This window comes from Myxine glutinosa, chromosome 9, assembly GCF_964187855.1.
Source record: "Myxine glutinosa chromosome 9, kmMyxGlut1.1, whole genome shotgun sequence".
Taxonomy (NCBI): Eukaryota; Metazoa; Chordata; class Myxini; order Myxiniformes; family Myxinidae; genus Myxine; species Myxine glutinosa.
The window spans coordinates 86,095,465-86,167,553 of record NC_136269.1 but is presented as its reverse complement, the minus strand read 5'-3'; the positions used below and the strand labels follow the sequence as shown (position 1 = coordinate 86,167,553).

Genomic DNA, 72,089 nt, shown 5'->3' with positions numbered 1-72,089 from the left:
TCACCACCATCTCTTATCTTCCCCCATCCAAATCCTTGATCTTTTCTACCCCCGCTAATTTCACCCCAATTCCACTTTTTTGAAATACCAACTTCTGTCCTGGAAGTCCTTGGTGTCCTTGTGTTTTATACTTCTCCCACCCCCACCCCTTCCCACGCCTCCTCCCCCCAAGCCCTCTCCCTCCCACACATCTCCCTGCTCTCAAATGTTGTGTGCTCTCAAGTGTTTGTGTGCTTCCCCTTCTCTCCCCATCTTGTTTTCCGCTCCCTCTTTTTATATATTTTGTTTGTCTGGTTGATTTGTTTGTGAAGTAAATGTCAGCTATTTCACGAGCCTCGATTCAGTATACAAAAAAAAAAAAAAAAAAAAAAAAAAAGCATTTATTGATGCCATTCCCCTGGTTCTGTTTGTTTTACATGTTCAAACTTTCTGGTATAAAAACTAGTTTTCACAAACTTTATTGTTCTTTCAACTTTGCTGTGCAGACTGTGATATGCATCATCTGCCCCATTTAAAAGCAGTGTCACGATGTATTATCAACTTGGTTAAAGCATTATTAGCCCCCGTTGGACTTAGTCTGAAACTTAGGACTTAGGCTTATGGATTGGGTCTCGCCTGTCCGTCGTCTATCCAGCCATGAGTGCGTGCATGCATGCATCTGCAACCATATCTCGGAGATGTATGGACCAATTTGTTCATGCTTGGCAAAAAGATAATACATGATGTTCTACATATGCACATCATTTTGTTTCACGATACGATCAAAGATGGTCGACTGACGGCCATTTAGTTGTTAAAAAACCCGATGTTGAACACGTCCTCAACCATTTGTCGGACATGCATTCACCGATGTTGTTAAAACTTGGCGCACAGATAATGAATGATTGCTTACATATGCAAGTTATTTTCTTTCGATATCAGATCCAAGATGGCCGACTGGCGGCCATTTTGTTATGTAAACGTGTCCCCAACCGTTTATTGAACATGCATGGTCCGATTTTGTTCGAAGTTGGCACAAGCATGGTACACAATGGCATACACGTGCACCTCACTTTATTTTGCGATCTGATCGAAGATGGCCGACTGGTAGACTGGCGGCCATTTTAGTTGTGAAAAAAACTCGATATTGAACACGTCCCCAACCATTTCCCGGACATGCATTTACCAATCTAGTTCAAACTTGGCAAACTGATAATGAATGATGACTTACATATGCACGTCATTTCTTTCGAGATCAGATCCAAGATGGCCGACTGTCGGACATTTTGTTACTTAAAAGTGTCCCCAAACATTTATTGACCCTGCATGGTCTGATTTTGTTCAAGCTTGGCACAAGCACAGCACATGACAACATATACATGCACCTCACTTTATTTTGCAATCTGATCAAAGATGGCTGACTGGTAGACTGGCGGCCATTTTAGTTGTAAAAAACCCGATATTGTCCACGTCCTCAAGCATGTCTCAGAAATGCATTCACCGATTGTATTCAAACTCACCACACAGATAATGAATGATGGGTTACATATGCACGTCATTTTTTTTTCAAGATCAGATCCAAGATGGCTGACTGGCGTCCATTTTGTTACTTAAACGTGTCCCCAACCATTTATTGGACATGCATGGACAGAATTTGTTCAAACTTGGTACAAAGACAATACATGAGAGTATACATATGCAGAATATTTTGTTTTGTAATCTGACCAAATATGGCCGACTGACGGCCTTTAACTCCGTTCAGCAAAATCACTAAAACCACAGGGGCAATGACATTTTATGTCTTTTTCTTTTTGGTAATCCATGGTTTATCATTGATCTGACATTTGAACAATATTTATTCAAAATGCTGTTTGTACTGATTATATTAATGAGTTGAGGAAATTGTTGAGCTATACTACTGGGATTAGCACACAGAATTATTATAGACCAATCCATCTGCATTATCCATTGTCCAAAAGTGCAAACAGAAGAGTCACAAAAAGACCGTAATTAATTCTTGTGAGGCTTAACAAATAGTATTGATTGATGAGGATGACAACTGATGACTGCATGATCAGTATTATTTATAGGCACAGATATATGAGGATCATTATAGCTATCACCTAAATTTGTGATATTTTTGGCCATAACAGCTGGACCCTGAGGAACTCTGTTGAGAATTTGTGACAATAAAGTATGCTCCATTAATAGTCGTATTTCTAGGTCATTGAAATTGCCCATAATGATAAATGTTGTAGGTTCCACTCTGTTGTTTGTTTGTATAGGTCATGGGGTCATGTTTATTGCTTATGCAAAAATATGTCCAGGTGTGATTGTCTCTATAATTTTGTCTGCAGGGCTGTGTCTGCCGTGGTTGTAACAATTCCTACTCCTCGGATGGGCAGAAGAACTTGGAGGCTTTTGCTGTGCCAGAGATGGCACTGGAACAGGGAGGTATCCTCGCTCTGTATGGTGCTCGACCACCGGCCTCTCCCGTCATGGGAATGTCTGGAGGAGACATCACCATGGGAACGAGTTCAGGGCCTTTTGTCTTGGTGACCACGACAACGGGGACTTGAAAAGATGTAGATTGAATTGGGATGGTAATCATTTGTAATGTGACAAGACATTTGGAGTGGAAATCAGGTATGGAAGAAGAAGAGGAATAAGCATATCCACTTGCACATTTAGTCCTTCATTGTACGAACACATTATACACCTTTTCACAATGGAAATTTTGGTATGGGCCAGCGAGCTCATAGCAGCAAAATGCATTTCTTCGTTTTAATTTGGTCGTACTTATGATGACACTTTCAGACATCGTGGCAAAATAATGGCATTCATATGTGCTGGCTTTGCTTTGTTCTTCTTACTGCCTTTGCCATTGCCTTGAACAATGGCAGAGATTCTCCAGTTCAATGCAGGGTGCAATCTCGCCTTTCAAAACGTGTGTCCACGCCTTGGTGATCAGAACACGGACATAGCTGCAGCATGTGCCATATAAGCTGTCCCTTGTGTTATGTGGTGAATTCAAAATGTACACTGTAGAAATCACTGTAGCTATTGCTCAGTATGTGCTGTTCTCTCTGAAGTCGCTGTCACATGAAACGCAGAATGAAACTAGAACGGTACTTGGTAGCGCATACCTCCACCATGCTGAACCGTTTTGTATCCCACGTTTTGTATCCCACTGATAGGCAGGACCTGAACTGGACCTGAACCAAAATTGGATCAATTCGCCCTTGTCAAACACACCCAAACCTGTCCACCAAGTTTCATCCAAATCCGTCCATAACAATCGAACAGGGGTGAAAATATAACCTCCGTCCACCTTCAGTGGCGGAAGTAACAACATCTTTAGGCTCTGATCTGGTGAAGTTATCTTGAACCCTTTGAAAGATCTAATTTGCTAAGCTGGCAGAGTGGAAAGACACCTTTTTCCTGTTCTCCCAACCATATGTTCTTTCCACACTAATTCGTGCACACAAGTAAGATTTTGAGAAGGTGAGGCATTGATATGGGTTTTAGTTACGTTTCACAATTTTAACTCCATGTAAACTGCAGTAAATTATTTTGGTACGTGAAATTAGGGGCCAAAAATATCATTAAGGTTAGATGTAATCAAACAGTGGATAACTACATAAATTGTGTATCATTTTGAAATGTATTAAATTAGTAACTTGGCTTTCTTATCCTTTTATCGTATGATATATTGGTATGTTAGCTAAACATGAATGTGAACTTTGACTCTCAAATTCACATCTAAATGTGTGACAGGGTGTTCTGTGGTGTTATTTTTCTGCCTCCGACCCCGAAGGTGGCCGGAGGCATTATGTTTTCGGGTTGTCCGTCTGTCTGTCCGGGCTGAACCTCATTTTTCTCAGCAACGACATGTCCGATTGAGACAAAACTTTCAGGGTAGGAGCGACACCCACGTATAATGTTTTTTAAAATGATAATTGTGATTTCATTGGTCACGTGACATGGCAGCCATCTCAGATTAAACGCAAATAATTTCAAATATATTTCTCAGAACCCGCTTAATGAAAAAAATTGAAACTTGGCACATTGTCAAGTACTCCCCAATGGGGAACAAAAGCATGATAATGATGACATCATCGGTGCAGTGCTGAAGTGGTATACCAGCCAAAATGTTTTAATCGAATGCCTTATCCTAAAAATCTGAAATTGTATGCACATGATCTATGACCCATTTGTATTGCAATATTAAATTTATGACATCATAGGTCACATGGTTTGGCAGCCATATTGGATTTAACCTAAAACTTTAAAAAAAACATCTCTCAAACCACCAAAGCGATCGACTCAAAACTTTGTGCGTCATTGGCTAGGCATGGCGATTAAAAGTTGATCAAAAAAACCATCGGTAACATGGTGTGACAGCCATATTCGATTGAAGGAAAATATTAAATAATTGTATCTCAGAAACCGCTTACCCTATCGATGTGAAACCTGTCCTGTCTGGTAAAAATGTGATACTTGAAAACAGCTGAAGGGATTGAAATCAACTTGTTTATTGTTAGGACAGTCAACGAGGGCATCTACCCGTTGTCATGGGCAGGGACTACGCAGAGGCATATTGGCGACAGTCGATTTGCTCTCGTTATTTCATGTTCATATTTGTGGCAGCTATGTCCACAGGAAGGATATCCTAAAAGCAACGTCTTCGTTTTAAAGATTAAAAAATTGGTTTCTCAAAGATGTCACACAACATTTGTGTGTGTATGTATGTATGTATGTATGTATGTATGTATGTATGTATGTATGTATATCCAATCATGTATGTATGTATGTACAACTACAATATCCAGAAACAGTTTTTTTTTTTTAATGAGGTATTTATTCTTCCAATATCCAGAATCCTAACAGCTTCCACCAGCTCAAAACAAATGTGTCTGTACCTCACATATGCCATTACGGTTAAAATACTTATCAGCATCATGCAACCATTTTGATTCAGCATCTTTTATTGCAAGCTCTACATTATGTCGTGTATAGAAGCCATTTTTAAAGGACCAAAATAATGGAAGTTTGAATCCACCAGGTTTAACTCTCAAGTGGTTGATGGAATCCATTTTTGATGATCTTTTGATGACCTCTAATGTCTTGAAACTTGTATTCAGCCCTGGAACTCTCGGGATGCAAGAGGAATTTTCCCATGCCAGTAGTGAGACGGGTTCTTTTAAAATGCATTTTCAGTTTAGTTATTAGTGTCCTGATTTAATGGTATAAGATAATGGGAATAACCCTGGTTGCAAAGTCAATCAATATGAAACCTTGAATGTCACAAAAATAGTTAACATAACTAACTTCCACAAGAGGCATGTGCTAATTTCCTCTTGCCTGGAGATATTTTATGATGTCCGCCCATACCCACTTCCCCTTTCTCTCCAAATTGAGTGACTTCATTCCAGTGTTGGCATGGTGACCTTACGGTTTATAATCTCTGAACATGCTTTCACTGCTGTACCACTTGTAAAATGTGAGCCATGTCTCACTGCTGCCATGTGTTAGAACCCATAAAATAGCAATTGAGCTGATCATTTGCACAAGCTAACAGTTCACAGTTTCTGTACCACTCATTTTCAGCAAGTAAGGCATTCCTTTTTGGGGTATCTTCACACAAGCAAGTTGGGCCTGTATGGTTTGCATCATGAATTTATCTTGGATGGCTCCAGCTGATGCAGGAATGTAAAGTTATAATTAGAATGAAGAAGACAATCCTTTTATATGACGTGAACTGCCTTTCTCCCGAAGGTAGATATGATTGCAGAAACATACTTTACTCGCTAACCAATATTAGGCATAGGTAGTTACGTTAAACATGATCTTTCCTAGAAGCTAATATGATAATCCAAGGACAGTCGTTTTGCCTGTTTGGAACTTATCATTTTCAAAAACGTAGTAATGTTTGAAATTTTCCTTGTACTGCTATATTTGTGTTCTGTAACTCGCCCATCCGAGGTGAGCATGGAGATAAGTTTCCAAAATCAATTTGTCCTGAAGCTCCCTCCACCTTTGTACTCTGCTATCTTGCACTTATTACTCATTCCATGGCAATTTATATGCCACTCATTAATGATATCATCTGACCTGTGCAATCACATTTTCTTCTGTCATCAAATAATGTACATGATGATGTAATCACATGCTCTGGCCTCGCAATGTTGAAATTGCCATGTTGGTTGAAAGAAAGTCCAGAACTGTTCCAAAATTCGAGCTTGGAAATCGGACAATAAATTACATTTCCCATCACGAGCAGAGCTCATCCAGACATCACCTGCAATTGTCCACGTCTGCAGATTTGAATACCAAACTGCAGAATACTTGAAAACATAACGTGTTGCTTATATGAGTGCAAAAAGGGGAGGAATAATGTGTTGAGTTCTCAAAACTTGTCCAAAACTTTCAGTTTATGCAGCACATCTGGTTTAAGATCTTTTCACATCCAGTCATTTTAATCTCCAATGCAACTAATGTATTGCGATGAAAAGTAGTCTAATCTGAAAGAGACTCCGTCAAACTTCAGATATGCCAACAGAAATATGGTGGATGTGGATGAAAAATAGTGATGGTTTGTTGCAACATTGTTCCTTGGTTTCTATTGCTTTTTCTCACTCTCACTCTTTAATCATTCTGTTAAAGTGGATGAAGCCTCCAGGGTTGTATAATTCTGATTAGTTGTTTTAGAATATCATGGTTCACACTTGAGAGTGAGATGAAGAAGGTGTTTGTAAATCATCCCTTGGCATGAAATGTCAATTGATTAGGAACTGTTAGCACTTGTAAATACTGGTTATTAAATCATTCCGTTTCTCCAAGGACTTGCTATTGAGTGTTTTTTTATGCTTCCGCATCTGAAGGAGCTGGAAGCATTGTGTTTTTGGGTTGTCCCTCTGGCCATAACTCCTGAACCGCTGAAGGGATTCTGTAATGAAGTTTTGATATTGAGACCATAGCTTGAGTTTGAAGCCTGTAATGTTCTCTCTATTTTATTTCTACTCTTCTGGAGCAGAAATGAAGGGAACAAAATGGAAAGTGGGAAACACCAACAGAAGAGTAGAAGTGAGCGTGAGATCAACGGAATGGGGAGAAGGACACATGGGGGTGAACAAGCTCCACGCAAGCTGAATGAAACACAGCTAGAAGAGGAAGGGGAAAGCGTAGATGAAGCAGAAAAGGAACAAACCAACTGACAACTAACAAACGAAAAGAGGTTAGGGATAGGAGGAAAAATGATAATAACCTGGAAAAAGGGAGTCCTTGGGAATGGGGTCATTTGGGGAAGAAGATATGAGTATGGGCCCGAGATAGTGGTGAACAACGTTGTGAAGCCCTGGAGGGAAGAATGGGAATGAACAAACTGGGGAAGTTGGTTCCACAGGTGAGAGAAAAGAGGAACAAATGAGGGGAGGTGAGCAGTGAACCTGGATTTTGGGAGTTTAACCAGAAGAGCTTTACGGGCAGACCTTGTGCGCCCTGCAGAAAGATGGGAGGGGCAGAGCCAAGAAAGGGTAGAGGGTGCAAGACCAAAAAAGGAGTCAGTAGAAACCACCGACCTATCTGCAATGCTAAAGTAACAGGCCTAGACATGCAGCGTCACCATAGGAGAGCCCAATAATTTTGAGGGCCTTGCTTTCTGCGGCATCAAGAAGGGCAAAGTGTGTGGCAGAGGCACCAGCCCAAAGGGGAGAGCAGTGCTCATCAAGCTGCGAACTAAAGTCTTGTAGGTTGTTAAATGTTCAGACTGGCCAAGGAAAGACCTTTTATGACGAAGGATCAAAAATAACATTGGGTTGACATTTAGCATGGGTGGATGCATATCCATCAGCACATTCGTGTCAAATTATATTTTTTAGTTATTTGGACAAATATTTATCACACTGGCATCAGGAATGTTTTATTTGCAGAATCATCGTCATCAATGTACTTCACTTCCAAACTCTTTACAGAGCGTCAGTGCTGCCAAAGCAGTTTCTGGGCAATGGTTTGCTATTGCTTTCCCAGCAGTCGGTCGTGGCTGGAATTTGGCCAGAGCGGTGGCGATAACTTATCTATTCTTCGTGAAAGACATAAACGACCGGTGCTGGTGGCTCCTCAGAGTGGTCAGATTGGTCCTCCAGCTTAAAGTCCTTCCGGTGGATGGCATACACATTGATGTCTCACCCTGCAAGTGAAAGATCAGGGTGAAATTTATAGCTGAATCAAGATTCAAATGTAGGCTAGACAGCTAATAGGTGAATGTGCAGTCCAACATCTTAGCTATCATGGCAGCCCTGATGTGCAGAAAAAAGCTTTAAAAAATAAAAGCAGCCATGGAAAAAGAGGTACCTTTAAGTACTCTGATTTTCCTTCCTTTGTGAAACTATATGAAACTTTTATTGGTTAACTGGTGTATGAAGGTTCTTTGCAATAGACCAATTCAAGGAGCACTAATCGTTTTACTGTGGTGAATACAATTGAAATCGAAAATTCGGCCATTTCCCCATACACAATAATTACCCCATACACAATAATTACCCCACACAAAAAAAAAAACAAAAAAAAAAACATGAAGTGAAAAGCACGGTTAAGCAATTGGTTCACTTTGTCTGTCTGTCTGTCTACAGATGTCTGGCTATGATCAAGGAACTAATTGATTTCAATTGAATGTTATATTTTGAACACTGTAGCATGTATAATACAAATCAGAACACAAACATGCAGCTTAGCAGTACTTTGGCTCTGAATTTGGCAAATGCATGACTTTCTAAAAATGATGTAATCCTCCCCAGAATACTCTGTACGCATGTGAAGAAACCCCTAATAGAGGAGAGGGATGATCAGGGCAGCCGAATGAATATTGTGCATGCCAGATAAGGATTGTTCCCTAAAATGTCTCACAATAATTCCAAAAGAAGCCAAAAATACTTGGAAATGTACCGGTGAGAAAGGGGTGTGCCTCGGCACAACAAAAGAGTTGGGGAACTTTCTGAACTCGTCCAAAAAGCTGATAGCTTGCAGCTCACCGTACTGCAAACTCCCGAGGACGTGAACCGATGCAAGGCCCAAAGGTTCATAGACTGGCACGTTCTATCCAAACCTTCAACCTTCGCTTCCAGAGAGTGGACTTTGAACCTTGTGGAATGGAATTGTGTGAACATGGCAGGTGATTGATTGATTTAATGGGTGTCTGCAGTTGGAAAAACGATGGCTTCATTCACAACATTCAGGCAAAAATCCCAGAGGGAGACACCGTATTTGCTTTGGTTGCTTATTAACACTGATGGGAAGGTCATACCTGGTGCTTGTCAATGCACAGGCTAATTTAGGATGATGATATTTACTGTTAATCATGTTTATGGGTGGGACGGGGTAGGTGGGAGCTGCATTGGCTGTGAGGGCCATAAGAATTTTTTTTTTGGGGGGGGGGGGGGGGGTTCTGGGGCTACAAGAGAAATTATATTAGATTTTTGCATCTATTGATAAAAGTAGAAGGGTCCGTCCATGTGTGTATGCATGTGTGTTATATCCACTGCCGCCACTTGCTTGTGCTAATAGGAAATGGTACGAAGTCGACACCTCTAATCCATGGATATTTCTCGTTATTTCCTATACTAGCAAGTTGCCCATGCCCGCATGGAATTTGAAACGGGGTAAAGATGACGGCAGCAACAATGTAAAAATGGCGTATTCTGTCATTGAGCCGGTAAGCTGGGAGCAACAATTCACATTTATTGCCACATCTGATGCAATTTAAATGCTCTAATGGCGGCGACATGCTCTATTTGAAACTTTGTTCAATATATGTAGCTTTTCGATGACTCAGGTCCATACAAAAATTTTATTGGTATCAAAGCTAGTGACCAATTGCAAATTAAAAGTAGAATTTCCTTGAGTCTGATTGGCATTTGGAACAGAACAGTTATGGTTAACCATTTTTTAATTGACACTCTCTAGTATGAAAATTATCTTTAAAAGACTTTATGCATTACATATTTTGTGCTGGCAACGGCAGGTTAAAAGCGTTTGGCAGGTTAAAGGTGCTCGGCGAGCAGAACTAAGTCACTGAAAATGCACACAGAGCATGTGCAAAAGGTTTTGTTCAGCATTCGTGCGTCATTTCGAAAGTCGTGTATTGTATGGAATCTTGTCCGATCAGCATGTGCAGAGAGGAGTAAGGTAATTGTTTCAGATTGTCTGGTAGTCAAACACAATTGAAAATCATTCCAAACAGGAAACTTGTTACTTCGTTAAGGACGGCGTGAAGGACAAACAGCAGGCACGAATAACTACTTTAACGTGTTAAATAAGGTGGTGTGAAAGACGGTGCATCAACGGCAGTAAATTTCTGCAAAAAAATCTTTTTTTAATACAGCTTTTTAAAATCTTTTTTTAATTTCAATTGAATTATATACTTGAACACTTTCGAACACAAATTGCCTGGTTGACACTTCCAAAAACCTCCTGTTTTGCAGTACTTGGACAAAATATTACGCCATCTGGACCAATCAAATTTGCCACTCGTGCTCAGACAAAATGGCGGCTCGTTCTCGTAAACTCAAATCAAGAGTTGAAATGACCCTTCGCATGTCCTTTTTCTGAAGACTTTGTGGGGTAAAGTGTTCTATGAACGCAGGATTGTGATCCCTTTTGTACACTATATGTGGTACCACTCTTCTCTCCTTGGAAATAATTGTGTCTGTCTTGTCTCAAATTCTTCACTCCAGTCTTCAAGACTTGCCTATTGCCATTTTGTGGTTTCTCATTGCACTCAGCTTGGTAGGATTCAATTTTTATCGGCAAATGTTGATAAAGATTGATTTCAGATCACACTCACAAATCGGAAATGATTTCAATCTTTAATTATCAGAATAAATTTATAGTCTAGAGATGTAAAAAAAAAAAAAAAAGATAGCAAAAAGGTTGCAGTTCCATTCTTCTTCCTTAGTAGCCACAATGATTCCCACGTTCTTGGTTAACTGGTGGAAGCTTGGCCCAAAGTTTTTAATGAACTGGCTGACTAGGCCTGACATTTGATTAAAATTGGGGCAGGAAATTGGAATTTGGCCATGGTGCCGGTGATAGCTCGCCTCCTCTTCACGAAGAACACCACATGGGATCTTTAACGTCCACCAACTAATGCTGGCAGATGGAATGCCCAGTTTAATGTCCATCCAATGGATGGCACACACATCGATGAATCACCCTGCATGTGAAACACCGTGATGACAGCTTATAGCTTGCTCAGTGGGTCCACATTCATATTTCGAACCCAGGCTAAACAGCTTTGAGGGAGTGTGCGTACCTCTAGTCTAGACCATCTTGCCAGCCTACAAAAGCATTTAGCTCCTTTGATATGAAGCAGGTTTTTACATGCACCACACTCTTCCCCCACATATCGTTTTACGTAATCCTGAAAATTTTAATTGATACGAATCTAAGTATTAAAAAGTAAAATTTGAATTCTGACAAGTTAATTTATAACCTCATGATCTCCCCATTCTCCCCTACCAGTCCCCTTCTCACACTGTAATGTATTTGTGCGAATTTTGTCTATCGGTTGCCTTCTGTCTATCAGTCATCCGACTACCCTATCCTTCAGCTTCTCCACGTGTTGGCTTCTGTATGAAAATGAGGATGCTTTCGGTGTGCTTTTAATTAAAGAAGGAACATGAGACAATTTCTCGTCTGAGAATACATATGAGAGAGAAGCTTGTTGCACAAGACGAGCCTTTTCTCAACTAATATTTACAGAACCATGGTGATCCCAAATTACAGATTACAGAAAATTACAGAACCATGGTGATCCCAGGGGTGTGTTCCATTAGCAAACTAGATGGTATTCATGGAATACTTACCCTGCGCAGTCACCTTGTTGCGAGCCAACTCTTCTGTTTTTGAACATTTTTTTTCTTTGATCCAATATGGCTGCCAGACCACGTGAGCGATGACATCATAAATTTATATTCTCTAATATAATTGTTGCATAGATCACGCTCAATACATTTCAAACTGATCAGACGAAGTGTTGTCCCTGTTGAATTATGACGTCATAATTATGGCACCAATGACATCATCGTTAACAACTATTCCCCATATGGAGTTCTTTCCAATGAGCCATGTATCAATTGTTTCCATGGAGCGGTTTCACAGATATAGACAACAACAACAACAACATGCATTTTAAAGGCCATTTTCCCTGCTAGAGCGGGGGTTAGCCTTGCGGGCCCCATGACAATCTTCTTAATTTTCCCTATTTTCTGCATCTCTCCTTGTTAACCCCCTTGCCTGCATTTCTTCTTCCACCATCTTTAGCCAAGTCTTTCTCGGTCTTCCCCATCCTCTACTTCCTTCTACATTCATTTCTATCACTCTTCTCAACCAGTCACTTTCATCCTTCCTCAACACATGACCAAACCATCTCAACCTGTTCCTCTTCACAGCATCAATCACAGGCTCTATTCCCATCATCTTTCGCAATTCATCATTTGTCTTCCTCTCTCTCAACGATACTCCGCACATCCACCGAACTATTCGCATTTCCACCCTTTCCAGCCTTCGTTGCTGCTCTACGTTCATTACCCATGTCTCGCTTCCATAAATCACAACACTTCTCACACATGCAGCATACACCTTTCCCTTCAGCTTCAACGGCACTCCCTTCCTCATCAACACGCCACTCAGTTCCCGAAACTTCTTCCATGCACATCTCACTCTTGCAACCGTTGCCGAGTCTGATCCACCTTCTCCATTCAGCATGTCTCCGAGGTAGCAAAATGTTTTCACACCTTCCAGCTTCACGCCGTCTCCAAGATCCAACTCAACATTTCCTCCATCTGCAGCTCCCTCTCTGCACACCTTACATTTGAATGTAGCTGCCACACTGGTTAATGACCCTCTCAGACCACTACATTTTTGATGAACCCACTCAGCGCATATTGTACATTGAATGGAGTTCACTCCGACACCCTTCCTGCACACAGCACATGGCCACTTCCCAGTTCTTTCCACCTCACCACATGCTTTACCACTTGCCATCACCTTCGTCTTTCCTATATTCACCTTCAGACCTTTTGTCTCCATACATTCCTTCCACTTGTTCATCTTTTCCTTCAGTCCATCCATACTTTCCGCAATCAACACCAGATCATCTGCATACAACAACTCCCATGGTAAACCCTCCTTTACGTTCTGAGCCAGCACCTCCATCACAGCTACAAATAGGAGTGGGCTTAGTACCGACCCCTGATGCACTCCCACCTTCACCTCAAACTCACCACTGTTCTCGTCCTTCGTCCTTACAGCTGTGCGCGCTCTTTTGTACATTGCCATCACTACTCTGATCAACCATTCCTCCACTCCTAACTTCCTCAGTGCCCATGTCAATACTTCGTGTGGAACCCTTTCGAATGCTTTCTCCAGATCAACAAACCCAAGAAACAACTTCTTCCTCTTCTCCATGTACTTCTCCTGCAACTGCCTCACAATAAGGAGCGCATCTGTCGTTCCTCTTCCTGGCATAAATCCAAACTGCATTTCGTCGATCTTCACCTTCTTCCTTATCCTCCTCTCCAACTCCCTTTCCAATACCTTCATTCCATGCTCCAATAACTTTATCGCTCGGTATGAGCCACACTCCAGAGGGTCACTTTTCCCTTTGTATACAGGGACGAGGGTACTCAGTTCCCAATACACTGGAATGCGGCCTTCTTTCACCACCAGATTACAGATCTATGTGGTTTCACAGATATGGAGGTGCAACTTTTTTCGATATTTTCCAAGATGGCGTCTGTACCACTTGACCAATGACGTTATAATTATCATTTTAAAAATCTACAGGAGGAGCCGCACATATTCTGAAATTTTCGTGTTCATCGGACTAAGAGTTGCAGGGGAATTTTTTTTTTTTTTTTTCATACTGATCAGATCAAGCGTTGTACTTGTCGAATTATGAAGTTGTAATGGAAGCACCTATGACATCATCATTAACATATCTTATTCCCCACAGGGTGTACTTGACAATGAGCCATGTTTCAATTTTTTCCATTAAGCGGTTTGGGAGATATAGAGGTGTAACGTTTTTCCAAGATGGCGTCTTACCACGTGACCTATGCCGTCATAATTATCAGCAAAAAAAATCTACAGGCAGAGATGCTCCTACGGTAAAAATTGATGTCAATCGGACCCACGGTTGTCGAGAAAATGAATTTAAAAAAAAAATGCAGACACATACGTAACCGAATGCCTAACCCTGCTTTTTGCTTCGCGAGCACAGCGTAATAAGCTTGTTATCGCTTCCTAAGCCAGCCATTGACTTATCAACCGTTTTATTGGAGTGCTTGCTTGAGTGCTTAAGCCATTTGGCAAGTGTTCTACAAGCTCATTACTCTGTGTATGCGAAGCAAAAAGCGGGGTTATGCAATGGGTTCTTGTCCGTTAATCCATCTGTCCATCCGACTACCATCTCAGTTTATGATCAAGCAACAACCTAATTTTAATTGAATGTTACATTTTCAACACGAATCGGAAAACAAACCTGTGGTTTAGCTGTACTTTGATCGCGCATGTGCAGAGAAGAGTGAGATAATACTGTTACGCATTACGGGTTCGGTGGGTGATCGGTCCTGAGGTGAGTTTATCGGACCCACTTCCCAGCCGACGGGCGGCAGATAACTCCACGGCACGAAGGGTTGATAAGCAACCACAGCCGCCATCTGAGACACTTAATTTAGGTAGGGTCCAGTGTCCAAATCCCAGTTTACCTTCCCAGCAAATTAATCACCCCAAATAAGGACTGCGCTTCCCAACGCCCCACTGCTGTCAATCGAGAACGGCCGAGCGATACCGTAATTGGGAAGTTGGTTAATCCCTAACCATAACGAAACGGCGGGGCGGAACTCCCATTCACTATCTACACACTATGTTCTAACCAATGGAAGGAGATGGTTGTCAAGTTTGAAAAGCAGTTTATAAGGATTTACCAAAGGCACATATTTACAAGCAAAAACAGGGGCACACAAGAAAACTTACCCCAAGCACATAAGCCCTCTTAGCCAGTCAACTTGTTAGGATTCTACACACAGCAGGTGCTTCAATAATTTTGAGGTAAACAAGATAAGTAAGAGTAGAGAGAGAGAAGACAGTGCGTGTTCGCAGCCCTCCGCTCACCCGGTGCAAGCCGGGCTTACGTTATCCAACGTGAAATAGGGTAGGGGAATAAAAACAGGAGGATTGAGGGTTTGGTGTGCAGTGTGGGGAGAGGTGTAGGTGAATGCTTGTAATTTCTCACAGGAAAGCGTCATGTGAGTCAGTAACCCAACCCTGTATGGGACAAGGGCATATCGTTAAGTACTCCTGTGCATTCAAAGTGAACAAATTAGATCTAGGGAAAACCAGAGACAGAAAGTGTAAGTGAGTGGGTTTGCCCGGCATGTCCAGGGAAACTGTGCAGCCCGTCAACTCTCTGCTGCACTGCAGCACCAGCCCATTGGTTCTCACAGGTTCACCCTCGCAGGTTTGTCCTTGACTTCACTTTCCCCAGACACAAACATTCTCTTGGCTCTTAAATTATCCCGGTGTATAATTGTCCCTCAGAGAGGTGGGGCTTTGGAGCGCTACTTTTGGCCTTGGATGCTTGTTCCATGTGGTTCAAACCCATCGGAGGGCTCCATTGGTCGAATCTGTCACCATGTGATGCTTATTAGATGAGTCCTGCTCCTGCAATAGCGTCGACAACTAAGCCCCTCCACCTGTAGCTCTGTGGTTTGGGCAGTGCTTTTGTGCACTTTATGTTGCCCAGTGCTACCTGGTAATGTTTCTTGTGGATATGTTTTGTATGGTGGTTTTGTGATGTTATGCGCAATGTTGAGTGTGATGTTTGAGTGTTGCAAGGTGTGCATGGATGTGCTGCATAGGTTCTTTATTTGTTTGTATGAAGCCTGTGGCTGCTTGGCTGCATCATTTTCTGCGGTACTCATTTTGTCGACCTCAGAAGGATAACAGGCTGAGTCCATCAGTCTGGTGTTAATTCAACGGCATGACAGGGGTTTGAACTGAAGACCGGAGGATCTTAAGCCAGTCACACACACACACACACACACACACACACACACACACACACACACACACACACACACACACACACGCACACACACACCTCGTTTTTTCATTTCTGTTCCTCACAATTCTATCTCTCTCTAATTCACACACACACACACACACACACACACACACACACACACACACACACACACACACACACACACACACACACACACACACACACACACGAAGGCCGATACACGGAGAACTGGAAGGGCTCCGGTCCACCTTCTGAAACACGCATTTGGAGATACCAACCAACGACACAAACACCTCTGATAGTACTGTATCGATATGTGTGAGCTTTCGTGCACAATTTTTAGACCCACAATCGATTATATCTTGTCATTTCTGACAACTTTTCTATACAGTAATATCGCGGCAAAAATTATTAACGGAGAAAATACGAATATAAAGTACCTCCTTCCGACGAGAAACAACCAATCATAAAGCAGCGATACATCATGTGATCATATCGGCCAATGAGCGGCCTTCCTGGTTAGCGGTTAGATTTAAGATTAGGGTTAGATTTAAGGTTAGGGTTAGATTTAGGGTTAGATTTAGGGTAGGGTTAGATTTAAGGTTAGGGTTACATGAGATTCATTCAAATTTGATATTTATTTCGGTCAAAATAACTCATTTTTTGCTCACCTGGAACGAATTTCAGAGGAGTTTATGCGATGTCGCGTCAGTCCGTCCGTCCCTAAACACTTGCAACTTCTTCTCCGAAACCGTTGATGGGATTGTGACCAAATTTGGCACAAATGATATTTGTTGTGTTGTGACTAAAGTTTGTTAACGGCATTAAATAAATCGGGGTCTAAGTGGGTTTACCTTGGTCAATGTGGATCCAGGTTTGACCCCCAAAATAGGTATTTGCTTTTTTTTTAGAACCTACACACACAATTTTGATGAAACTTCACCACAACCTTCATCATCCGTGATGTACCAATGTTTGTTTGAGGCGTTTGAAAAATGGGGGTCTCAGGAGGTACACGGGGTGGGAGGGGTGCAAGCCCCCCAAATAGGTATTTTCTTGTTTGTTTGTTTGAAGTCTTATGATTATATTAGTATGATTCTAGATGCTGCCCTGTCTTCTTACAACCATTGGAATTGGTTCAAAATACCTTTAGTCAGTGCAGTATACTGTTTTAATATCCTACCAGGTGAGCGCCAGGGGTATTGCCCCTATGTTTGATGATTGGGATGGGGTATCCTATCTCAAAAATGAGTCATTGCCACCGAAATGAATATAAAATTCGAATGAATTTCATCAAAAAAACATCGGAAAACCTACGTTTAGGGGAAACTTGTAAAAAATTTACCACCTTTTGGGGGTCACAACATGGCCGCTGCTCGGCTTCACCATCACTCACCCAATCAACGTTGGGATTCCCATGATTCCATCTTTTTAGTATAGTATAGAGAATGCAAGTTTTTCCTGATTATCAGCATTATGACCAGCCCCAGAAAGTCTGCAGTTGATAATATATCCCCCTCAATAAATCAAACCAATCATGGTGCCGTCATGACGGTGTAGTTGACAAACACGAATTTACTCACTATTGATGTAATCGGAATCACTATTGAGTATTATCCTCAGAATATCTGTATAAATTAGTTTGATATAGTAGATTAATATTTGTAATTTTGTATATTTGAGATACCTTGAAACAACCCGGAAGTGACGTATGAGTATGACGTGAAGGGAGTTTCCGTTTTTGCTTTCAGGTCAGGCAGTCAGTAGTCAGCCGGTAACCGTGCAATGTTTATGAAGATTGTCATTGCCATTTTCGCAGCCTTTTCTCTGGTGAGTGTGTTTTTGTGTTTACGAAGATTAGAGCCAAATGAATGGCCGTGTTTATTCTGTGCTTGATGTTGATGTGAATTTTGAATGGCCGAAGTCGGGCAGGAGTCCATCACACTACAGAGGTTTGGTCACGGAATAAATCATGTAAAACATGCATCAGCGCAGTAACGAGGGGAAAATAAGCATCGCTTCCAGCCTCCATGGCCAACTTAATCCAAGTAAGTAAGTACGATCTTCGTGTCCCCCATCCTCCCGCTTCGTGTCTTCTCCCTCCCGCTTCGTGTCGCCCTCCCTCCCGCTTCGTGTCGCCCTCCCTCCCGCTTCGTGTCGTCCTCCCTCCCGCTTCGTGTCGCCCCACCCTCCCGCTTCGTGTCCCCCCACCCTCCCGCTTCGTGTCGCCCTCCCTCCCGCTTCGTGTCGCCCTCCCTCCCGCTTCGTGTCGCCCTCCCTCCCGCTTCGTGTCGCCCTCCCTCCCGCTTCGTGTCGCCCTCCCTCCCGCTTCGTATCGCCCTCCCTCCCGCTTCGTGTCGCCCTCCCTCCCGCTTCGTGTCGCCCTCCCTCCCGCTTCGTGTCGCCCTCCCTCCCGCTTCGTGTCGCCCTCCCTCCCGCTTCGTGTCGCCCTCCCTCCCGCTTCGTGTCGCCCTCCCTCCCGCTTCGTGTCGCCCTCCCTCCCGCTTCGTGTCGCCCTCCCTCCCGCTTCGTGTCGCCCTCCCTCCCGCTTCGTGTCGCCCTCCCTCCCGCTTCGTGTCGCCCTCCCTCCCGCTTCGTGTCGCCCTCCCTCCCGCTTCGTGTCGCCCTCCCTCCCGCTTCGTGTCGCCCTCCCTCCCGCTTCGTGTCCCCCACCCTCCCGTTTCGTGTCCCCCACCCTCCCGTTTCGTGTTCCCCCATCCTCCCGCTTCGTGTCGCCCTCCCTCCCGCTTCGTGTCGCCCTCCCTCCCGCTTCGTGTCGCCCTCCCTCCCGCTTCGTGTCGCCCTCCCTCCCGCTTCGTGTCCCCCCACCCTCCCGCTTCGTGTCCCCCCACCCTCCCGCTTCGTGTCCCCCACCCTCCCGCTTCGTGTTCCCCACCCTCCCGTTTCGTGTTCCCCACCCTCCCGTTTCGTGGTCCCCACCCTCCCGTTTCGTGGTCCCCACCCTCCCGTTTCGTGGTCCCCACCCTCCCGTTTCGTGGTCCCCCTCCCTCCCGCTTCGTGTCCCCCACCCTCCCGTTTCGTGTTCCCCCTCCCTCCCGCTTCGTGTCGCCCTCCCTCCCGCTTCGTGTCGCCCTCCCTCCCGCTTCGTGTCGCCCTCCCTCCCGCTTCGTGTCGCCCTCCCTCCCGCTTCGTGTCCCCCACCCTCCCGTTTCGTGTCGCCCTCCCTCCCGCTTCGTGTCGCCCTCCCTCCCGCTTCGTGTCCCCCTCCCTCCCGTTTCGTGTCCCCCACCCTCCCGTTTCGTGTCCCCCACCCTCCCGTTTCGTGTTCCCCCACCCTCCCGTTTCGTGTTCCCCCACCCTCCCGTTTCGTGTTCCCCCACCCTCCCGTTTCGTGTTCCCCCACCCTCCCGTTTCGTGTTCCCCCACCCTCCCGTTTCGTGTTCCCCCACCCTCCCGTTTCGTGTTCCCCCACCCTCCCGTTTCGTGTTCCCCCACCCTCCCCCTCCGTGTTCCCCCACCCTCCCCCTCCGTGTTCCCCCACCCTGCTTTGTGCTGGTCTTCCTCCGCCCCCCTCAACCCCCACCCCTCCCCCCCACCTGCTCTGCTTCTTGCTGCTTCGTCTTTAACTCACTCATACTCATCACCCTCCTCCCCCCCTTTCACCCTTTAACACTGCTTCAGGCTTGACTGTTTCAATAAAGGATTCGGTTGGGTCATTGCCGCTTATTTCCATTGTTTAGAGTCCTTGTTTCGTTATATTCCATAACAAGTGGGATTGTCACAACCGACATCCTTTATGCCTCGTTTTTTTACCACGTTTATGCAAAAACAATTTTGATGTTTCGCTCCGATAGTGTAATTTTTTCCATACCAAGTGTACTCGATTAGGTCAATGGCTGACCGCAAAATGTATTTGGTACAATTTTGGCAAAATAAGATTAGTTTGGTTACAAATTTGTTCTACGAATATACATTCCAAAATCTATTCTATCTACAGATTTTTAACAGTAATTGGTATTGACGAGTGTACAGTATCCATCATGATAAAGGTGAAACTAAGCTGAAACGTGGCATTTGTAGCTCAGTTGTTTTTGGGCTCAATCGGTGATGTTATCTTACAACCGCCTCTGTCGGCCTGTTGCTGGCAATCGTTCACTCTCCGTGTGGGGAGAGTTGAGCAACTGCATGCATACCATTCTTGATAAGTCCTGCAAGCCAAACTCGTTGGGCCAGAGTGCTCATTATTGGTAAATTCTCATTTCACTTGGCAGAGTGCTGTTATTACGCACGTCTGCTATGTCATCCACCATGTTATCTCTAATTTCCTCCAATATGTTAAATGAACCACATGATATCGCCTCGTCACAACCCACAGTGGCTATGACAGGAAGTTTGTTGTGATTACCAAAAGTTGTTTGTGACTGTTGTGTAGTTGTGACTACCTGCACAGACAAACTTTGTTTTAGATTTTTACCCTGAACACGCAAAGCGATAAGAGGGGTTAAGTAATTGGTTCACTTCGGTCTGTCTGTCTACTTTGTCTATTTTGGCTCTGAATTTGCCCCAAATGCGCATTCGCAGAATAGAGCGAGATAATTTCTTCACTCTTTCTGCCAGTCTGGCAGTCATACAAAATTAAATTCCAAACAGGAAACTTACTGTTTTAAGGATGTTATGAAGGACACAAACAACAGGCACAAATAACGAATGTAACATGCTAAATCAGGTGGTGTAAAAGACACTGCATTAATAGCGGTAAATTTCCAAAAAGAACCCCATTTCTACAACATGAGAAAAATGGATCTTTTATAATACTAGGGCATGCCCGTACTATATATATATATCTAAAATTATATCCCCCCCCCCTCTATTTACATGAAATGGTTTGGTCCATTCGCAAAGCCAAAGCGAACGGCTTGCGAGTACGGTGACAATCCCCCCCCCCCTCTATTTACATGAAATGGTTTGGTCCATTCGCAAAGCCAAAGCGAACGGCAGTTACGAATCGCAGTTACGATGAATCGCAAAGTAGTTTTAATTAGTTTTAAAACATAGTTTAACGCCAACATAGCGCCAACATAGTTTGCCAACGTGAAATAAATGAATACGCTCTCAAATGTGCCGTCCGAGGCAGAGTCTGTTCGCCACGTTCGGCACACGTGATAGCTCGCTGCTCTCTGATTGGTTGAATCGTTTTTTGGACATAGCTCGGTAACTACTTGTCGGATTAATATGAAACCTTGAAAAGGCACATCCTCGGGTCCCCAGCAATATACCTGGCAAGTTTCAAGTATATCGGACCGGTAGTTGTCGAGAAAGAGCGGTCGCATACACACACACAGACACACACACACACAGAGATTGCTGGAATTATAGATAGATGTAGTTGTTGTTGTTGTTGTTGTTATTTGTGTCCTCTTTTCACGTCTTATTTATCCCCATGCTAAAGAAAAGGAGGTGGGGTGGGGGATATTGTAATTGGCTCCGCCTGTCTGTCCATCCGTCGCACTATCTCCTAAACGGTTGTGCAGAAATTCACCAAACTTAGTAGTTGTTGCTCTGCCTTAGCCATGTTGTTAGCAGATTTTGATCACCACAACATGAGAGAGCAATATCATTTTTGGCCTTGCCATCTAAGGCGGGGTCAAAAGTTGTCCCAAAAAATGCAATTACGGGCACGTTTTAAGACATTTTTAATGAAACTTTATATATGCCCTCAATACAAAAACAACAACATGCATTTAAAGGCCATTTTCCCTGCTAGAGCGGGGGTTAGCCTTGCGGTCCCCATGACAAACTTCTCCATTTTGCCCTATTTTCTGCATCTCTCCTTGTTAACCCCTTGCCCGCATTTCTTCTTCCACCATCTTTAGCCAAGTCTTTCTCGGTCTTCCCCGTCCTCTACTTCCTTCTACATTAATTTCCATCACTCTTCAAAACCAACAGCGTCTTCACGCTGTTGAAACCAAAGCATTCAGAATCATTGGAATCTCCTGCGATGAAGCTAACTCCAAGGGCCTCTCACCGCAGGCAGGTTGGTGGTCTTTCCGTCTTCTACCGACTCCTCTCTGGCCTTGCCCCCCAGGCTCTCTCTGGGCTCTGTCCCGCAAATATTCCTACAGGTCGCACAAGATCTGCCTGCAACCCTCTTATGGTTAAACTGCCAAAATCAAGACTCTCTGCTCACCTTCACTCCTTCATTCCTCTTTTCTCCCGCCTCTGGAACAAACTCCCTCACTCTCTTCAATCCCACTACACCCTCCAGGTCTTTAAAACAGCTGTTCACCACCATCTCTTATCTTCCCCCATCCAAAACCTTGATCTTTTCTACCCCCGCTAATTTCACCCCAATTCCACTTTTTTGAAATACCAACTTCTGTCCTGGAAGTCCTTGGTGTTCTTGTGTTTTGTACTTCTCCCTCCCCCCACCCCCCCCTTCCCATGCCTCCTCCCCCCAGGCCCTCTCCCTTCCATGCATCTCCCTGCTCTTGGATGTTGTGTTTGTGTGCTTCCCCATCTCTCCCCATCTTGTCTTCCGCTCCCTCTTTTTATATGTTTTGTTTGTCTGGTTGATTTGTTTGTGAGATAAATGTTAGCTCTTTACGAGCCTCGATTCAGTATACAAAAAAAAACAAAAAAAAAACAGTCACTTTCATCCTTCCTCAACACATGACCAAACCATCTCAACCTGTTTCTCTTCACAGCATCCATCACAGGCTCTATTCCCATCATCTTTCGCAATTCATCATTTGTCTTCCTCTCTCTCAACGATACTCCGCACATCCACCAAACCATTTGCATTTCCACCCTTTCCAGCCTTCGTTGCTGCTCTACGTTCATTACTCATGTCTCGCTCCCATAAATCATAACACTTCTCACACGCAGCAGCATACACCTTTCCCTTCAGCTTCAACGACACTCCCCTCCTCATCAGCATGCCACTCAGTTCCCGAAACGTCTTCCATGCACATCTCACTCTTGCAACCGTTGCCGAGTCTGATCCACCTTCTCCATTCAGCATGTCTCCGAGGTAGCAAAATGTTTTTCACACCTTCCAGCTTCACGCCGTCTCCAAGATCCAACTCAACATTTCCTCCATCTGCAGCTCCCTCTGTGCACACCTTACACTTGAATGTAGCTGCCACACTGGTTAATGACCCTCTCAGATCCACTACATTTTTGATGAACCCACTCAGCGCACATTGTACATTGAATGGAGTTCACTCCGACACCCTTCCTGCACACAGCACATGGCCACTTCCCAGTTCTTTCCACCTCACCACATGCTTTACCACTTGCCATCACCTTCGTCTTTCCTATATTCACCTTCAGACATTTTGTCTCTATACATTCCTTTCACTTGTTCATCATTTCCTTCAGTCCATCCATACTTGCCGCAATCAACACCAGATCATCTGCATACAACAACCCCCACAGTAAACCCTCCTTTACGTTCTGAGCCAGCACCTCCATCACAGCTACGAATAGTAGTGGACTTTGTACCGACCCCTGATGCACTCCCACCTTCACCTCAAACTCACCACTTCCCGTCCTTCGTCCTTACAGCTGTGCGCGCTCTTTTGTACATTGCCATCACTACTCTGATCAACCATTCCTCCACTCCTAACTTCCTCAATGCCCATGTCAATACTTTGCGTGGAACCCTATCGAATGCTTTCTCCAGATCAACAAACCCAAGAAACAACTTCTTCCTCTTCTCCATGTACTTCTCCTGCAACTACCTCACAATAAAGAGCGTGTCTGTCGTTCCTCTTCCTGGCATAAATCCAAACTGCATTTCGTCGATCTTCACCTTCTTCCTTATCCTCCTCTCGAACACCCTTTCCAATACCTTCATTCCATGCTCCAATAACTTTATCGCTCGGTGCGAGCCACACTCCAGAGGGTCACCTTTCCCCTTGTATAGAGGGACGAGGGTACTCAGTTCCCAATCCACTGGAATGCGGCCTTCTTTCACCACCAGATTACAGATCTCTGTGATTCTCTTCACACCCCCAACTTCCTGCTGCCTTCAACATATCTCCCACAACTCCCGTCGGCCCTCCCGCTTTTCTACTCTTCATTGCTTTTATCGCTTCCTCAACTTCCTTCTCAGTTATCTTCTCTGCCCGTCCTAAAACTGGGTTACTCTCTATGTTGCCATCCCATTCATTCTCTGCATTCAACAATATTTCCATATATCTCTTCCATCTTCCTTTAATTCCATCTGGATCCACAACGATTTGTCCCACTTCATCCTTCAAGCAACTCACCCCCATCACATCACACCTCTCTTTCGCTATCTGCTTTGCAATCCTGAATACCGCTCTCTGACCCTCTTCCGAATCCAAGCTTTCTCCGAACATTTTCCTACATGCCTCCTGCGCCGTTGCTACCTCTTTCTTTGCAGCCTTCTTGGCTGCCTTATAACTTTCATGCTCTGCTTTTTCTGCTCCCGTACCTTTCGCCTTCTGCCACTCCTTGAACTTCTTCCTCTTCTCGTCAATCCTCTTTCCAACTTCCTCATCCCACCACCATGTTTCCGAGTGCCTCGGTGGTCCTTTTGTCCATCCACATACCTCACCAACGGCTCCCAACAGACTGTCTTTCATTGACATCCAACCACGTTCAAGCTCAACCACATCAGCCTCTACCCTACTCAGCCTCTCTTTTAATGCCTCCCTTACTGTCACCTCTTTCACCCTCCACACCTTCATTCTCGGTTGGTACTTCACCCGCCGAGCTCTTCTCGCACCTTTCACCCTTATGTCGCAGACATCCAAGTGGTGCTGTGAAACGGCCTCCTCCCCCGGGATCACCTTTGTGTCCCGGAGGTGCCCCCTATCTCGCCTACGCACCGTCAGGTAGTCAACGGTTGTCGTCGACCCACCTGACGTGTATGCAACAAGCTTATTATCCTCTTTCTGGAACTGAGTATAACAAATCAGCTCCATCAGCAAACTCCAAAATCCTTTCACCTTCTCCATTTCTCACACCATATCCTTAACCCCCATGAACTCCCTCAAAACCGTCCATGCTCCTTCCCACATGTCCCTTTAGGTCTCCTCCTACCACAACAACTTCCTCGTCTTTCACGTTTTCCATCAGCTACGCTATCTCACACCAGAACTTGTCCTTCTCTTCATCGCTCCGACCAACCTGCGGAGCATATCCCGAGATGACGTTCACCAAGAGCTTTCCAATCATCATTTTCACCATCATCAACCTATCACTCACCCTCGTCACACTCACCACACTGTCTACAAACCCCTCAGAAAACAGGACACCAACACCATTCACGCCCTCCGGGCACCCTTGCCATACAAACTTGTATTTCTGTCCCTGCCTACCCTTCACCATTCTCACACCACTTCCCTTCCATCTCGTCTCTTGCACACAACATATGTCCACTCTTCTTCTGATCAATACTTCCACCACTTCTCCTGATCTCCCTGTCATTGTCCCTACATTCCATGTCCCAAACCTCAGAAACCGATCTCCACTTCGGGCTGTACCCTGCCCATATGTAGTTGTAATTGTCATGGTTCTCTTTTTGAGGCAATGTTTTTATGGCCGGATGCCTTTCCTGACTCCAACCCTCTTTTTTTTTCTTTTTTTTTTTGTATACAAGATCGAGGCTCGTGAAAGAGCGAACATTAATCACACAGAAAGACCAACCGACACATAAAACATATAACATCGGGAGCGGTAGACAAGATGGGGAGAGGGGGAAGGACACAAACACAACATTTGAGAGCAGGGACCGAGAGACATGGAGACATCGAGAGATCTGAGAGAGGGCGAGGGCTTTGGGGGGGGGGGGGGGGAAGGGGGCGGTGGGAGAGGTATAAAACATATGGACACTGCCAGGACTTCCAGGAAAGAAGTTGGAATTTCAAACAAGGTGGATCTGGGGTGAATTAGCAGGGGTAGAAAAGATCAAGGTTTTGGATGGGGGAAGATAAGAGATGGTGGTGAACAGCTGTTTTAAAGACCTGGAGGGAGGAGTGGGATTGAAGGGAGTGAGGGAGTTTGTTCCAGAGGCGGGAGAAAAGAGGAATGAAAGAGTTTAGGTGAGCAGAGAGCCGAGATTTCGGCAATTTAACCATCAGAGGGTTGCTGGCAGATCTTGTGCGACCTGTAGGAATATTTGGGGGACAGAGCACAGAGAGAGCTGGGGGTGCAAGGCCGGAGAGGAGTCGGTAGAAGACAGAAAGACCACCTACCTGCCTGCGGTGAGTGAGTGAAAGGCCCTCAGAGATGGCTTCATCGCGGGAGATTCCAATAATTCTGAAAGCTTTGGTTTCAACAGCGTGAAGCCGAGCTAGGTGTGAGGCAGGAGCACCGGCCCATAGGGGAGAACAGTATTCCATTGAGCTGCGGATGAAAGCCTTGTATGTGGTGAGGAGCTCAGGTGTGCCAAGGAAGGACTTCGCACGACGGAGGATGCACAGTCGGCGACTGGCTTTGGAGGCCACCTTGGAAATGTGGTTTTCCCAAGAAAGATCATGGCAGATAGTGAGACCCAAAAGCTTGAGCGACAGAACTTCTTGGAGAGGATTGTTGAGAAAGTAGATGGGAGGGTTGTCCAGTCGATCTTTTCGGAGAGACATAGTAAGAGTGTGAGATTTGTCAGGATTGAAAGACATGTTCCACTTGTTTGACCAGTCTGTGATTTTGTCCAAGTCTTCAGAGAGTGAGGAGGCTGCAGACTGCCGTTCTGAGGGAAGAGGAATGGAGCGGCAGAGAGTGGAGTCATCAGCAAAGAGATAGAGAGGATTTTCAAGAGAGTCAGAGAGATCATTGATTAAGACCAGAAAAAGCACGGGGCCCAGAACACTGCCTTGGGGAACTCCAGCCTGAACAGGAAGAGAAGATGAGAGAAACCCATTCAGGGCCACACGTTGACGACGACTAGAGAGGAAGTCCGCCAGCCATGCGTGGAGATTTCCATGGATACCAAAGGAGGAGAGTTTGGTGAGCAGAGCGGGGTGCCAGACCGTGTCGAAGGCACGTGATATGTCGAGGGAGACAGCTCTAATTTCCTGTTTGGCATTGAGGACCTCCATCCATTGTTGAGACAGCAGACGCAGCATGTCCAGAGTAGAGTGACCTGGTCTGAAACCAAATTGATGATCAGAGATTAAGCCATTGGAGAAGAGGAAAGATTTCATATCCGAAGCAATGATGGAATCCATGACTTTGCTGATAATTGGGAGAAGGCTGATTGGTCTGTAGTTGCTAGGATCTGTTTTTGCACCTTTTTTGTGCAAAGCGGTGATGTTGGCTGATTTTCCAAGCAGATGGCAGTTGACGTTGAGCAAAAGAGAGGGTGAAGAGAACAGAGAGAGGGTGAGATAGAGCAGCAGAGCAGGATTTTAGGACCAGTGGGCTGATGCCGTCGGGTCCAGTTGCAGAATCAGAGTCGAGGGTTGACAGAAACTTTTCCACCTTGTCAGGAGGAAAGGACACGGAGTCCAGGAGCAGCAGGGTACGACTGGATATGGTGGGTACAGAGAGGGATGGGTTTGGGACACAAGATTTAGAGGCAAACACAGAGTTGAGGCATTCAGCTTTTTCACGTGCGGAGTCAGCTGTGTAGCCGTTTGAGGTAAGGGAGGGGATGGAGGGGGAACAAACACCAGAAACGGATTTGACCAGACGCCACCAGGATTTGGAAGAGGGAGACAGATAAGGGAGTTCGGTCTTGAGAACGGAGAGATATTGTTTCCTGGCTCTCCTGAGGGTGGACACACACTTGTTTCGGGCTTTGTGAAAGGAAATGAGATTTCCTTCCGTTGGATTTGCTTTCCAGGAGACGAAGGCAAGTTGTTTCTGGGCAACAGCCTCACCACAAGATTCCGTGTACCATGGATGGGAGGAAGGGTATGACAACTGAAGACGAGATGGGATAAATCTGTGCATGAGAGAGAGCAATTTACTTTGGAAGAAGTAAAAAATGCCATTTTTGCTTTCTTCTATTGGCGAATGCCATTTTTGAACTTCATAATGGCATTTTTGAAATCGTAGTTGTGGTATCAAATGTTAGGTATGTGGACACAGTTTCTTTTAATATAAGACTTGCATGAATGTAGTTGCACATATGCACTTCAAATAAAAGTAAATGTGGAAATTTGATCATTTTTGTGATGTGTCGGATATGTACACGGGATGCAGGCATATGTAGTCCAATAACTCACATGATATATTTCTGTAACATGATAAAATTGATTTCAGAAGAAGCAGCAGAAGCTAAGCTTTCATTTGGTACCTCATTTGTATGTATTACTGCTCTAATGACCACGCAAATTATTAAAGTATGAAACGTGGAAATTGAGTGTGACGTGAATCGACCATTGTCGTGTTTTGAGGGTACCTCTAAATATTGATCTAAAATGACAAGTTCGTCCCAATTAATGCAATGTTAACATTTTATTTCATGTTCAGGATACAACAGGGCATCAGAAAAATATAGTGTTCGAGGTTTGGGGGATGGGGTGGGATAGTGAAGGGGGTACATGGGCAGCTATAGTAGCCCATGACCTAGATGGAGAGTGGATGAACTGAGGGAGGGGATTGGTGTGCAGATGAGCTTGACGGGGTGATTGGTGAAATGCCGGCTGAGATGGGCTATACATTTGGTGTGGATGGGGGAAGAGAGAATGGCAAAGACAGTTGATAGGTTGAGGGAACAAGGTAGGAGGAAAATAGGTGGACCACGGTTGAGATGTAAGGATTGGGTGAAGAAGGATATCAGGAAGGTGGGGGTGGTTGAAGAGTAGAGAGAGTTGGTTGAGGACAGGGGGGAGTGGAGGAGTATTGTGGTCAAGGCAGGGCAGGAGCTTGGTGCCATCAGACCTCACCCCTTATAAAGGGAAGAGGAGAACAACAACAAATATATAGATACTAGTGGGGTCACCCGTGGGAATCCCACGGGCATGGACGTGTGTGACATTTGGACATCTTGATTTAGATGCTGCACATTAAATTTTACAAAATGGTTACTGGCAATTCATCAGATCCAGAAATAGTGTAATGAACACAATTTATTTATTTCACATAATATGTGCCCCTCACCCCTCTCCACCTGACACTCTCCTCTCTCAACCCTCATGCCTCTCCAATCCCACTCCTCCTCACACTCCCCTCCAATACCTCCTCACACTCCCCTCCAATACCTCCTCACACTCCCCTCCAATTCCCTCCTCACACTTCCCTCCAATACCTCTCACACTTCCCTCCAATACCTCCTCACACTTCCCTCCAATACCTCCTCACACTTCCCTCCAATACCTCCTCACACTTCCCTCCAATACCTCCTCACACTTCCCTCCAATACCTCCTCACACTCCCCTCCAATATCTCCTCACACTCCCCTCCAATACCTCCTCACACTCCCCTCCAATACCTCCTCACACTCCCCTCCAATACCTCCTCACACTCCCCTCCAATACCTCCTCACACTCCCCTCCAATACCTCCTCACACTCCCCTCCAATACCTCCTCACACTCCCCTCCAATACCTCCTCACACTCCCCTCCAATACCTCCTCACTCCCCTCCAATACCTCCTCACTCCCCTCCAATACCTCCTCACACTCCTCTCCAATCGCTCCTCACTCTCCTCCAATCGGCCCTCACTCTCCGCTCCAATCGGTCCTCACTCTCCAACCCCTCGCTCCTCACTCTCCAACCCCTCGCTCCTCGCTCTCCAATCCCTAGCTCCTCGCTCTCCAACCCCTAGCTCCTCGCTCTCCAACCCCTCGCTCCCCAACCCCTCGCTCCTCGCTCTCCAGCTCCTCACTCCCCAACCCCTAGCTCCTCACTCTCCAACCCCTAGCGCCTCACTCTCCAACCTCTAACTCCTCTCCAACCCCTCGCTCCTCAGTCCTCTCCAACCCTCCTCATCGTTGTTGCAGCAGCATCCTGTGCGGTTCTCCCATCTCGTTCTTTTTCTCGCTGCATCATGTTCAAGTCTGCATTGACGTTCGTCGACGGACTCGTTCGCTCGTCTCATTCGTTTTCTTGCTGCATCCTGTTCAAGTCTGCGTTCTTCATCGACCGTCTCATTCATTTTTGAAATGGAAGTTTCCACGCAATGCATGAATTGTCCACGATCCTCAAGAGGAAGTGTCTCGTAATCATCAAATGACAAATGGCAAGTAAATTACATTGTGAAAATTAAAGATTTCAAATAAACCTATTTAAAGTGTATGCGCACATAACTAATAAATAAAAAAACGAAGAAATATCTCTCATATCAGTAATTTCCTGAAACATATTTTACTTCCGGATAATAATGTTGAATGAAATAAGAACAAAGAAATATATGTCGTTTTTGTGATGACTGTCATCAAAAGTAAAAGTAATATATCTTAACGGAAAAGAAAAAGCGAATTTTAAATATTTGTCGACATTTTCCCCGACTGTTATTTTAGGCGGTGTATTTTCGTGTATCATCGTGGCGCGATTTAAAAATATATATATCTGCATTTTCCCGTGTGTGCGTGAATGTTCTCAATTATTTCTGACTAAACGAGTCTAAAACCATCGATAAAAATTAAATCAGATGGTGAATTCGAGATAAAATCGTGAGGGTGACTCAATGAATGGGCTTTATTTTACAGGCCTTTGAGAATTCAATTGGTGGAGCTACTCTGCAATATAGACTTCATTTCGTTCTATAAACGGAAACTTTCATGGGATTCTCTTCCCGGTTTTTTTCAACCGAGTCTAAAACTATGTTAGCGACTGTTAAAAATTAAATGATATATCGAATTTGAGTTGAAATAAACATGTGTGAGAGAGAAAGACAGCACGGGCCTAACTAAACAGGCCTCAAAGCTATTCGAGGTAATAAAATGGTGGATATTTGTTTACATGAAGCCTCTCCAAGAATGGGTGGAGCTACTCTGCAAACGGAGTAAGCCACACCCCCGGACAGACAGACAGACAGACAGACAGAATCACCGTAGCCTATTATAATAGAGATTATTATTTTTTAAGCAGCAAACTTGTTTGCTGCTGTATATACATGTGCACGCTGCTTAAAAAGTACAAATATCTGAATCCAACATCTAATGCAGTATTACCATAAAAAATCATTTTGTTTACTCTGTAGTCATTCGCTGTGTTTTTTTGATCATGTTGCCTTTTTATTACAGGTAGGCGTTGAAACTGCCCCGACTGACAATCGACCCATTTGCCCTGATGATTTCTTCTGGCAGGAAGAAGCAAATATTTGCTGTCGCGTGTGCCCTGCTGGTGAGTCTCTTGCGTCATTGATTAATTGGTCGAGTCAATTCATGGATCAAGTTTAACTCTTGGTTTTTTGTTGTTGTTTTTTTGGTTTTTTTGAAAGTGGTTTTTCCCTGCGATATCTCGCAGGTCTACAACAGATTCTCGTTGCTGTTGTTGTTGGGGTTCCTGTTTGGGGTCAATTTTTGAAATGTGCATTTTTCGGTCGGACAGCTGCCAGAACACCCACCTCTGTCACTTGACTCCACCCATCACAGCACCGAGACAAAATGATATGGCCGCCATCTTGGTTTCCAGTGGGCCTAACACATTAGGCTTGTAGGCCTCTGCTGGTTAATATATACATTGTGCAGCTTTGTTGTGTCAGATTTCCATTGGCTTCCTTTGGGTCGAGGGTTACATTATTAGTAAGTTTTAATCAAGCTCATACGTGCCACCCTAAAAAATAAAATAGCATTACGTAAATTTTGAACGGCCTCCTATGCGCGTTAAATGTGCATTTCCCAATCGGCCTGTTACCAATTTTTTTTATCCTATTCACTTGCCCTTAATGGAAAAGTCTGGTACCTCGAATGACCACGTTCAGGTTTTTATGAACAAAAGGTTTATTACTACAGAGAGCGGAAGGATGGAAGAAAGAGGGACACATGACAAAACTGGGGTCACAAATATAAAATAAATCCCCTGTTGAGAAACGCAATGAATCTTATCTGTGTAATTTTATTCATTCACATGGGAACACGATACACACACTGCACAAGGTTAATGAGACAGATTAGAGAATGTAAGCTGAGCTGTGAGGTAATGATTTTTTTTTGATTGCCTGAGTTAACACTATCCTGAGGCAAGAAACCTGGGTGTAATATACTGTAACGTATACACCCCAGAGAGGATATATACCCCAGAGGGAAAATGGCCTTTAAAATGCATGTTGTTGTTGTTGTTCTTGTTGTTGTTGTTGTTGTTGTCTCAATGGTGAAGTTATCAACTAAATAATTCTAGTATCCAAATCCAGATCTTCACCTAAATCTAATCTTCACCGTCCATGTCACATACCCAACCTGTCCACCAAAATTTTGTCTGAATCTGTCCACAACTTTGAGATATCCTGCTCACAGACAAACAGACAGGGGTGAAAACATAACCTCCATCCATCTTTGGTGGCGGAGGTAATTGTGAAAATATTAGGATGTTTTAAAAAAAAGTTTAACTAAACTTTACTTTTTCATCTATAAAGTGGAACTCTTTTGAGGTTAGCAGCCATGGGACAATAACAATAACTTTTCCAGATTTTTCAGACAAGGATTTCAATTCAATCAATTAATGGTTGGAATGCCACTTAACCGATGACATCATCATTATCAACCTATATAGCCCATTGGGAGTTGATGACATATGACGAGTTTCTTTTTTTCCGTTGGGCAGTTTTGGAGAAAATGATGTCCAATTTTTTTTAATCCAATATGGCTGCCATACCATGTGACCTATGACAGAGCTAGCAATGAAATATTCTCCATGGGGAGTCCTGGGTATGGTTTCAGGCAATTAGTGCACTCACACCGTACAGGAGTGGCAGGAAGGGCCATGTTATTATGGAGAAGGTGGATCAGACTCGGCAACGGTTGCTAGAGTGAGATGTGCATGGAAGAAGTTTCGGGAACTGAGTGGCGTGCTGATGGGGAGGGGAGTGTCGTTGAAGCTGAAGGGAAAGGTGTATGCTGCATGTGTGAGAAGTATTATGATTTATGGGTGCGAGACATGGGTAATGAACGTAGAGCAGCAACGAAGGCTGGAAAGGGTGGAAATGCGAATGGTTCGGTGGGTGTGCGGAGTATCGTTGCGAGAGAGAGGAAGACAAATGATGAATTGCGAAAGATGATGGGAATAGAGCCTGTGATTGATGCTGTGAAGAGGAACAGGTTGAGATGGTTTGGTCATGTGTTGAGGAGGGATGAAAGTGACTGGTTGAGAAGAGTGATGGAAATGAATGTAGAAGGAAGTAGAGGACGGGGAAGACCGAGAAAGACTTGGCTAAAGATGGTGGAAGAAGAAATGCGGGCAAGGGGCTTAACAAGGAGAGATGCAGAAAATAGGGCAAAATGGAGAAGATCGTCATGGGGACCGCAAGGCTAACCCCCGCTCTAGCAGGGAAAATGGCCTTAAAATGCATGTTGTTGTTATCTTCACGGAGTAACAAAAGTTATGTTTGGAATGGATTTTGTTCTGACTGCAACGCGGGGAAAAATGGCCTCTAAAGGTGGTTCTTTTTCTTTGTAACTCGTTTTGCTACTGCGCTGATACAATGCTACTGTGTGATTTTCTCGTACCAGGGAATTACTTAAAAAGATCTTGCACAGTAAATATGAGCAATTCTGACTGTGCCATCTGTGAAAACGACACATACCTGGACACACCGAATAAATATCCCAAATGCAAGCGCTGTACTGGTTGCCACAATGGTAAGTCCCGGCATTGATGCATTCCCAGGAAGCTTGCAGTTGCAGAAATTGCTTGTTATTTTGGTGATTATACTTTTTTCTTTTCAAGCAGAAATATGGGTTTGAATTTTTTTTCCAACATCACATTAATCATTGTGAGTTTTATTTGTTGATTTTGACTGGGTTTAATCCTCTGTTGTTGAATTTATTTGCAATGCCTTAATCTTCTCTCTTTTCTGAGTTCAACGCCAATCACACCTTTCATATGAACCTTTTGTTTTGCTTGTAAGGCTTAAACTCAAAGCATAAGCAGCACTGTTTATAGTATATATGAACTTGTGACCATGTGACCATTGTACATTCCCACTTTTTGTTGGGGGGTCCCTGGTGATTACTTGTAGAGCTCTAATTCTCTCTCTCTCTCTCTACACTGAGGAATCCTTTTTTGTTTTTTTTTGTTTTTTTGAAATATTGAAGCTCATGGAATAGTGATGTGACAGAATGAAAAGGCCACAAATTGACAGTGGCTCCTTTGGGGGCAAAGTTGGATATAATAAGCAAGGGAATGGATGAACAGGAAAAGAGGGTGAAAGAAAGAAACATTGCAACCTGCAAGAAAAGCGTTGGTTTAGTAAATCGGTGGTTCTCAACGTTTTTTGGACTACCGCCCCCTTCTGCCCTCTTGGACCGGCCCAATGCCCCCCTTGTCCTATCGTTCGTGGTCGGACACCCAGAATTTATGGAGATAGGAAGCAAAAATAACAGAAGCCAAATATTTTCTGAATAATATTTTACTTTATTTTACTTTACTTTTTATTTTATTTTGCACGACCTACAATGTTTCAGCAGAACAGGTCCAGGTGAGGCAAACTGGGAATCTGTTATCACAGGCCCAAACCAAATACCGTTAGTGTGAAGGGTGGGCCTGGTGACTCGCTGCGAGATTACGAACGTCTGGCTCAATCTCAGTGAGGTAGAGATGCAGATCGCCCCTCTTGGTAATGTCAAGGCGGTTTCGATACTTGGTCAGCAGCACCATCACGGCGCTGAACCCTCTTTCAATGAGGTATGATGTGGGGAACGCCATCAGCAGCAGTTCTGCCGCTGTCCACATTGCGGGGTTTTCACCCCGCTCCAGAAACCAGAATTTGCCGTATTCATGCTGCAAGAATCTTGCCTTCGCCTCATCATCATTGTGGAGGTTGATAATTTTGTCCTGTAATTCGCGCTTCATATCTTGAATGTCACATTTGAATGGGTTGATCACCCATGCTGGCACCGACAGTTCTAGCATGTCTCTGAAACGTTGCTCCATATCTCCACGAATCTTCTCAAGGTGATTGCAATAAATGAGCAGCTCTTCATCAGAAACAGCAGTTTCCTTTGCCAACTGGGGAAAGTGGTACATATCTCTGCGGCCCAGGGTTTCCCTGTGCAGAGTCGCCTTGGTTACGAACGCGCCGATCACTTTCTTTGCTTTAATCAGTGTCATATGGTCACCCTGGAGTTGTTTGTTGACATCATTCAGTATATTGAATATGTCCGTGAGGTAAGCCACATCAGGCTCAATCGCATTCACTTTCTCCGATAGCTCCGTATCAATTTCCGACAGAAACTCGACCACTGTTAAGAGGGCATGGAAACGGGTCAAACAAGCGCCATTGGCCAACCATCGAACTTCGGTATGCAACAGGAGCCGCTCGAATGCCTCATTGTTCTCCTGGCAAAGCTGACGAAACAGCCGATCATGCAGAGACGACACCTTGATTTTATTCACTGCTTTGATTACTGTTTGAAGTGATGTATGCAGTCTGGTGCTGAGAGCTTTTGCTCCAAGATGCTGGCGGTGCACGACACAGTGAATGGCGAACACGGACGGTACCTGGTTCTTCAGAAGCGCAATAAAACCACGCTGGCGGCCAACCATCGCTGCTGCCCCATCCGTCACGCAAGCGAGAATGTTCTTCATCGGTATGTTCTTATCAGTAAAGTACTTCTCCAACGTTTGGAAGATGGAAGAACCCTTCGTATCGGTCTGGAGAGAGCGGGCAAACAACATTTCTTCCACCATTTCCTGATCACGGATGAAGCGAACGTAGCAGAGTAACAGAGCTTCACTGTCACGCAAAGTGGACTCATCCAGCTGGATGGCGAAGTGTGTGCTTCTCAGCTCACTACACAGCTTATCTTCTACATCTGATGACATTTCATCAATCCGCCTGGCCAAGGAATCATTGCTGAGCGCAATCGGCGAGAGAACTGCATTCGGATCCTGGCCCATAACGGTTTTTAATCACTTCCCCAACAGCTGGTTTGATCAACTGTTCACCGATTGAATACGGTTTTCCAGATCTGGCGATGAGCAATGACAGCTTATACGACGCTTCCAGTTCTTTATCCATGAGCTTTTGGCTGGCTTTGAACATCGTTGTTACCGTGGATCGCTTCTCAAATTTCTCTTTCAACGATTGGAAATAGCTGACCTCTGCACGAGCCTTATCACTGTGCTTTTTACTCAGGTGCTCGCTCAGTCGAGACGGTTTCATTGCTTCATTGGACAGCGTGATACCACACAACAAACACATTGGTAACTGTTTGTTCGTCGGAGATGGAATGAATCCATACTTGATGTATTCAACGGAATACTGACTACACCTTTTCTTTGAGGCCGACATCTTGAAGCCGACCGGACGTGAAGCTTTTTTGAATAACGAAATCAACACGCCAAAATGTCGAAAGACTAACACCAGCGCTAACACTGACTGTTCATACCTTGCCCAATGTCTGTGCTGGCAAGGCCAGGCTGTAAAGTTGAACCAGGCACATTGAATAGTCCAGCACGAATAGAGTGTATTATATCCCGCATAAAAAGATTCTTGCAAGCCGATTGGTTGAAATGGCACCACGTGACAAAAATTAGTGTTGTACTATTGGCCGCATTGGCGGCCAATAGTATTTCGCTGATGTCATACACTATCATGTTTGTTGCGTGAGCATGTATGGACAAGAAAATACCGACACGACATCAGTGAATATGTGATCATAAAAACCATGCGAAGGGGGAAAGAATGTGGTCGTTGATTGGATGGCCAATTTGTCGAATGGCGCCGGGTAACCTGTTCAGACTGCAGGAAGCCCAATGAGCGCTCCAAATCGCCATTGCTCCTCTAAATCGCCAGTGCCCCCCAAATCATTGCCATCGCCCCCCTACCACCTGTGGCCTCTCGAGTGCCCCCCTGAAAGTTCCCAGCGCCCATTGGGGGGTGGTACGGACCACTTTGAGAACCTATAGTTTAGTTGAAGTAGTGTAAATGGGGGTATAATTTTTTTTTTTTTTTTTTTTTTTACTAATAAATCTTTTTTTGGGATACGGATGGAGTGGTGGGGTCACATGAGGTGGTAATACACTGCCAGCTTGAGGCCCTAGTAGGGTTGAAGAGGGGGGATGATGGGGTTGAACAGCCTCAGGAAGATGGTCATATAAACGGGAGAAAAGGGGAACAAAAGAGAAGAGGTGGCCAGAAAACTGTTTCGGTGGATTTTGGGTGATGATATTAACATTGTCACCGATGCCTTCTGTGCCCATCGATGAAGCATGGTCGAGGCTGGACAGAACTTTACCTTCTCAGGTGAGAAGGACACACAGTGCAGCAATGGGTATGAGGGGTATAACATAGGGATAGAATATGATGGTCCTAACAGTTGTCTTTGTGAAAACAATACTGGGGGGGGATGCTTGATGTTCATAAGCAGACAGGAAATGCAGCATATTCTCCTATTTTTTCTCTCATATTCTCCTATCTCCTATTCTCCTATAACGTATTCTCCTATAACGTATACCTAAGGAAGGCCTGCTCAACAGTAGTTATCCTGCAGTAGATAGCTCCTGTAGTCTCATGAGATTCCAATGTTGTTAATCAAAACCAGTAGAACCTGAATGAATATTCTTGTTTGTTTCTTGTGACTGTTATGGTACAACCTTCACTGCAATGTCATGGTGTGATGCTTTGTGCGACAGGAACCGAGATTGAGGTTGATACTTGCCTCCCTTTTCAAGGGAGAACATGTAAATGTCGCGAGGGCTTTGAGAAACCTGCAGGTCATCGGTGGTGTCTGGATAAGCGCAAAGGTTCTTCCTGAGCTCTCCCTTTCACCATTCCTGTGTTTAAATCTTGTTCTTTCCATTGATTGGCAAACAAAATATCTCAGCATAACTTTACAATTGCTGATATTCTTTAAACTTTTGGTAAATTACCCCCCTCTCTCCCCCCCGAACCCTCCTCCCCACCTCTTTGACATCCCGAATCCCCCCCCCCCCTCCTCTCACTTTCTTTTCCAAATAATACTGAGATTGCATTCTCATAATCCCATCATTTTAGATTTTTTTTGAAGGTGTAAATGGGTTTTAACCTCGTACAAATGCTATTACAATCCCTCGTGTAATTACTGAATTGATGAGCCATGGTGTGGAGCTCTTTCGTGAATTTGAAGAGTACATTATTAGACCGATAGCCAGCGAAATTTGTTCAACCGGAAAGAGACAGAAGGTTTCATTACATGAGGTGGTTGATCGTCCATCACTGACTGAAGGTCGGGATTGCTGCCGGGTCATAGCCTGTACCTTAGGCCTACAGGTGACCTTTTCGGGTCACCAAAAATGCACTTATTCAACCCAACAGCGACAAGGAAACTAATTGCACCATGACATTTGGTAGGGACCGTAGTTCACCAAAAGTACCGTGACAGCAATTTTATACTGTACATTTTCGAGAACAGCAGCTTTTTTAATAGGTCACGTGACCACATTTATTCAACCCAAGAGCGACAAGCATCAAACTTGGTTCATATAATGCAATGGTTATTGCCAAACACGAAAATACCAATGACAGCAATTTTCTCCTGTACTTTGACCTTGACAGCAACCTTTGACCTCGACACACCCACAACGCAGATGCTTATGCAATCCAAATGCGACAAGTATCGAACTTTTAAAAACGCGATATGGAGATATTTTCAAATACAAAAATACCAATGACAGCAATATGTTCTCCTGTAGGCCTAATTTGACCTTGACCCACTTGAGCGACCCGGATGCGGGCAACCTACTTCCGGATTTCAATCGCTGGTCAACGTCTGTAACATGACGTACATATCCTAAAGCGATTCAACTCTCACTGGCCGTATTGAATAAGAGGAAAGAGGAAGTGGTTTGAATCAATTACCAGTGACCAATAAAATCAAACAAAAACAAATAGCGAGTACCGTTAACCGTCAATTTTAAATGCTAACCCAAAAATATAGAAATATTATGTGGCGATACCAACAATGACGTCATCCAAAACCAATACCGACAAGCAAATCCCAACCTACTCAGTTCATCCGAATATGGTACGGACTGTATTGACAGTAGTTCCATAAGCATACGGTTCCTGCCGCATTGATCACAGTGTATAAACTGTGTTGATCACTCCGTTTCGGATTCGCTCCCGCTATCCCCACTCCAGGGTTCACCATCACTATCGGGTGAGAGCGTGTCTATGGGCTGGTCTCGGTCGGCCTCGTCCTCCACGTCTGTGTCGCATTCGTAGGGATCCTCTACAAACTCCTCAGTCTCTGGGGCAGCAGGCTTTTTCAGCTCTTCAGGCAGTACAGGTCCGAGAAACCACTGGAATGTGTAGTTGCCAGTTGCATCCACTTCCCCGCCATAGTTGGTGGGATACATTCCGGCCGTTGGATTCGCTTTCGACGCCCATTTCCACATCAAGGAGACATAGTGAGCCCTATGGAGATGCTGCAGAAGGGTTCTCCTGCACGGCGGCAGCGAAGCACAGTTCATCTTCCTCACTTGGTCAGAGAACTTTCCCGCCCCTACCATCTTGAAAAAGGCCTCTGCTCGCGCCTCATCAACACATTTGGCGCTTTTATTGCCGTACACGTGGCAAACGAATCTTTCCAACCCCACAACATCCATTTCGTCATCACACAAAGACTGCAAAGCCTTGACATGCCCTTTCTCCATTATTTCAAAGGGTTTCTGTTTACCCTTTCTGTAGAACGCCGATGTGTAGTCGCATCCTGTTAGGGCGTGAAAACCAACGACAGCCTCTGTTGTACCGGCTTCCCTGTCCTCCAGTACGTGTGCAATTTCGGACACGCTGATGAAGCGGCGACTGTTTACGCTTCCGTAGTCTAGCATTATGCGGTGGGGATGCTTTGCAGCGATTGGCAACAGTATCACTAAAACATCAGTGTCCGAGGAGCGCACGGTTATGTCACCTGACATCGCCGTCACGGCATGATAAGCAATTAAAGTGTTTGAAGCTATGAGAGACTAGCAGAAGTACCCGGCATTGCCGGGCGGGGGAGGGGAGGGGAAGGGAACGGGGGGGGAGGGGAAGGGAACGGGGGGGAGGGGAGGGGAACGGGGGGGGGGAGAGGGGGGGATGGGGAGGGTGAGGGATGGAAGGGAGAGGGGAAGGGGGGGAGGGGAGGGGATGGAGGGGGGAGGGGAGAGGGAAGAGGGGGGGGAGGGTGAGGGATGGGAGGGGGTGGGAGGGGGGGAGGGTGGGGGAAGGGAGGGGAGAAGGGGAGGGGGTAGGGTGGAGGGGGTAGGGTGGAGGTGGAAAAGGGGGGGAGGGGGTAGGGTGGAGGGGGGAGGGGGAAAAGGGAGGGGGAGGGGGAGGGGGGAGAGGGAAAGGGGAGGGGGAAAAGGGAGGGGGGAGAGGGAAAAGGAAGGGGGAGGGGAGAAGGGGAGGGGTAGGGTGGAGGGGGAAGGGAAGGGGGAGGGAAGGGGATGGCCAGTCAACAATGACGTTGCAGTTCTCATGGTCGGAGAGCAGCACAACAATCGGACATAGTCCTGCATATTCGCAACAGCACGAAGCGGATTTTGGAGACTCACCGATCCTGTGATGTCCTCCAGTACCGGCGTTGCCGGGCGGGGGAAAGGAGACCCGTACATTCCCAACCCGTACATTCGCCCTCTCGACTCAAGCTCACTCGGACAAAAGCCTCGCACAAATTACACCGTGAAGGCCCAATGGTCATGTCTATGCCACAAATCACGGGCGCACTGAATTGAAAATATATAGAACGCTCATACTCCGTGAAAAGTGAAGCCGCCGTGTCGCCATCTTGGTCAGCACGTCTCGACCAACTCGCTTCGCGGATCTCGTTTTGTGCGGCAAGAAACTGCTCCAATCAGTTACGGAAGGGTTGTGGAAAGACGTTTCACAGCTGTTTCAAAGACATTTAATTCATATCGCACAAAATCGATACAAAACACGATCGCATAAAAGGTGAAGTGACGTGTGACGGGATGGAACATCACGTGATCGCTTTGAGCGAATCAGTCTGGTGGCAGGAATGGAACATCACGTGATCGCTCTGAGCGAATCAGCGAGCTGCTCTGGAACCGGCTGAGATTAGCGGGTACTTCGCTGAAATGCGCTGAGGTAAATATGAATTAAAAAATATGGATCGTCAAATATTTTGAGTTCGGCCATGTTCGTCCCACGCTCAATGGCCATGTCTATGTCAAATATCAAGCACGTAAGCCTCTCCGTTTAGGAGTGTATCGGTAACATTACACACACACACACACACACACACACGCACACACACACACACACACACACACACACACATACACATACACACACACACACAAACTGTGTTTTATATATATAGATGTCTTTCAAAGTGCCCTGTGAAAGCATGTGAGAGTCAAAGTTTACTTGTGTAGGTGGCTTGAGTTGAGAAAGAATGGAACATTCATTGATGGAGACATCATTTGTACAAATTATACTTTTCTTCCTAACCACAGTGGTTTCAAAGGTTTATTGTTTTTGCAGAAAATCATGGTAATGGTGATGTCAATAAGCATGAATTGTGGAGTCTTCTTCTTCTTCTCATTATTCCACTGGGACTACTGGCATACAGTTGCATCAAATGTGATTGTAAGTTTATCTCACACGTGAAAGATGTTGGACATCCTTTCATTGAGAGAATGGTTCGCGTACATTAAATGGTAATTTATAATATGGATTTCATTGAACTTCAGGTTGATAATAGGTTTTATAAAACGCATTATGCGAAGAAACATTGCAGGATTATAGAGGATAGAATGGAATTTGAAATGACGTTAAAGGAAGTACAACACGACTTTATTTAAAATTCCTGCGGTTAAGTGGTATTATGAAGGATTAACCACAGCATAACCATGAACAGGTGTTCTTGCTGTGACATAATGATGTACGGTGAAAAGTTTTATTAAACTCGCCAGCCAAACCTTGAATCATGTTTGCCTTGCTGATGTGGTGCTGACCTAATTTCACATTTGCTACCATGTTTTTTGACGAGGTATGATTGGTTATCCAAAAGATGTACTCGTCATTTTACCACTCAGCGATTGGTTAATTAAACAAATGTTAATCTTCTAACACAGAATAAATAACACGTTTATTTTATCACCTCAACATTGTCCTCAATATTTGTAATTTTAATTTCAATAAAACAACATCCGCTGTGATAGAAAGTCAATTGCACTGTTTGTGACCATCGCCATGGCTTACAAACATCCATTCATAAAGAATGGCTTGCTTTTATGGCATTATTTTGCGAGGCTCTATACGCCACGTGGCCAGACATATCAGCGGTGAATGGAGGAGCCTTTATCTTACGTAATCCGTGATACTATATAGATTTCCCGCTCTCTTTTAAAAATATCAGAACTTTGATTATATACTTTACAGGGACACAATCGTGAAATATTTTGATGAGATTTGTTTTCGAGGATGGTATCCCTGACCCTGTTAGCACAAAAATAAAAAAAATCGGGGGGTTAATTATAAACAGATCATTTGTGTTTTAAAATCGGACTATTTTCAATTCCGTTATGCAAATGAGTTACTTCCGTCGATTCATGTGACGTCACGAGCGCACACCTCTTTGACAGACATGTACCCAGCCTTATGAAGGCAATTTCCACCCAGTACAACCATTGCCAATAAACTGCTTCAGCAGCACCAATGCTCTGTAACAGAGTATGGTACATCAGAATGAGACAACAAACAACAACAACATGCATTTTAAGGCCATTTTCCCTGCTAGAGCGGGGGTTAGCCTTGCGGTCCCCATGACGATCTTCTCCATTTTGCCCTATTTTCTGCATCTCCCCTTGTTAAGCCCCTTGCGCGCATTTCTTCTTCCACCATCTACAGCCAAGTCTTTCTCGGTCTTCCCCGTCCTCTACTTCCTTCTACATTCATTTCAATCACTCTTCTCAACCAGTCACTTTCATCCTTCCTCAACACATGACCAAACAATCTCAACCTGTTCCTCTTCACAGCATCAATCACAGGCTCTATTCCCATTTCCCATCATCTTTCGCAATTCATCATTTGTCTTCCTCTCTCTCTCTCAACGATACTCCACGCATCCACCGAACCATTCGCATTTCCACCCTTTCCAGCCTTCGTTGCTGCTCTACCTTCATTACCCATGTCTCGCACCCATAAATCATAATACTTCTCACACATGCAGCACACACCTTTCCCTTCAACTTCAACGACACTCCCCTCCTCATCAGCACGCCACTCAGTTCCCGAAACTTCTTCCATGCACATCTCACTCAAGCAACCGTTGCCGAGTCTGATCCACCTTCTCCATTCAGCATGTCTCCGAAGTAGCAAAATGTTTTCACACCTTCCAGCTTCATGCCGACTCCAAGATCCAACTCAACATTTCCTCCATCTGCAGCTCCCTCTGTGCACACCTTACATTTGAATGTAGCTGCCACACTGGTTAATGACCCTCTCAGACCACTACATTTTTGATGAACCCATTCAGCGCACATTGTACATTGAATGGAATTCACTCTGACACCCTTCCTGCACTCAGGCCAACTGGCATGGTCTTCAAGCAGCCATCAATCATATGGACTGGTCTCCCATCTCTACCACCTCTGACATCAACTCATCCTGGGAATTCTTCGAAAGTAAATTGCTCTCTCTCATGCACAGATTTATCCCATCTCGTCTTCAGTTGTCATACCCTTCCTCCCATCCATGGTACACGGAATCTTGTGGTGAGGCTGTTGCCCAGAAACAACTTGCCTTCGTCTCCTGGAAAGCAAATCCAACGGAAGGAAATCTCATTTCCTTTCACAAAGCCCGAAACAAGTGTGTGTCCACCCTCAGGAGAGCCAGGAAACAATATCTCTCCGTTCTCCAGACAGAACTCTCTTATCTGTCTCCCTCTTCCAAATCCTGGTGCCGTCTGGTCAAATCTGTTTCTGGTGTTTGTTCCCCCTCCATCCCCTCCCTTACCTCAAACGGCTACACAGCTGACTCCGCACGTGAAAAAGCTGAATGCCTCAACTCTGTGTTTGCCTCTAAATCTTGTGTCCCAAACCCATCCCTCTCTGTACCCACCGTACCCAGTCGTACCCAGCTGCTCCTGGACTCCGTGTCCTTTCCTCCTGACAAGGTGGAAAAGTTTCTGTCAACCCTCGACTCTGTTTCTGCAACTGGACCTGACGGCATCAGCCCACGGGTCCTAAAATCCTGTTCTTCTGCTCTTTCACTCCCTCTCTCTGTTCTCTTCACCCTCTCTTTTGCTCAAGGTCAACTGCCATCTGCTTGGAAATCAGCCAACATCACCGCTTTGCACAAAAAAGGTGCAAAAACAGATCCTAGCAACTACAGACCAATCAGCCTTCTCCCAATTATCAGCAAAGTCATGGAATCCATCATTGCTTCGGATATGAAATCTTTCCTCTTCTCCAATGGCTTGATCTCTGATCATCAATTTGGTTTCAGACCAGGTCACTCTACTCTGGACATGCTGTTTCTGCTGTCTCAACAATGGATGGAGGTCCTCAATGCCAAACAGGAAATTAGAGCTGTCTCCCTCAACATATCACGTGCCTTCGATACGGTCTGGCACCCCGCTCTGCTCACTAAACGCTCCTCCTTTGGTTTCCATGGAAATCTCCATGCATGGCTGGCGGACTTCCTCTCCAGTCGTAGTCACCGTGTGGCCCTGAATGGGTTTCTCTCATCTCCTCTTCCTGTTCAGGCTGGAGATCCCCAAGGCAGTGTTCTGGGCCCTGTGCTTTTTCTGGTCTTCATCAATGATCTCTCTGACTTTCTTGAAAATCCTCTCTATCTCTTTGCTGATGACTCCACTCTCTGCCGCTCCATTCCTCATCCCTCAGATCGGCAGTCTGCAGTCTCCTCACTCTCTGCAGACCTGGACAAAATCACAGACTGGGCAAACAAGTGGAACATGTCTTTCAATCCTGACAAATCTCACACTCTTACGATGTCTCTCCGAAAAGACCGACTGGACAACCCTCCCATCTACTTTCTGAATAATCCTCTCCAAGAAGTTCTGTCACTCAAGCTTTTGGGTCTCACTATATGCCATGATCTTTCCTGGGAAAACCACATTTCCAAGCTGGCCTCCAAAGCCAGTCACCGACTGGGCATCCTCCGTCGTGCGAAGTCCTTCCTTGGCACACCTGAGCTCCTCACCACATACAAGGCTTTCATCCGCAGCTCAATGGAGTACTGCTCTCCCCTCTGGGCTGGTGCTCCTGCCTCACACCTAGGTCGTCTTCACGCTGTTGAAACCAAAGCGTTCAGAATCATTGGAATCTCCCGTGATGACGCTATCTCCGAGGGCCTTTCACTTACTCACCGCAGGCAGGTTGGTGGTCTTTCCGTCTTCTAGCGACTCCTCTCCGGCCTTGCTCCCCCAGCTCTCTCTGGTCTCTGTCCCCCAAATATTCCTACAGGTCGCACAAGATCTGCCTGCAACCCTCTTATGGTTAAACTGCCAAAATCAAGACTCTCTGCTCACCTTCACTCCTTCAGTCCTCTTTTCTCCCACCTCTGGAACAAACTCCCTCACTCTCTTCAATCCCACTCCTCCCTCCAGGTCTTTAAAACGGCTGTTCACCACCATCTCTTATCTTCCCCAATCCAAAACCTTGATCTTTTCTACCCCCGCTAATTTCACCCCAAATCCACTTTTTGAGGTGCCGACTTCTTTCCTGGAAGTCCTTGGTGTCCTTGCGGTTTATACCTATCCTGCCTCCCCCCAAGCCCTCTCCCTCCCACACATCTCCCGATGTCCCTGGTCTCAAATGTTGTTTGTGTGCTTCCTCACCGTCTCTCCCCATCTTGTCGACCGCTCCCCTTTTTATATACAGGGTCCGTCAGGGAGGTGTGACGATTTTCAGAAAACTCGTAGTTATTTTTAGTCGAATTTCAATTTTTATTTTTTTTAAAGACTACATATATAATGCCATGTAATACACTGTAACAAAGACATTTTAAAAATGTGATTCATGTTTGAAAAATGATATCATCTTAATGGCGGCCGTTCTTGTCCAAGCATTCTTGCAGACGCGCGGAAAAGTTGTCCATAGACCTTTCAACCATGGCAAGTGGAATAGCTCGAATTTCTCTGGTGATGGCATCTGAAAGGGTCTCAAGAGTGCGTGGTTTTTCAATGTAAACCTTAGCTTTCAGGTAACCCCATAAAAAATAGTCACAGGGTGAAAGATTGGGCGATCGAGGGGGATAGTCACAGGGGGATCGCGCGAGCGTGCCGTACCGCTGACCGACGAGGGCTGGCCTCCACAGCTTGTCGAACCCTTTCGATGTTTTCCAGGGTCCTAACGGTTCGATCACCTCCCCGAGCTGCTCCCGGCCTCACAGATCCAGTTGTCCTGAAGTTTTTTACCCACTTCAATATTGTGTTTCGAGACGGAACGGCGCCACGTCGACCAACATTGAAGTGAGTACGAAATCTGCGCTGTGTAAGCACCACCGAACTACCCGTTTGAATAAACGTCTCAACAACAAAGACGCGATGTTCAATCGTCCACAGCTCCATGGCTACTGAAATGGCGCCTAACAACGAGTAAACCAACAGCCATCACGCATGCGCTAGACCCCCCACTTGCATTGTTATACCCAATTCAAACATGAATTACATTTTTTAAATGTCTTTGTTACAGTGTATTAAATGGCATTATATATGTAGTCTTTAAAAAAAATAAAAATTGAAATTCGACTAAAAATAACTGTACGAGTTTTCTGAAAATCGTCACACCTCCCAGCCGGACCCTGTACTTTGTTTGCTTGTTTGTTTGATTTGTTTGTTTGATAAATGTTAGCTCTTTCACGAGCCTCGACTCTGTATACAAAAAAAACAAAAAAAAAACACCACACAGCCACTTCCCAGTTCTTTCCACCTCACCACATGCTTTACCATTTGACATCACCTTCGTCTTTCCGATATCACCTTCAGACCTTTTGTCTCCATACATTCCTTCCACTTGTTCATCTTTTCCTTCAGTCCATCCATACTTTCTGCAATCAACACCAGATCATCTGCATACAACAACTCCCATGGTAAACCCTCCTTTACGTTCTGAGCCAGCACCTCCATCACATCTACAAATAGTAGTGGACTTAGTACCGACCCCTGATGCGCTCCCACCTTCACCTCAAACTCGCCACTGTTCCCGTCCTTCATCCTTAGGCCCCAGTCACACCGGGCCTGCGACCAGGTTACGACCCAGCTGCGACTGAAAAATGTTGGAATCGCGGGCAAATCGTAGAAAGAGCACGCGACTGGTCGCAGAGGTCGTGGGTGATCACCAGAGCAAAATCAGTCACAGCAAGGTCGATGGTCATGTTCAAAACTTCTGACCTGCCATTCCAAATCGTAAGAGGTCGCAGACAGGTCTTACATGGTTGTACCACCATTCGTGCATGGACGCACCACCAGTCGTGCATGATCGTGGGTCAAGTAGTCACATGATTGGTCATGCTACTGGTCCTGCCACCTGACGATTGGTGGTGCCACCTGTCGTACGACCTCATGATCGGTCGTGTGATCTGTCCCGACTGGTTGCACGACCTTACGATTGGTGGTACCACCAGTCTTTAGCTCGCAACTCGCAGTCTTTAGCTCGCCAAGGCTGTGTGCGCGTTTACCTCAAGCACTACTACAACAACGTCGGCAGTGTCCCATGGCAGGATAACATGATCTAGGAACTGTTGTATGAATGTTGGAATTTTGATATATTTTTTGAGATATGTGTTTCATATATTATATGCTATGTGTATGATCTATTTTTGCATATCTATTTTGCAATTATTACGGATTCGTCCCTTCTGCTGTTGTGGTTTTCATCCACTTGAAACCCTTCTGGTTCTATGTATTATAATTGTTGTTGTTTAAGGGAAATGGTTATTGTGGTTAAAAGGTTAAAAGCGTTCATGGTAAAAAAGAGACAGGAAGCAGGATCGGGAACCGGAAGACGAGGAGAAAAGAGGAAGAGGCGTGGCGAGCAAAGTCGGACAAGACGCGTGACGTCGAGCTCCGTAGCGAGCGTTGTCTAACGAAGGTCGCGAGGGAATTTTTGAGTTTCTTGAAAGGACATCCTGCGATAGGTATTATCGCTGGGATTGAGAAATCTGCGTAGTCAGGTTTGGGCTGAGATTCCGACGAATCCTTGTCTGGTCGCATCGACTCAAGTAAGAGCCATCGGCCATTTTGAACTTCGCGCTTCGTTCACCTACAAAGGTTTTGCTACGCGTCAGCTCTTCTCAGCATCCTATCGTCTGGCGGGGATGTGTGTGCGCAAACGCTGCGGTTGAAGATTACGCTGCGGTTCGCTGATTGAACTGTGAACGCGCACCTCGAGTTTGCCTTTGGTCGGACCACGTGACTGGCTACGCTTTTTCTACGCTATGCCCACGCCTCGTCCGCATCAACGGAGTGCGGGTCTCGATTCGATCTCGCTCTGACACTCGCTGGAGGGGATCACCTTTGAGTTATAGAGACATTGAGGAGTGTCCTTTGTTCACTCACTTGGAGCGCAGTGAGTTATCTGACTTTAACTGATGGTACCATCTTAAGATGTATTGAGTGCACTCTTGATGACTATTGGTTGTACCGTTATTCTTGTGTGTGATTTTTAATACAACATTTGTTCGTTTATAATCATTGGTGTGGTTTCACTATTGATTTCTGACACAGAATAACATATTTTTCTGCCGTGGCTCCTCTCGGGGTTCGGAGGTATACCGGGACCAGGAGGTTGGGGAGGAACACGTAACACAATGAACTTGTACAATAAACATGCTATTTCATGGTATGTCAGGAGAAAAAGTAATAATTTCATGGTATGTCAGGAGAAAAAGTAATAATTAGTTGTCTTTATTGTGTGTGTATGGTCTGAGTAATAAATGACTGGTTTATATTACAATGGAAAAAATTATTATTTTAAATACAAATTAAATCAATACATGTATATACAAACAAAGTTCTTTGTCAAAGTAAAATCTTTAACACAATAAAGTAATGTGCAGAATTAAGCTGCCAGGCCACAGCTCCCTTCTTGGGAGGCATAGCGAATGATAGTTTTAGTTGAAAAGTTCGACGAAGTGTACTCCTTGAGCGGTAGGTGACTACTGATGCTGACGCATGATCGCGAGCCTTTAGACCTGATCGAGCGACCCATCTCACGACTGGCTGCGACCGATCGTGCGAGTGGTCGCAGGTTGCCACGATTGATCGTACGATCGGTCGCTGATCGCTACCACTAGTCGCACGATTACCTACGATTGATCTTGCGATCGATCTTCTCCAATCGTTGGTGATCGCACGACCACGCGTACCACCAATCGTACGATGACCTACCACCAGTCTTAAGAGCAATCACAGTATGCGATCGCAAATGGAGATCGTAGCAAACATTGCCGATTGGTCGTACCTCGGCCAAATTGCCACCAATCGCACGATCCAGAAAACGTACGATCCATTGTGACTGAGGCCTTACAGCTGTGCGTGCTCTTTTGTACATTGCCATCACTACTCTGATCAACCATTCCTCCACTCCTAACTTCCTCAATGCCCATGTCAATACTTCACGTGGAACCCTATCGAATGCTTTCTTCAGATCAACAAACCCAAGAAACAACTTCTTCCTCTACTCCATGCACATCAGAATGAGAATCAAAAATTATCCCCTGGGCCATTTTTGGTGCAATGCATCTGTGGATTTCACCAACAATGTTTGCCTTTTTGTTGTTGGTAAGTAGATAATTGAAGCAAAGCATAAATAATTTGTTCCTACAGGTGGTGATGGTGATGATGGTGATGCAATCCATGGTGATACAAGCCATGGACCCAATGAAAATGGTAAATTGGTAAGTAACCTATTTTGTCAACACTTCTCATCTTCCTATCCTAGGATTCTTCCTAGGATTTTGGAGTTTGCTGATGGAGCTGATTTGTTGATTTGTAATACTCAGTTCCAGAAAGAGGATAATAAGCTTGTTACATACACGTCAGGTAGGTCGACGACAACCGTTGACTACCTGATGGTGCGTAAGCGAGATAGGCAGCACCTCCGGGACACAAGGGTGATCCCGGGGGAGGAGGCTGTTTCACAGCACCACTTGGTTGCCTGCGACATAAGGGTGAAAGGTGCGAGGAGAGCTCGGCGGGTGAAGTACTAACGGAGAATGAAGGTGTGGAGGTTGAAAAAGGTGACAGAAAGGGAGGCATTAAAAGAGAGGCTGAGTAGGGTCCAGGATGATGTGGTTGAGCTTGAAAGTGGTTGGATGTCAATGAAAGCTAGTCTGTTGTGAGCCGTTGGTGAGGTATGTGGATGGACAAAAGGACCACTGAGGCACTCGGAAACATGGTGGTGGGATGATGAAGTTGGAAAGAGGATTGACGAGAAGAGGAAGAAGTTCAAGGAGTGGAAGAAGGCGAAGGGTACGGGAGCAGAAACAGCAGAGCATGAAAGTTATAAGGCAGCCAGGGAGGCTGCAAAGAAAGAGGTAGCAAAGGCGCAGGAGGCATGTAGGAAAATGTTCGGAGAACGCTTGGATTCGGAAGAGGGTCAGAAAGCAGTATTCAGGATTGCAAAGCAGATAGCGAAAGAGAGGTGTGATGTGATGGGGGTGAGTTGCTTGAAGGATGAGGTGGGACAAATCTTTGTCGACCCAGATGGAATTAAAGGAAGATGGAAAAGATATATGGAAATACTGTTGAATACAGAGAATGAATGGGATGGCAACATAGAGAGTAACCCAGTTTTAGGACCGGCAGAGAAGATAACTGAGAAGGAAGTTGAGGAAGCGATAAAAGCAATGAAGGGTAGAAAAGCGGGAGGGCCGACGGGAGTTGTGGGAGATATGTTGAAGGCAGCAGGAAGTTGGGGTGTGAAGAGAATGAGAGATCTGTAATCTGGTGGTGAAAGAAGGCCGCATTCCAGTGGATTGGGAACTGAGTATCCTCGTCCCTCTATACAAGGGGAAAGGTGACCCTCTGGAGTGTGGCTCGTACCGAGCGATAAAGTTATTGGAGCATGGAATGAAGGTATTGGAAAGGGTGTTGGAGAGGAGGATGAGGAAGAAGTTGTTTCTTGGGTTTGTTGATCTGGAGAAAGCATTCGATAGGGTTCCACGCAAAGTATTGACATGGGCATTGAGGAAGTTAGGAGTGGAGGAATGGTTGATCAGAGTAGTGATGGCAATGTATTAAAGAGCGCGCACAGATGTAAGGACGAAGGACGGGAACATTGGTGAGTTTGAGGTGAAGGTGGGAGTGCATCAGGGGTCAGTACTAAGTCCACTACTATTTGTAGCTGTGATGGAGGTGCTGGCTCAGAACGTAAAGGGGGGTTTACCGTGGGAGTTGTTGTATGCAGATGATCTGGTGTTGATTGCGGAAAGTATGGATGGACTGAAGGAAAAGATGAACAAGTGGAAGGAATGTATGGAGACAAAAGGTCTGAAGGTGAATATCGGAAAGACGAAGGTGATGGCAAGTGGTAAAGCATGTGGTGAGGTGGAAAGAACTGGGAAGTGGCCCTGTGCTGTGTGTAGGAAGGGTGTCGGAGTGAACTCCATTCAATGTACAATGTGCGCTGAGTGGGTTCATCAAAAATGTAGTGGTCTGAGAGGGTCATTAACCAGTGTGGCAGCTACATTCAAATGTAAGGTGTGCACAGAGGGAGCTGCAGATGGAGGAAATGTTGAGTTGGATCTTGGCGACGGCGTGAAGCTGGAAGGTGTGAAAACATTTTGCTACCTCGGAGACATGCTGAATGGAGAAGGTGGATCAGACTCGGCAACGGTTGCGAGAGTGAGATGTGCATGGAAGAAGTTTCGGGAACTGAGTGGCGTGCTGATGATGAGGGGAGTGTTGTTGAAGCTGAAGGGAAAGGTGTATGCTGCATGTGTGAGAAGTGTTATGATTTATGGGAGCGAGACATGGGTAATGAACGTAGAGCAGCAACGAAGGTTGGAAAGGGTGGAAATGCGAATGGTTCGACGGATGTGCGGAGTATCGTTGAGAGAGAGAAAGACAAATGATGAATTGCGAAAGATGATGGGAATAGAGCCTGTGATTGATGCTGTGAAGAGGAACAGGTTGAGATGGTTTGGTCATGTGTTGAGGAAGGATGAAAGTGACTGGTTGAGAAGAGTGATGGAAATGAATGTAGAAGGAAGTAGAGGACGGGGAAGACCGAGAAAGACTTGGCTAAAGATGGTGGAAGAAGAAATGCGGGCAAGGGGGTTAACAAGGAGAGATTCAGAAAATAGGGCAAAATGGAGAAGATTGTCATGGGGACCGCAAGGCTAACCCCCGCTCTAGTAGGCAAAATGGCCTTTAAAATGCATGTTGTTGTGTTGTTGTCTCATCTTCCTATCATCTTTTATCGAAAGCTTTACCAAAAACGCTTTTTCCCCTTTATTCTCCAGCTCCCAATGGATTTTGACAAGTGCGCCGATGTCACATCAGAAAGTAAGCCTTCCTGTATCAATCCAGATGTGCACAAATCACATACGTTGTATTAAAAATACAGATCAACAAACCCAAGAAACATCTTCTTCCTCTTCTCCATGCACATCAGAATGAGAATCAAAAATTATCCCCTGGACCATTTTTGGTGCAATGCATCTGTGGATTTCACCAACAATGTTTGCCTTTTTGTTGTTGGTAAGTAGATAATTGAAGCAAAGCATAAATAATTTGTTCCTACAGGTGGTGATGGTGGTGATGGTGATGATGGTGATGCAAGCCATGGTGATACAAGGCATGGATCCAATGAAAATGGTGAATTGGTAAGTAACCTATTTTGTCAACACTTCTCATCTTCCTTTCATCTTTTATCGAAAGATTTACCAAAAATGCTTTTTTCCCCTTTACTCTCCAGCTACCAATGGATTTTGCCAAGTACGCCGATGTCACATTAGAAAGTAAGCCTTCCTGTATCAATCCAGATGTGCACAAATCACATACGTTGTATTAAAAATACACTAGCAAAAGGACAACATGAAGCAGATTTGGAATGTCTCACTGTGTATTTAATTAAATATTTATTTATTTATTTAATGCTTATTTAATTATTTATTTAATTGATTAATTATTTTATTATTACCCAGGTATTTTCACAAAGATGAACACCGTGCTGCTATAAGCATGTTTTTAATCTCCTTCGATTGCAGATGATTCAAATCGTCAAAAAGTGGTTGACGAGTTGTTCGAACTTGGCGGGATTGAAATTCGACCCATTCTTCGAGACCTGAGAGTTTCAGAGGCGACTCTATGTAACATAGATGCAACTACCCCTGCTTCCAATGAGAGGGTATTCCAGTACTTGACATCGTAAGTATGGGTGAATGTTTCTCCAGTTGTTAGCTCACCTGGAACGTAGTTCCGAGGAGCTTATGCGATGGCTCGTCATCAGTCCGTAAACACTTGCAACTTCTTCTCTAAAACCGCTGATGTGATTGTTATGAAACTTGGCACAAATGATGTTTGTTGTGTTGTGACTAAAGTTTGTTCATTGCATTAACAAAATCGGTGTTTAGGGAGGTCTACCGGGGGTCAAAGTGGATCCAGGTTTGACCCTCCAAAATAGGAATTTGCTTTTTCCTCTGAAACTACAAACACTATTTCGATGAAACTTGACGACAACCTTCAACACCCAAGATGTACCAAAGTTTGTTCACGGCATAAAAAAAACAGGCCCTGTTGTGTTTTGGGGGGTGGGGGGTGCGCAGCAGTTCATGTCTTAAAATTGGCCTCAAAAGCAATCACAACATTGGTTGACATAGGTATTCATTTGGTCTAGTGGAGTACAACTTGCCACTTTGGATGGGTGGTGTGACCAAGTCGTGGCCCCTTCAGAGTGATGGAAATGTCGACCCTCAATCTCTCACTGGCATCTCTGTATGGAGTCTGAGGCAATAATAATAATACACAGTATTTATATAACACCAATACATCTACCAATTAAGCCAAAGGCCCTCAGTCAAATGGCCTGCTCCTCACAACAACAACAACAACAACAACAACAACAACAAATTGCAGGTAATTTGATAACCTCACAATCGTGTGTTGTTCACAATCCTGTGTTGTTGTTTTTTTTCAATTAACACATTCAACTGAAACTTGGTATATTGCTTTATTATGATGAGTTGCAAAACAAGTTTGGGTTTTTGGGCATTCCACCATTCTTCCACAGTTGTGCCCTTTTTGGACCTAGAAAACAAAATGAACCACCTTTAGAGGTCATTTTTCCCCACAGAGCAGGGGTTGGCCTTTTTCGGGCACCGTATTTCACACTTGCATTCAGAACCCCAAACCATGTTGCCCTCCCAAAGTGTAAAAATTCCATTCACCTCCACTCCATGTCCCACTTACTTTACTTAGAGAATTGCATCCCATCTCCATTTGTGAGTTTTAAGAGGTGGGAGGAAGTTCTCGCAGAACTTTCAAAATCCTCACTAAACCTCTTACAGCCTCCACTTGTAGCTCGGTTGTAGTGATATTCCCCAGAATGCTTTTTAAGTGCTCAGTAAATGTTTTCTTTATCATCCCTGTTGCTCCGACTATCAATGGTATAATTTCAGCTTCCTTCAATTTCCAAGATCTCTTGACCTCATTTTTCAGCTCCTGGTATTTGATAATTTTCTTGTTTTCTGAAGCATTTAGTCCAAAGTTATTGGGAACTGAAACTTCAATCAACAGTGCCGTCTTTTCGTTTTTGTGTTAATAAGGGGAGCAGGGGACAAGTGGGGAGAGAGGAAGTACAATGACAGTAGGGAACATTGATGTCTGGGGAAGAGAGAGGGCTGTGGTGGGGTGCACAGGATAAACAAGATGGACACTGCAGGAGCTTTCAGGAAAACAAACGGAATTTGAAGGTGGATTTGGTGTGGATTAATGGGGGCAGAAAAGATCAAGTTTTTGGATGGGGGAAGATATTGTTATGGATTCGTCACTTCCGTTGTTGTGGTTTTCATCCACTGTAAAATATTTTTGATTCCATGTACTATTATTGTTGTCGTTTGAGGGAAATTGAAATTAATATTTTCAAAAGGTAAAAAAGTTAGTTTTAAATGGAACCGGAACCGGACGACGACGAAGAGGAAGAGGAGAAGGAGGAGCGAGTGAGTCGGGGAAGAAGCCTAGCTGCTTCGAGGTCTGGAGCAAACGTTGACGAACGGAGGTCACTAGCGAACTTCTGGTTTCCCGGGAAAGGGATTCTTGCGACAGAGTTGTTATCGCTGTGACAGATCAACCTGCGTGTCACGTTTTAGCGGTTGATTCCGAGGAGAATCATCGTCGTGCCGTTACGCCTCGAGAACGGGCCGTCGGCCATTTTGACCCGCGCGCTTTGCGCATCGCGCAAGGGTTTTCGCTTCACTTCAACCATTTTCACCGCATCCAGACGTTTATCTGGTGTGTGTGTGTGTCACGTGGATTTTGAAGGTAAATCTGCGGTTCGCCGGTTTGGAGCCGTGAAACGTCTATACCCGAGGGTGTGATTTCCCAGTCGCCTGGAGGGCGCCTTTGGATTTCCCCGTCACCTTGAGGGCACCTTTGCGCAGCTTTGGCCGCGTGACTGTGACTCATCCGAACGGGATTCTGGTCTCGATTGGACATCGTTCTGACGATCGCTGGAGCGGATCGACTTGGGCTTGATGCCGGAATAGAGATATTGGGGAATGTTCTTCTTTTCGCTCACTTGGAGCACAGTGAGTTATATTGTACGAACCTGATGGTACCATCAAAGGAAATATATATTGGTTGTACAATTGATTACTATTGTTGTTGTACTGTTATTCTTGTGTGATCTTAATACAATATTTGTTTGTTTGTAACAATTGGTGTGGCTTCACCATTGATCTTTGACACAGAATAACACATCTTTCTGCCGTGACTCCTCTCGGGGCTCGGAGGTACACCGTGACCAGGGGGTTTGGGGAGGAGCACGTAACAATATGAATGAGATGGTGGTGAACAGCTGTTTTGAAGACATGGAGGGAGGAGTCGGATTGAAGAGAGTGTGGGGGTTTGTTCCAGAGGTGGGGAAAAAAAGAGGTATGAAAGAGTGAAGGTGAGCAGAGGCTGATTTTGATAGTTTCACCAGAAGAGTGTTGCTGGCAGATCTTGTGCACCCTGAAGGAATATTTGGGGGACAGGGCACAGACAGAGCAGGTGGAGCTGAGCCGGAGAGGAGTCGGTAGAACACAGAAAGACCACAACCTGCCTGCGGTGAGAGAGTTAAAGGCCCTTAGAATCAGCTTCATCGCGGGAGATTCCAATGATTCTAAAAGCTTTGGTTTTTACATCGTGAAGCCGAGCTAGGTGAGGCAGGCACACCAGCCCAGAGGGGAGAGCAGTATTCCATTGAGCTGTGGATGAAAGCTTTGTATGTGGTGAGAAGCTCAGTTGGGCCAAGAAGGACTTTGCATGAGGGAGGATGCCATATCTCCGACTGGCTTTGGAAGCCAGCTTGGAAATGTGGTTTTCCCAGGAAAGATCATGGCAGATAGTTGTTGTGACAGAACTTCTTCAAGAGGATTTTTGAGAAAGTAAATGGGAGGGTTTTCCAAAGATCTTGCAATGTCCACACTTGATGTGATCATGTTGTCATGCGTGAGTACTATGTTCATGTTCAAGGATTGGATTTGGTTTGTATTTCCACGATTGTCCTGGAACCGGAATGTTGAAATGTTTACAGATGTGCCAGTGGATTACTCTACAGATGCTGTCATGTCTTTCTGTGTGCAACTGTTCTGACATGAGTTTTTACATCCCGAAAGGAGGTGACTGGTACTTTTTGTTTCTACCCCATAAAACCTGCATTTGTCCGATTGGCTCAATCCCACCATTTTCTTAAAGCCATTAGTGTAGTGTCCTTGGTCTTGGGCATTTATGATGACTCGTGCTAGTCCTGCACATGCTGGTCTGTGCACTTGGTTCAGCTCCATCAGACCGCCTCCTCCTCCTTCTCGTCTCGGCAAGTAAAACCTCAGAATGCATTGGTTTTTGTAGAATAGCTTATGAATAGTTAGAAGTTTACTTGTTTTGGTGTCTAAGTTGTTGATTTCCGATTGTGGCCAGTTTATAATCGCACAGCTATACTGGAATACCAGTACTGCAAGTTTGTTTATGGATTTGATTTTGTTCATTGGTGCGAGGGATGACTTCAAAATTGGTCTTATTCTACATAGGTGCTCTTTGCTGATTGATTTATGCATTTTTGGGGAGTTTGTACTCTGGGAATCCCATCCCAAACAAATATCCCGTCATTTCATTGTGGCGTCGGTGGTAGTTCCCCATGTATTCATCTCTTATTCTTCTCTTCGTTCCTCCTCTGTGAATACTTTCTGATGGAGGAACTAGTTTTTCCTTGAGTTTAGTGTTGCCCTATTAAAATTAACTTCATCAGGGCACATTCTTCGGAATAAGTGATCCCAGGCGTTCGCACTTTCTTTTCTCACGCCTTTTTGTTTGGCATACTCCATTGCCAACAATAAGGTCCATTTTTCTTTCTTTATCCAGTTTTTCTTCTTCATGTTAATTCTCTCTCCCACAGTGTGGCCTCGTGTTTTCATTTATTTCTTCAATATTAAAACTATCCATTTACCTATCTATAATTCCAGTAATCTCTGTGTGTGTGTCTGTGTGTGTGTGTGTTTGTCTGTGACCGCTGTTTCTCGACAACTACCGGTCCGATATACTTGAAACTTGCCAGGTATATTGCTGGGGACCCGAGGATGTGCCTTTTCAAGGTTTGAAATTAATCGGACAAGTAGTTACCGAGCTATGTCCAAAAAACGATTCAACCAATCAGAGCAGCGAGCTATCACGTGTGCCGAACGTGGCGAACAGACTCTGCCTCGGACGGCACATTTGAGAGCGTATTCATTTATTTCACGTTGGCAAACTATGTTGGCGCTATGTTGGCGTTAAACTATGTTTTAAAACTAATTAAAACTAATTTGCGATTCATTGTAACTGTGATATGCGACCTTCTGGACAGTGAAGACTGCACTTCCGGCAGCCAATCACAGAACACGTTGTTGCGTAGGCGTGGCCGATGTGAGAGCGAGCCGAGCGCGTGCGCCATTACGGTTCGTAATTCGATTTCTTCCGGAGAAAATAATAATTTCTCGATTTCTTATGCGCATTATTTCTCCCAATTCAGTCAGGGCGGAAGCGAAGAGCGTTGTTTTTTTTGTTTACGGGCGTACGGGCGGGGTAGAGCGTACGGGTAGCGTTTTTTTTTTTTTTTGGCAAGGAACGGGCACCCACGTACGGGCATGCCCTAGTTCTTTCAATTAAAAGTTATGCTATCTTCCATCTTTATCAATGCGCTCTGCCACTCACATTTAATCTCCTTCCCTCATCTTACCATCTATGCTTATGTATGTTTGACCCATGCCCCCTTTCTCTTTGTGCTGCTGTCAATTTATTTGCCATCATTCAGCCATTCCATGAGCTTTGACCTTTCTATACAAGATAAGGCTTTATGGTATTTCATTGATTGAATTTCCTTGCCTTCGAAGCCAAAAACTACCTTCCTTTACAAAATGGTTATTTTTCATACATGCTCAAAATTCAAAATTGCTCATGAAATCTCATTTACCATCACCTCTCTTCCCTTCCCATCCCTTATTGCCTCGTTCTCAGTTGGACGCAGAGTATGGGCAAGGAGTGCTCTTTGGTATCAATTCTAAAAATACTCGAGTCCCGTAAAAAAAGACTCGCCATGCAACATGTTATGGAGGTTGGAGATGAGTTGCTGAAAAAAATTGAAATGGACAAGACAAGAGCCCTTGGCCCCCAAAAGCTTGATAAAGAAAACAGCAATGATGATGCATCTGCAGCTGAACCATTGGTCGATTCAAGTTGAAAACACTGAGATTTGATGTGGAATACTACCTGGAGTTGACGTGCTGCTCGAGTTTCAGCTGCCATTGCTGTTCCACAAACCACAGGCCCAGTGTTGGGTTTGTAAGCATCAGAAAAAGACTTTCTCATTTTGAAAAACTTTTGCGTTTATCGAGATGGGGATTATTTTGTCTGCCATCTCAGATCAATTGTAGGCTTTGTGCGATAGTATTCCATTGTGTTCTGGCGGTCTGGATTCTGTTGAGCGCTGTATTTTGATGTGAACAGAATTCTCGCCAGAACATAGGAAACAGCAGGTATGGTTTGTGGTCAGGGCCCGGTTGGTGCATCAGAAAAATTAACGAGGCACTTTTCTACTGTTTTGCAACAGTATGGTATTACGGTATAGGTTTTAAATGCACTACCTGTTCAAATGTAATGTTCAAGATTCAAGATCAAGATTTGTTTTTCAAAATCTGAACTTGTCTACCTAATTACGTACAACGAACAGATATCAGATCCTTTACCAAACCTAATCCACAGCACACAATTGGACTCAGACTTTCTTTTTCCATTATTATATATGGGATATATTTATCAATTCACAGTAGATAAGCTGTTTGATCAGGGGACAAGGTGGAAGATGTTTTTTCTTTTTAAAATCTGGTGTTAAAAAAGTTGCAATGTCAGATTTTATGTTGGAATTGAATTTTGTTGCCATGGTGCCGGTGTCCTTTTAACACTTGAGCTTGTACTCAAGCTCCATTGTCTTAACCTGTGTACGTCGCCATGATCCAAGTTTGTATTGTCCTTTGTTTTGCCAATTCAAGGACGAAGCAGATTAGAGATTTCCTGAGAGGAAGCTACAAAACATGTCCAGTCCTGCTTTTTTGCTCACTTAGTTATAATTGACCATTCAGAGGGTCCTTTTGACCTTTAGACCTTTTGGAAGGGATCATGGACAAACTTGCACCACAGAAGGATGCCTGCCTTTATGGTCCGAAGACTGAACAGCACAGGAGAACTATAGACATGGGAGCCGAAGTCCTAAATATCCAAGCCAAGCCCCAAGTGTTTTTGTATATTTAATACCTGCTGTATAAAATCGTTTTGTAATTTTTTAAGTGATTGAATATGGTTGCATTTGCTTCAGTTATGATGTAATGAGAACCTGTTTTAGTCCATGGGCTGAGTAGGGTTTACATGCACCCCCCCCCCACAACTTAACTTCCCGGGTATGTCCATGTACCCCCCACCCTAGGGGTTAGGGAAAACCATGTTTACAGAAAAAAAAACTCATTCCCAAGGTACCTCCCACGCATATTTTGATGTTACCCCCCCCTGTGTCGGTGATTTCCGAAAATTAGGGGTAGGCGAAATTCAAATGGCCATAACTTTTTACCTCGTCATCCTATGGTTGCATATGACCCCTCAAAATGTTTGTCCTGGGACACTCTTTACAATGATGTGTTATATGCAAATGAGGTCACCAGAGGTCAAACTATGAGGGAATGAGTTTTTTTTCTGTTAACATGGTTTTTCCTAACCCCTAGGGTGGGGGGTACATGGACATACCCGGGAAGTTAAGTTGTGGGGGGGGGGGGGGTGCATGTAAACCCTACTCAGCCCACGGACTATTTGGGATTGGGGTTTTGTTTGTTTATTTTTGGATGACTCCTTTTCCCAACAGTTGAGTTAAATATTTGACTTAAATAAAAGATATTAATGCACATTGTATTGAATATCATTTGGCTGTTTACTTTTACTTCTGTCAAAACATGCAAGAAAAACCTTATGATTTTCGACATATGCCGTCATATGTAAGGTACAGGGAACTTTCTCGGATCATCCCCCACCCAGAACCATGATCCTTTCTACCCCTGTCAATCCACCCCAAGACCACCTCTTACCAACTTTCCTGTTTTTCCTTCCTGAGATTTTACTTCTGTATGTCTTGTTTACCCCTTCCTCACATCTCTTAGTAGTCAAAGTCTCCCTCCATATTGTCCCTCAACCCTGCTTTTGGTGTGTTTTCACACCTTTCTGCTGTTTCTTTTGTTCTGTTATATCTTGATTATTTATGTTCTAGCTCCCCCATGAGCCTCAACCTTGTATGCAAAAAAATCATTTCGCTTTGCAAGAATTGTCCACACATGGAAAGAAAACTGCAAATAGAGACTTTCCTCATTTTATGCTGCCCTTGCTCAGTTTCCAAACATCATGGAAGAGAGGTGAGTTCCAATGAAAAATAGAACCCCTCCTCCCCCATATATTTAACAATCCTCTTTCGAAAATAGTCACTCAATTACACCCTCTGCTCTTTGTATGCTTCCCCCCCCCCCCCCTCCCCCAATCCCATGCATCCTCTCCTGCCTCAATTCCTCCCCACATCCCTTATTTGTCTGTCTCCTACTTTCTCCTTCAACTCTATCGTCCCCCCCCCTCTACTGTTTATTTTATGCTGTTCAGAGTTCTAGCTCTTCCATGAGCCTTAAATTTGTATAAACAAAAATATGTCCGATGGTAATGGACAATCAGGATATTAACCATCCAAACCTGGCTTTGTCATCCAATCAATGTAAAATGCACATAAGCCCCATCTGGGGAAGTTAAATACCACATAATTGATGTAGTGTAGCAGCATAGCAAACCTGTTGTGCATTTTGTGATACAAGCACCAAATTTGGCACAAATGTACATTAATATGTTGCGAACATTTTCAGATATTGGGCCACTTGAAATTCTCTCTTTATGTCCGCCATATTGGATTTAAAAATGGCCGCCACTTGAAATCTACATTTGCTATTATCTCTGGACGTAATGCAGCTATTGACTTGATTCTGGTATCTAAATGTATGTTTTTGGGGGCAAGGAATCCAATGGTACCAATTTCAACTTAATATTATCTATCACAGTCTGTTATATAATTTTATTTGGAAATTATCTAGGCAAATATTGGATTCAACACAATACTTTGAAAAGAATGTCTTAGTTCTGTAAATGTCTTAGGTATAATACTGACATGCTACATGGTCTAGTATTTGAGGCTAGGTGTACTGGTATCTGAGGCTAGGTATATACCGGTACTGAAGATACGTGTACATAAACAGTGTCATGTTAACAAGTTCAGCATTGCCACAAGTACATGTATGTTGTTGACTCATCGTCATGTGCAGTCCCCTTCACACACACAGAGGGCTGTGCACTGAAGGGCAGCCTTTTTGCACTTGCAGCGCCTCACACACCCTTTCTTGCACTTGCAAGAAACCAGCTCAATGCAGCTGTGAGCTGCCTCAGTTAGCCTGGTCCAGTAAGGTGTGTACTGTCCTTCTCCAGTCCTTGACCAACCCCAGTTGGTTGGTGGAGGGAGCTCTGGTGCTGGCAGCAGTATCTGACCCCACACATGTCCACCTTGATACACTGCCCTCTTGACATGTTCCTCCAGAGCTGCCTTCGTTGGAGGGATGAGCTGCACATTGTTCTTCCTTGCGAAGAGTTTCCTCCTGGCCTTGTCAATGTCTGTGCATTTGCTGGTTCGATCATACAACAGGATCACGAACCTCTCGATGATGCGCATTGCATCGTCTGGTATGTCACGAGGTGCAGAGGACAGCAGCAGCAGCGCCTCAGTGAGTTCTGGCAGTACCGTCCAGACTGCCCACGCAGTGTTCTTGCCATGTCTATGAAAACTAGACACAGTGTCGCATCCAGTTAGAGCGTGGAACATTGGCAGTGCACGAGCCTTCTCTCGTCCCAATCCAGCTGCTATTTCGTGTGCTGCTAGGTATCGGAAACTCTGGCCTGTTCCGAATGCCAGCCACAGTTTGTCTTCTGGTTGCAACTCCTGTGCCAGGGACACTGCCAGCACCACAACATCGGTGTCTACAGTCCGGATGAGTATTGCATGGTGTCCATGCTGGACTGCATGAGATGCATGCAGCAACATCCGACTGTCCTCACTCGCCCCATGTAACCATGAAGAGGCTGTCAGATCTGGCAGTAGTGGCTTGCTGAGCACTGCCTCTCCATCAGTAATGACGAGTTGCTTGTCCTCCTGGTCAAACCATTCCATGAGAGCTGCTGAGAGGAACCTGAACAGCTCGGTCTTGTTGCTATCCGCTCGTAGGAAGTTCTGCCAGTTTCCTGGTATGGCTGCGGCAGCCACCACACGTCTCCGCACACCTTGTCCCCGCTTTGCACGTGTACTACCTTTCAGTGAATCAGCAAGGTAAGTATCCCAGACCAGATCCAGGCGTGACACTGTTTGCAGCTTCGTGGACATATATGGGATGAAGATCTGTTGTGCATACTCTTCAAAGGTCTTTGATGCAGCCGGCTTCAGCATCTGGACGATGGCTGCTCCATCAAGCACAATACAGGTCGTGACAGGAGTCTCTGTCTTTGCGTCGGAGACTTCTTCCAAGCATGTGAGGAGATCACTCTTGGTACCAGTGCAGAGGCTTCCACCATCAGACAATGCAGGAGGACATGCCTGATTCTCGTGACAAAAGAACTCCTCAAGGTTTCCATCCCTCGTCTGGCAGCCAATGTACAGGTGTGCGAAGAGTTCACGGTCATTCTTGATGGAGGCGAGCTGTTGCTGACCTTTGCTCTGGCTTCTTGGAGTGGAAGTGCTGAACACCTTCAGCTTGTTACGAGGAATGGGTGCGTCCACTGCCTTTGTTCTGTCCAACAGACACTCTCTGGTGAAAGCCTCGAACTGCTCTTGGCCAATCCTCTTGGCATTCATCACGGTCTCCACAGCAGCAGGATCTGCGATCTCCTTTGTGTCCAGTTTGACTACATCCTGACTCTCCTCCTCGAATGGGTTGCCCATCTCCTCTATGACACCGACGAGAGAGCGAACATCTTTCACAAATGAGGCCTGTACACTTGGCGTCTGATCATGATGACGTGTGTCTGCTGTTTGCCGTCTCCAGTGTTGGTTCCCATCCTGGAATTCTTCGATCACCCTGGCAACTTCTGGTCCCGCAACCATCCAGCGACGTAGGGCACTAGGGTTGTCAGTGAGCCCAACTGCTCCACCGTCTCCTTTGATGCAGGCATTATTCTGCTCATGTGCCTGGTCAATCGGGATTGAAGAGAACACCCTCTGTGTTTTCTGAACGGTGAAGTGGCTTTCCCTGAATTTCCTGGCTACATCTGGGTGTTTGATGGTGAGTTCGGCCATGTCCTTCAGGTGCACTGGTATCCACCTAGCATAGTGGGTGTGATCCAGTGCATGGAACCAGGGGACCAGCTCTGTCAGAGCATCGAGGTACATCATTAACGATCCCTGCCTGAGAGAACGCACATACACTAGAACCAACAGTTCTAGTTCCAGCACGGTTGCCCAGTAGTGAAACTGGGGGATGTCTTCTCCTCTCTGGCAACACCAGTCTTCAAACTCCGGAAGGTCCTCTGCATCCCTGGTTTCTCCCAGACAGTAGTGGTTGTAGGCATGGTGTTGCAGGATGTACAGTGCTGCTGCAGTGATTTGATGAGCTCTTCTTGTGCGGGTGACGTGGGCAGCTCGTAGGAAGGAGTCGGCCGTCCCTGGCGTTGCAATCTCAGCTTGCAAAATCTGCAAATCTTGCAAAAATCAAATCTCTGAATCTGAGATGGCCCAATATCCAGATCTTTTCATAATATGATAGTCTACTAGTGTGCCAAATTTGGTGCTTGTATCACAAAATGCACAATTCTTTTGAATATTTGGGCTAAGCCGCCCCACTATGGTCAAAACATTTAAAAGTTAATTTACAACTAAAAAGCTTCCATGGTCAGAATATGCTCTGTCTTTTTTTCTTTTTTTTGGTATACAAGATCGAGGCTTGTGAAAGAGCTAACATTAATCACACAAAAAGTGAAACCGACACAAAATACAAAAAATAAGGAGCGGTAGACAAGATGGGGAGAGAAGGGGAAGGACACAAACAACATTTGAGAGCAGGGACATCGGGAGATATGTGGGAGGGGGAGGGCTTAAGGGGAGGTGGGAGAGGTATAAAACATAACACCGAGGACTTCCAGGAAATAAGTTGGAATTCCAAAAAAAAAAATATCGGTGAATTAGTGGGGGTAGAAAAGATCAAGGTTTTGGATGGGGGAAGATACGAGATTGTGGTGAACAGCTGTTTTAAAGACCTGGAGGGAGGAGTGGGATTGAAGGGAGTGGGGGAGTTTGTTCCAGAGGCGGGAGAAAAGAGGAATGAAGGAGTGAAGGTGAGCAGAGAGCCTAGATTTTGGCAGTTTAACCATAAGAGGGTTGCTGGCAGATCTTGTGACCTGAAGGAATATTGGGGGAACAGAGCACAGAGAGAGAGCTGGGGGAGCAAGGCAGGAGAGGAGTCAGTAGAAGACAAAGACCACCAACCTGCCTGCGGTGAGTGAGTGAAAGGCCCTCGGTGTTAACTTCATCGCAGGAGATTCCAATGATTCTGAAAGCTTTGGTTTCAACAGCGTGTAGCCGAGCTAGGTGTGAGGCAGGAGCACCAGCCCAGAGGGGGAAACAGTATTCCATTGAGATGCGGATGAAAGCCTTGTATGTGGTGAGGAGCTCACGTGTGCCAAGGAAGGACTTTGCACGACGGAGGATGCCCAGTTAGCGACTAGCTTTGGAGGCCAGCTTGGAAATGTGGTTTTCCCAAGAAAGATCATGGCAGATAGTGAGACCCAAAAGCTTGAGCGACAGAACTTCTTGGAGAGGATTGTGGAGAAAGTAGATGGGAGGGTTGTCCAGTCGATCTTTTCGGAGAGACATAGTAAAAGTGAGAGATTTGTCAGGATTGAAAGACATGTTCCACTTGTTTGACCAGTCTGATTTTGTCCAGGTCTGCAGAGAGTGAGGAGGCTGCAGACTGCCGATCTGAGGCATGAGGAATGGAGCGGCAGATAGTGCAGTCATCAGCAAAGAGATAGGATTTTCTAGAGAGTCGGAGAGATCATTGATGAAGACCAGAAATAGCACAGGGCCTAGAACACTACCTTGGGGAACTCCAGCCAGAACAGGAAGGGGAGATGAGAGAAATCCATTCAGGGCCACACGTTGCCTATGACCAGAGAGGAAGTCCGCAAGCCATGAGTGGAGATTTCCATGGATACCATAGGAGGAGAGTTTGGTGAGCAGAGCTGGGTGCCAGACCATATCGAAGGCAAGTGATATGTCAAGTGAGACAGCTCTGATTTCCTGTTTGGCATTGAGGACCTCCATCCATTGTTGAGACAGCAGAAGCAACATGTCCAGAGTAGAATGACCTGGTCTGAATCCAAATTGATGATCAGAGATCAAGCCATTGGAGAAGAAGGATTTGATATCTGAAGCAATGATGGATTCCATGACTTTGCTGATAATTGGAAGCAGGCTGATTGGTCTGTAGTTGCAAGGATCTTTTTTTGTGTAAAGCGGTAATGTTTGCTGATTTCCAAGATGCTGGCAGATGACCTTGAACAAAAGAGGGTGAAAAGAACAGATAGAGTGGCAGAGCAGGATTTTAGGACCTGTGGGCTGATGCCGTCTGGTCCAGTTGCAGAATCAGTCGAGGTTTGACAAAAACTTCTCCACCTTGTCAGGAGAGAAGGACACAGAGTCCAGGAGCAGTTGGGTTCGACTGGGAAAGGTGGGAACAGAGATAGATGGGTTTGGGACACAATATTTTGAGGCAAACACAGAGTTGAGGCATTCAGCTTTGTCACGTGCAGTGTCAACTGTGTCGCCATTTGAGGTAAGGGAGGGGATGGAGGGGGAACAAACACCAGAAACGGATTTGACCAGACGCCACCAGGATTTGGAGGAAGAAGACAGGTTTGAGAGTTCAATCTTGAGTGTGGAGAGATGGTGCTTCCTGGCACTCCCGAGGGTAGGCACACACTTGTTCCGAGCTTGGTGGAAGGAACTGAGATTGCCTTCAGTTGGATTTGCCTTCCAAGAGGCAAAGGCAAGTTGTTTCAGGGCAACTGCCTCACCACAAGATTCAGTGTACCATGGATGGGGGGAAGGGTAAGACAACTGAAGACGAGATGGGATAAATCTGTGCATGAGAGAGAGCAGTTTGCTTTGGAAGAATTTATGTCAGAGGCAGTAGAGATGGGAGACCAGTCCAGGTGATTGATGGCTGCTTGCAGCCCGTGCCAGTTGGCCTGAGTGAAATGCCAGACTCGTCGGCGCTGAGGAGGCTCTCTGAGAATGGTCAGAGAGATGTCCACTTTAACAACCACATGATCAGAAGAACCGATTGGAGCAGAAGAAGAGCAGCAGACATTTGCAGGGAAGTTTGTCATAACCAAGTCCAGAAGAGAAGATACTCCATTGACTGAGATCCGGGTAGGGAAATTGACAGATTGTGTCAGTCCCAATGAGTCGCAGAAGTCCTTTGCTGAGGTGCCATGGCTGGTGAGAGATGAACCCACACCCAGCCAGCTGGCATGATGACAGTTGAAGTCGCCACATATGAGGAAGAGAGAGTTTGGATGAGTTGATAGAAGTTGGTCCATGTTGTCCGACAGCGAAATGTAAATGGAGTCATCACTGTTTGGAGGACGGTGCAGAACACATGAACAAAAGGTGGGAGCGGAGAGGAAGCCGTAGCCAGAGGTACTCCTGGAGGTGGGGTGGAGAGAGGGCAGTGCAAGGAGAGTGAGGAAGAGTTTTTGATAAAGATAGTGTCGAAGAAGTGGTGGGTGAGACTCAAGACGCCAATGGTCGGAAACAGGTTTTACAAAAGGTCACAACTTTATTAACTGGTTATTCACTTCATTCCATTACCAAATAATATCGTTTTAACTCAATGGACCAGGTTAACTCTATCCGCATAGTCCTTCTTGTTCGGCTGCAGCGCCGAACTCGTGGTACGCGTTCATTCCGTCGTGCAGGGCTTCTGAGGATGAGTGCCCTCGAATCAAAGTCTGTTCTGGTTTATATCGGCACACTTCAGTTAATCCTCTGTCCGCTGAAATCGTAATCCCTTCTCCGCTGACGTTACTGGTCGCCTCCCTGGCACCAGCTAGCTCCCCTCCTGCTGCGAGTTCCATTTACCAAACAATAGGGGGGTGCTCCAGCCTGGGGCTGTGACCAGGTGTTTCAAGAGATTACCATGTTCGTGCACATTCTTGGCATTCATTTACGAAATCGTCTATCTGCTTCGTTACCAGTCTTAATCAATGAGTTACCAGTGCCAATCAATAAGTTACACTGAGTTACACTTCCACAATAGCCACCCCACCACCAGGACGAGGCTCAGGTCTATCATACCGGAGGAGGAGTAACCAGGAAGAGATATTAAGGAATCAGACATCTTGAAGGAGGAAAGTTTCTGTTAAGCAGATCAAGTCTGGATTGTCAGAAGCAACCTGAATGGAGAGATCAATCAGGTTTGAGCGAAGGCCCCGGATGTTTGAGGTCCATACCGTTAATGAGGAGAGAGGGGGAGCATCGGGTGCAGGGGAGGGGAGGGGTAGGGTCAGATGAAGGATGAGAGGCGGAGGTAGGGAGAGCAGTTGATTGTGTGTCAGAGATTACAGAAGAGTTACAAGAAAGGGAAGGATGAGGAGGACGAAAGGTTTGATGGTGATGGGATGAGGCACAGTGAGGGGTTGTTTGAGGGGGGGGGGGGGGCAGAGGAAAGTAGAATGTTGGGGGAGGTGGAGGTATGAGATAGAAGGGAGACGAAGTGGGGAGGAGGCAGCTTTGAGAAGGATGAGGGAGAATTTGGGAGGGATGGTTGGGGGGGGGGAGTTTTGAATGGGAGGGGCAAGGGGGGAGTTTAGGAGGGGAGGGGGGAGATTTGGAGGGGAGGGGCAAGGAGGGAGTTTAGAAAGTGGATGATTAATGAAAGATGAACATTTATAACAAATTGGGTTTGTTGTGATTTTCAAGTTAGCGATCCGTTTAAGAACGATGGAGGAGGGGTGGAATGAATGAGAATTTAGAGCATGTCGTGAGAAAGAATTATAAGAGATTGAATATTTTTTTGAAATGGAATGAGTTGAGGAAATTGAAAGGAGCCTTTTAAATAGGAAGAAAAAGAGCGTGTTGTAATAAACCACTGAATAAAACACTTCAGGGGAAAGTTTAAACATTTAAACAGAACCGTGAAGAACAATCTTATATTCACAAAAATACCAACAGGGAGAGGGAGCCGAGAGGGACAACCACGTGTCACTTGAACAGGGCAAAAGGTGGAAGGCAAGGGGATAATGGGGGCAGGGCGAGAGCGCACGTGGGCAGAGGCAAAAGCACACGATGGGACAAGGAAATAAGTTTTTTTTTGTATAAATTTGTGTCAATTTTATTGTATAAAATTTGTTTGTCTTGTAAAAATTGTATTTGTCTTGTATAAATTTTAGAATCAAATGGATATAATTAAGACTGCTCAATGAAAGGTGTGGTGTACTTCAAAAGGTACATTATGTGATGAAATCGTCATATGCAATCGTCATCCAAGTTACGACACGGATGTTGTTCGCCTCATGGCCGCTACGCGACCCTTTCGCGGTTCCTATATATATATCAGCGCGGACAGGAGATGTACATCCATAATCGAAATGTAACTCTCTCTCGCTACTCTGGGCTTCCCTAGAAAGGTAACGACTCTGCTATAAATATCACAAGCTCGCTTATAGTTATACTACCTGTACGCACCTGTATGCAACCGTTGCTACTCATGTGATGCTGATTTAATGCCTGTTGCTTGAATGTATTCTTTTAGGAATGCCTTTGGATCTAAATGATATTAAAGCCTACCTAGAGGTCCAGTCGTGTCAGAGTTCGATTTTCACGACATTTAATATCATTTAGATCTTTGAGATCGCCGGATGATGATCGTGGTACCGCCTCGCGGAGCCGACCCTCAAGCGGAGGGATCTGCGTCGGAGTTGCTCCTTGGCTCAACGCGCGGCAGAATAACTTAGCGGCTCACGAGACAGAGCCCACCGCTCCGTGTTACAGACCAACTTTCTCCTGACATCGCTCGGAATCAACCCACGCTCCCGCACTGCTCGCTGCGGCGCTACGGAGAAGAACGCCCGGCGGAGGACCCGTCGAGCTAGCTCCAGCGACGGAGCTCCGACTCCTCTCGCCACCGGTCTGCCTCACGAGGGCCGGATACGATGGGGACCTCGCAAGCCTTCTGCGGGACCGCGTCGTCAAAACGCAGGCTGCTCTCCTGTAGGCCCGAAAGCCGGAGCAGGCATGACAGACTCCGGCACAGCACCTGCTGAAGGAGGCCACTGGGAAATGACCTGGGCCGCAACCCCCTGTCGGAACAACGGACCCGCTTGGAGCCGAAGGTATGAACCTCGCCTCGGTTACTCGAAACGCTAACGGCTCCGTCCGAGAGAACCATCCCGCTTCCGGAGCTCCCCCGCAGCCGCCGCTGCCCGGCCACGGCCTACCCGGTATGCAAAACGTTACTCGTGTGGACATCGGCCGCATCCTCGCTCCGAATGCCGGCCCGAGAGGCGACGTGTCACCTGTGCTCCACTAAGGCCCTTTTGCGAAAGGTCTGCAGAAAGGCCGCTCGGGGCACGCATTCCGCTGATCGTGATTCCGTGACGAGCGGAGATCAGCGGAACATAGAGCTCACGACCGGCTCCACTCCGACAACTCGCTACTCTGTGGCCCCTCTCCTCCGCGTGAATCACGCACTGCTCGTCGGAATCACGCCGCGTCTCTCTCACGACCGGCTCCACTCCGACCACTCGCTACTCTGTGGCCCATCTCCGCCGTGCGAATCACGCACTGCTCGTCGGAATCACGACGCGTCTCTCTCATGACCGGCTCTACTCCGACCACTCGCTACTCTGTGGCCCATCTCCGCCGTGCGGATCGCGCACTGCTCGTCGGACTCACGCCGGCACGACCGGCTCACTCCGACCACTCGTTACTCGGTGGAACCACCACCTCCTCCACGCGAATCGGGGCCTCCATTCTGATTCTGAGCACCTCCTCGCCGCACGTTGCTCCCGCACTCGGCGTGGCCCACGACGAACGGCGTGGCCCTCGATTCCGTTCGTTGCTCGGAATCACCTCCTACTCGCCACACGTGGCACCCATCGCGGCCCTCTCTGCGTTGCCGGCGATTCCTCGCTGCTCGTCGGATCCCCTCTTACACGCGAATCACGCGCCGCACCGTCGCTGGATGGAATCCCTACTATGCACGACGCACCCGTTGCGCGCGCCGCATCTTCGCTGGATTCCTCTCGCCGGCCCCACTGAGTAGGGGATCGCCCGGAAACGCCTCAATGGAGGCTCGCTTGGGCCCTGGCGAGGACTCGTCGCAGCACGGATGAGTTTCTATGGACGTCGAGCGGGACCTTCATAGCCTTTCACGACACACGGGCATATGCTTCTAATGGTTGATCGTATACCTGGCTACCATGTGTATTCTATAAGTGATCGTCCTTTGTTTTACTTGATTTGGTGTTCCCGATCTTCAAACGGCGTATTCGTTAACCACCTGCGACCATTGTAAAAATGCTGTGCATGGAATGTATGTGGACCGTATGCTTTCATTCTTTTTTTTCACACCCCGCGTTTCACCCAATTAATTTAATTTGATAAGCTGTTGGATTGCGTTTATGTGGTGTAGAGCAGGCCTGACGGACCGAAAGGCCCCTCTTCATCCTTCATGCTCAATGCACCTCCAAATGAGATGCTACTTCAGGGCGTTGTATGTGTTCGCTCCTTAGACCCGACAGCCAGGCAGGCGGGGCGCTGCTTCGGGTCGTGCGGTCTGTCGCTGCCGGGCGTGCTCGCCAACTCGACTCGGCCTGCTCGCCCCTCGGCTCGGCGGGCTCGCCCGCTCTGGATCAACGGGCCGAGACGCGGCTTTCGGTTTCCCTCGTACGCGGTGCGCCCTAGATGTTGCTTTCACCGTCGGCCGGGTTCGTGTGCCGTGTGCCGTGTGCCGATCTCGGGCTCGCTCGGGTGCTGCTGCGCGCGACTCCGTCTGGGGAGGCCGCTCGGCTGGAGCTCGCCGTCAAACCCGCCCGACCTACTTGTTGACGTCATCGACTGTATCACGCGTTCGCTTTACAGCATCTTTGACGCGTTCGCTTCGCGGCGTCATTAGCGTAATGGCGTGCTTCCCGCGATCTCATCGGGGATTCGTTTGCCTTACCGTGTACCTTGGTGACTGC

The 72,089-nt window shown here is 45.6% G+C and overlaps 2 protein-coding genes across 4 annotated transcripts in view; both read left to right on the top strand.

Moving 5' to 3' along the window:
• MSL2 (MSL complex subunit 2) overlaps positions 1–6,821 on the top strand; it is an 83,453-nt gene extending 76,632 nt beyond the window's left edge. For both annotated transcript variants that reach the window (XM_068128865.2, XM_078784497.1), the window contains one exon: positions 2,337–6,821. In XM_068128865.2, coding sequence (XP_067984966.2) covers positions 2,337–2,558 — 222 coding nt within the window. In that variant the 3' untranslated portion in view covers positions 2,559–6,821. The remainder of the gene's footprint in view (positions 1–2,336) is intronic.
• Positions 6,822–17,764: 10,943 nt separating this feature from the next.
• LOC137435258 (uncharacterized) lies at positions 17,765–60,682 on the top strand. Of its 2 annotated transcripts, XR_013624550.1 has the most exons (12): positions 17,765–17,893; positions 31,188–31,287; positions 33,612–33,740; positions 37,738–37,848; positions 41,573–41,677; positions 49,884–49,954; positions 52,523–52,565; positions 52,806–52,885; positions 52,978–53,020; positions 53,270–53,429; positions 58,752–60,049; positions 60,579–60,682. XR_013624550.1 is itself a non-coding variant. In XM_078784495.1 (11 exons), exons 1-11 carry the CDS (start codon positions 17,849–17,851, stop codon positions 58,972–58,974), a joined length of 1,110 nt encoding a protein of 369 aa, XP_078640621.1. In that variant the 5' UTR covers positions 17,765–17,848; the 3' UTR covers positions 58,975–60,072. The 2 variants fall into 2 exon arrangements, 1 of the variants encoding a protein (XP_078640621.1); XM_078784495.1 differs by lacking the exon at positions 60,579–60,682 and having other exon boundaries at positions 58,752–60,072.
• Positions 60,683–72,089: the final 11,407 nt, after the last annotated feature.

Coding starts and splice junctions, on each gene's coding strand:
- LOC137435258 (XM_078784495.1), top strand. CDS start 17,849: ATGTTTATGAAGATTGTCATTGCCATTTTCGCAGCCTTTTCTCTG. Junction 53,021..53,269: donor CGCCGATGTCACATTAGAAA/GTAAGCCTTCCT, acceptor CTTCGATTGCAG/ATGATTCAAATCGTCAAAAA. Junction 53,430..58,751: donor GTATTCCAGTACTTGACATC/GTAAGTATGGGT, acceptor CCTCGTTCTCAG/TTGGACGCAGAGTATGGGCA.